Source organism: Daktulosphaira vitifoliae, unplaced genomic scaffold, assembly GCF_025091365.1.
Source record: "Daktulosphaira vitifoliae isolate Bord-2020 unplaced genomic scaffold, ASM2509136v1 Scaffold_1, whole genome shotgun sequence".
Lineage (NCBI taxonomy): Eukaryota > Metazoa > Arthropoda > Insecta > Hemiptera > Phylloxeridae > Daktulosphaira > Daktulosphaira vitifoliae.
Window position 1 is genome coordinate 85,600,417 of NW_026099572.1, and position 60,948 is coordinate 85,661,364.

Consider the following 60,948-nt stretch of genomic DNA (forward strand, 5'->3'; position numbering starts at 1 on the left):
AATTATAAAAAAAGATGATTTTGTGACTAGCAAGGGGTGGTTAGAACGTTTCAAAAGTCGTCATGGCATACGTTAAATGACTATAATAGGAGAGAAACTTTCTTCTTAAATTTCAAAAAAAATATGTCGAATGAAAGATTTATATAAATACTACTTCTCTTAAAAAAATTGTATTGATCCATATATTTTTCAAAAAGTTATAGCATAATAAAGTTAAAAATGTGAAATATAAAATCGTGAATTTTCACACAAAAATAACTTTTGGAATGTTAAATATTTTAAATTTATATAATATTATTTAATTTATTAATTCTCATACTAATTATTTAATGATTTATTATGCAATAGATTGTTGGAGGTTCGAAAGCATAGGATAAATTGTACTTACCTTACGTCCTATGTAATGAAATAATAATTCAAGTAATCCAATGTTGATTTTGGTATTAAATGCGCACTACGTATACGATTTACACGTCATATAATCAATATAATACTTACGAAAATTATTCAAATTTTAGATAAAACAATTTAATTACACAAAATCTATGACTGATTTCACTTGTAAAAGATTCTAAAAATTCTTTATTTTATTAGAAATATAATTTATAATTTGTCCTTATTAATTTTTTACGTTTGTTGAATAATTTTTATTTTTTTTTGAGAGAGTATATTTTATTGAGAGATTGACACTAATATTTCTTAAATTTTCCTCTGGCCTGACCAAAACAAGATTCAAAAATATTTATATCTATAATAGATTTATCAAAGCGTAATTGTGGTGGCCCAATGTGTCCCGACGCTAGAGCCTTGAAAGGATGAGGCACAATAATCACCAAGACAATAATTAAACACTACAAAAATATATTCGTAAGTTTCTTTGCGCTGTCCGCTGGCTCGATGTTCGTTAGAACAAAGACATTAAGCTCAGAGACTAGCTACCCAATATACATAGGCTCACAATTTTAATTAAATATACCTAATTTTAGAATAATATCTAGTTGCAACCTTTACTCTGTCCGCCGGCGCAATGCTCATTAAAGCAAAGACATTAAGCTCAATGACTAGCTACCCAGTAAGAATAGTTCACAATAAATTTTTACTATTAAGTAAAAATTTAAAGTTGGGTTGGATTTACTATTAAAATAAAAGATTTAATGTTTAAAATATTATTTCATATTTCTTTCCACAACAATAAAAATAAAACATTATTATTTATTGAAAAAATTTAATTAAATTAAAAGATTCACCAAAACAAAATTCCCTTTAAATTTCTAAGTCTCATTTAGTTTTAAAGAAAAATATTTAAAATTAATTTAAAAAATCGACTAAGTCCCGGAGATTGAAATCTTGAGTAGAGAGTTGTAGAGTTTGTGACTTTTATAATCACCGAAAGAATTGGTTTAGACGGAGAAAAATGGCTTTTTGTAGTCTAAAGGGGGTAGCCCAACGATCCCTACCGTGATCTCGGAAGCTGTTTTGTATTCTAATTGGTTAATTATAAAGAGAGCCCTGTGTGTAGGCGTTACTTAATAATTTCTACAAGGATATTTTATCGCATAATTAAAGAGTTATTTTGTATTTTGAATAAAAGAACCCTGTTTTGGTGATATTTTATAATCATAATATGTGACATACATGTACAAATGATAACATCATATTATATGTTAATATTTTAAGTAATAATATAATATTACAATATTTTGATATATAAAGTTATTTAAAAAGAAGTGAGCGATGTCTGTTTATTGGTTAATTAACATCTTTAGGTCAATATTATTGACCAGATAAAAAAATGTGAACATTCAGAAATAAAAAAACTTTAAAAAATGGTACCATTCATAATTAAAGTAAATATTCATTTATAATAGTCACAATAATTTTCATCACGCTTCATATTAAAAACCATTATAACTTAGAACTAATTATAAATTTTATAATTAGAAAAAACTTCATTGATACACTACGTTGTGATTTATAAATGATTCAAAGTTTTTAGATTATAACATTATTGAATAGTTATTATAGTAGACTATAAATACTGACAAACACATTTTATATCTGAACATTTTAAATTAAATAAATTAAATACAATGTGTATTTAATATATTTTAAGCAATATAATTTGTGTATATACTCAAACCATAATTTTTACATTATCAAATTTATTTTGAAATTAAGAATATCCCAATTACTTAAATATATAATATAGTTTAATTTGCTTCTTATTGAGGCACGCATAACCTTCATATTTTTTTTTTAATAAACACTTGAAGGTTGAATTTTTTATTTTCTATATGATAATTATTTAAGAGGAATAATTCTAAAGTATATCATTAAAGTACATACACCTATCTCAACTGATTTTTTATTTCTAAAAACTTTAGTGGCTAGATTGATTTTAAAAATTCGTTTTTTTGCTTATACCAAATTAAATTAGGTATTTAGAAAATTAAAAATGTTGATCAAGAGTAAATATAGTTCTTAATTGAACTATATTGTGAAGTTTAGGATTAAAAAATGGATTTTAATGAATTATTTAAACAATCAACAAATTAAACGTATTTGGAAATAATTTTATTTATCAATAATAAAAAAATTGAAATAAAAACAGTTCATAATTGTACATGTTATTGCAAAAAAATTTTGAAAAATACTTATTCAACATAGTTTGTTAATTAACTTTATAAAAACAAAAATACAAATTGATACAAAAATAACAAAGATTGAAAAATCCATCATTTTATAACTCCAATAAATTTTTTTTATCAAGAGTAGCTCAGTGACAAAATATTGTTATGAGTTTTTTTGTCAATGTACTTTTAACACAAAAATAAAAAAATAATTATTGTTTGTTATAAAATCATGTAACTTTTTATTAATTAATTAAAAATAAAACTAAATTCGAAAAAAAAAATTAACTATACAATAAGAACACATAACACATAGACACAATATCTTAGTAGAAATATTTTATTTGCATTTCATATTTTGTATGCAGATAGTTTCATTTAGTAATTTGTACTAATTTTATGATAAAATTGCATAACAAGAAAGGTTAACGATAAAAATTGTTTATTATTTAAAAACATATGTATACATATATATATATATATATATAATTATAATTATAAATCTACAAATCTTTAAAACCCATACTTAAAGCCAAGTATAAGTTATTATAGAAAAGGTAAATAAACTTTTTTTTCATTGTAAATAAAAATAATGTATCCTCAAAAATGCGATTATTGTGGTGAATATCTTTATTATTGATTGAAATTGTTTTTTTTTTATTGATTTTCTTTGTAAATGCATACACACATATATATATTTTTTTAACTCGGAATCATAAAATTTAATTTTTAAAATTAAAAAAAAATGTATAAAAATAAGTAAAAAAATAATTATAATGATAAAAGAATGTAAAAAATTTTTTATATTTACACATGATTTTAAGATACGAAATAAAAACAATCTCCAGTTTTTATGGTTCGTTTTGAACGTAACTTTGTTCTTTTAAACTTAAAAATATATAATTTTAAAAAGTGTCAAAAAAATGTATCGTTCACTACAAAAAATAAAAATAATAAAAAAAAAAAACAAATAAATAACGACAGAATTATAATGCATCTTTTACACCAACCATTTTAAGTCTTTCTGCCATTTCTTTCTGAGAATTTTCTTCGGGTAAACTTAATTCTTTATATTCAATTTCAGAAACACAATGATATCTGTAATAGATAAATAGTTTTAAAACATTTTGTTGATATTGATTTATATATATATACAGGGTGTAAATCTTTCGAATCATAGAAATATATGAGAGAGTATCCTGGTAAAGTAAAAAATAGGACCTCGTTTTTTTTTTTTTTTCAAAATTGGTGNACGAAAAACCCACAAATATTGTGATATTTTTTTAATTTCGCGAGTTTATTTCGTCTTTTATTATTTATTCAAACCGATTATAATTTTTATCATTGAAACTGTTATAAAATTATAAATTTTTTTCTTTTTAGGTCGGGAAAGTAAAACAATCATAATATTGAAATGAATATTTTTAACATTATTACAATAGGATAATTAGAAATAATTATTTTAATGTAATCGGCTCACTACTCTTTTCCGAAATTAATCAATAATGAGAATATGGTACATCACTGAGCTTGTTAATGTTTATTTAAATGTTCGAAAAATACTGTTCACTATTGAATAGTCACTTATTAAGTTGCACATAATATTAGATAACCTTTAAAATATAGCTTCTTTTTTTGTGCAATAAAAATGCATAAATATTACATTATTTGTAGGTTTTTTCGGTTTTTCTTGTTATTTAATCGTTTATACTAAAAATAAACTACATCACAGGACTCCCTGTAAAATTACAATACAAATTGATAGGTTACACTAACGTGAAATTTTTTTCCAACTTTGAACCCAAAGTTCAGGGGAGGGCGCAAAAGTTACAAAAAATCGAGTGACCACTCAATTTGTAGGAGAATTTTGCGGGGAATACTGTTATTTTCAAAATTCCACCAATTTTGGAAAATAAAAAAAAAAACGAGGTCCTATTTTACACTTTACCAGGATACTCGCCCATACATTACTATGGTTCGAAAGATTTACACCCTGTATATATATATATATATATATGTATAATACATATAAATATTTATATATTATAAAAATATATATTTATAATATTGATTTAATTTAAATAAGTTTAATTAAATAGTCCACAATAGTTAAAAATTCTCACTAAGTATATAACTTACAAATTATAAAATTCAATAATTTTCATTAAATATTGTCAAAAAAAAAATATAACTTGATTAATATTTAAATGAGTTAATAACAATAAAAAAAATCAAAATTCCCAAATATACCAGTTTTTATAATAAATATAATGAAAAATCTTTTTAGTCTTTTAAACCATTTACTTAAATCTATATAATAACACAAATTTAATAAAGTACAATACATGATGATTATAGACAAAATTATCTCTATAAATTAATTAAAAAAATTAAATACCTTGTAGACTTGTACTTTAGCCGAATAGCAGTTTGTTGTAAATGTGGAGCATTCTTATAAGTTTGATTTAAGTGTTTAAGAACAGGTATCAAATCATTTAAGGAATAATTAGTTAATTGAGACATTTCTTCTGTCCAAATATCTTCATAATCTAAAATCAATCTAGATAATGCAACAGCTCCACTACCAATCATTGACGGAGTATACAACAAAAAGGGATCTGCCTCTAATAAACTCAATTCACTCAAATACTATAAATAAATAAAATAATTGACAAAGTTTAAAATCACATAAAATAAAAAATGTTCACTATTTACCATTGCAAGGTACATGATCTTCAAGGAAACATTACAGTGAACACAAATATGAGTAACAAAAATGATGATAGTAGGATTTGAGACATCAAATCCTAAAACTTTCAAAATGAGCTGTTCCATTTTTAATACTTGTTTTTTGGTATAAGTATCATCAGTAATATACACAAATTCACTAACATCAGGGGGATAAATTTCTTCATATTTTCTAAACAATTTTAAATAAAAATAAACTGATAACAATCAGTACAACACAATATGCAAATAAATATATACACAACTAAAGCAATACTATAATTATTCATCAAATGTAATTATAAATTTAAATAATAAAGTTTGATATTTTTTTTAAACTTTTTAAATTGTGACTCATTTATGTAATTAAATATTAATTATATATAAAAATGACTTACGATGCAACAAACATTGCTGCTGTGCCTAGTAATTGTAATTTAGCTCTTACTACTGACATTAAACTTAGAAAACGGTCGATAAATGAAACAGCCAAGTACAATGTTTCATTTTGTAATTTGTATTCCTGTGCAACTTCTACAAGCCAATCAATCAAAATAGCTCTCATACTGTAAGTAACATCAGGTTGCCTCCTCATGTAACCAGGCTTTGGGCGATGCAATTTCTAAAAATGAAACAATAAAAAATTTTATTTTTAAATAAGATACCAACAAAAATAAAACTAATACCTCTACATCCCTAAGATATGAGTATAATTCAGTTGTATAGGTATCTACATCACAGCGTAATCGATATGCTGTCAAAGAATTACAAACACTTTGTAGAGACTTATCATGTTCAACAGACATAGGAGAATACACACAACTTGAATCTGCAGATTCATCGATTAGTTTTATACTATTATCAGCACTTTCAACAATTTCATTAACTGGAAGTATGGTTTGGCCAACATCAGAGAGTGGTTTTCTTTCTCTTAATTCTAATCTATGTGTATTGATCTAGTCAAATTAATTAAGATATTATTTCTAATAAAAAATCAAATTGATTTTTAATCATGAATACCTGAACTTCAGTAACTTTACATTCATTTTTAATCTGAAATGGTCTATCAAATGTAGATTTTTTTTCCTGAATTTTCTCAATATTTTCTTTTGTTTCTGTCGGTTCATCTTCATGTATAGAAAAAGGCACAGTTGCTTTAGTTGAAAAACAAAACTTACTTGATCCCTGGGGCTAAAATATAAAATATTTTATAATTTAACAACCTACATAATAGTAACTTTATACAAAGTGATTCTTTTAATGTTATAATTAATGTTTTAATGTTTATTTTTATATCTATTTATTGTTATATATATTTTTTTATTTATCAATTATTATGTAATTTTTTTGTCCATTATAACTTACAGAGACATCAACTTTCATTTTTAATGACAAAATACATATTTAACTAGCTTAAAAATAGAAAATGATGAAATAAAAATTATTGGTCAATAACGACTTTTAGACCTGTATATTAAAAATTATTAACAAATGAATCTATTGAATGGAAGGCTCAGTCTTGCTATTTTTATCACTAAACATTTCTCGGCATCATTCTTCCTCTCCATTAGATATAAAAATGTTAATACCCTACATTTATATATTCAAACAATAACTACTAATAGAAGGGCTTTTAAAATGAAGTTATCAAACAATTTATATAATAACTTCTATTTATATTTGGGAATATAATTTTACAATTCATCATTTAGATTATTAGAGCAGTATTTTAAGCAGACAATTCAAGGTAATCATGTTTATCATGAACCACTAAAATACTCATTAACAAAATTAGCATTTTGAAATATTTAAAGATTTAAACACTTTTAGATAAAAAAAAAATGTTATATATAAAACAAAAAGTATTTCAATAAAACATGAATTTTAATTGAAATTAGATTAAAATAATAATTTAACTTCAATGAAAGTTTTTAATTAGTCTTTGAAACCATTAAGAAATATTGAGTTGAATACCTTAGAATAAAATGAAGTTGTTGCCTATGCTAAAGTTTAATATTATATTGAATTAAAAAGTATTAATATAACATAAAAAATGTTCAATATATTTTATTATTTATTTGATAAAATATTTAAATAAAAAAAAATTAATAAATTAACTATTTTTTTAAACGTTCAGAGAATGTGCTAATAGATATTTAATGACGCAACAATTATGTACCACTTTTTATTAATTTAATGTAAAAGAATTATTCGTAGGTAATATAAAATTTGAAAATTCACGAAAAAAAAAAATTGAATTATACTAATTTTAATAAATATTGTAATATTACAATATATTGAATCATTAAGTTTTAATATTGGTCTAGACTTTTATCTTAATATCGATATTATATTGAAATACCAACATTTTTTCCCAACATTAATAGTCAGTATGAGCAAACATATTTAAATGAATTTGGCAAGTTCATGAATAAGGAAAACAACAAACTAGCAATCAATTTTTTTTTTTTAAAACACACCAGCAATTTTAAAAATAAACAAGACAAAAAACAAAAAACTAGTACAATAAATGTAATTTACTAGTGTCTTAAATGTCAAACGAAGGCCATGAAAGGTATGTTTTATTATTGGGGTATGTAAAACTGAGGAGTTCAAGTAACATTTAGAAAAAAAATTAAATACATTAAAAAATCAAAAACCATTTTTTAAAAGAATATCAATAGATTTTTACAATTGCAAGTTCATCATATTTTAATAAATAAATCAGCGGATTTATTGATAAAATAAAAATAATATTGTTCATTTCTTATAGATGATCTTAATTTAGAAAACTAAATCATAAATATTTACAATATCTATCATTCGTACTTTATAATGATAGAAACTTTATTTTTTCAAATAGCAATATACAAAGTGTTTCTTTTGATGCTAGCCACTCAAATTCTTTAAAAAAAAATTTTATTTAGTTTGTTAATTGCATATGTATTTCCATTTATTTGTTATAAAATTTTAGATTCACCCTTATATCTTATAGGAAGTTTAACTTTATTTTTTTAATGGAAACATACACATTAAACTATCTTATAAAATAGAAAATTATCTTATTAAGAAAATAATTGGTTAATAACAATTTTTGGACCAGTATTTCAGTAGTTATTAATATTTTCATACCTAGGCGGGAGGAAAATATGGGCACAAAATGACTAGTGATAAAAATAGTAGCAACCACTCCTCATCTCCAGTCTTCCTTTAAATTGTTTATAATTATAATAATAATTATTATAGACTAGTAGTGACCATGTAAAAGAAAAAAAAACACTTATATTATTATTATTGTATTGATAAATCTGCAGTTCATTAAATTTTTATGACTTGTATAGTGCTAGATATAAACGGCTCCTTATGTAACTACATTGAACAGTACACATGAATCACTTTAGTTCTTAGTATCTCAATTTTTTCCTTTTAGTAAATAAAATAAGTATTATATCAATTGATTGGGCAATAATTATTATTCTAATAATATGCTTAAGAAAAAAAATCATTTTTAAAATAAGGTTTAATTGGAAATACTTAAATTTTTCATTTTCTAACTTTAGCTGAACCTTTATTATAAAAAAAATTTCTAAAAAAGTAAAAACCTTAACGGAGACACCAATATACAAGTGAGGTCTGAAGAAATATCCCAATTTACCTACCCTAGACCAGTCTAATTTGCATTACAACACTTAAAGGTACAATCAATTTCATAGTCGTCAATAATTATAATTTTTTCCATTTTTTTTATCTACTCCCATCACATATGTAGGTATTTATTTATGGGGAGTTTCTATATACATAAATTTCCTTTACTTTTAAACCCCAAAATTTTAATATAATTTTCTTACCAAAATAAATTAATAAGGAGGTTTTAATACCTAACCTCACTCTTATTTAATCTAAGTATATGATAGATTTAATACATTTTTTAAAATTCCAAACAGTCATAAAAATTCCTAAAATTTTCCTGAACAAAAATAATTTTTAGATTTAAGACAATTATTATTTTGGTAAATGATAACAACACTAAATGAGAAGTAATTGAAATTTTTAGAATTATCTTTTACAATAATTGCATTTCATAAGTATTAAGACAAATGTTTTACCTTAAAAATATTAATACTTAGTATAGTGCAAACATATTTTCATTGATCTTTAAAATATAATTTTTATTAACGCCAACATTAACTTGATATTTAATTTGATCTTTTATTAAAAATTCAATTTAAAATACACTACATAAAATTGTTAAAATATTTAAAATAAAATGTTTATAATTAATAAAAATGATTTAATAAACTTTGTTTTTAATAATTTACATAGAGTAACATGTTGATAATCCATTAAGTTAATTCATTTAAAATTAAAAATATATTTTTACATAGATTTATTCTTATTATAAGTTGATTCGCCATTAATTTTATTATAAATATAATTTGTGATAGTAAATTTTAAAAAAACTTTACTATCACAAAAAAAAAAAACTTCAGTATTTTATTTATGAAATAAAAGTTGAAGTGGTATATTTAGGTATAGGATAAAATAATACTTTTTAAACAGAAATTAAACAATACTTAGAAATATATAAATATTGAGTGTGAAAATTAAAAACTAAATTCAATTTCATAAAAATATATTTAGATATCCATTTCCTATGACTTGAATAATCATTTCTCGATAAAATTGAATAATAGATGTCAAACATAATTTAAGTATAAACCATCTCAGTAAGGAAATCCCACAATGTAATATTACACTGATAAAGAAATATGTATAATATAAAGCCGTTACACAACATACCTAGTAATTTTTAAAAATAACTTTTTATATGAACGAGATATGTTAAATAACTCAGGAAATTACTCGAAAGTCAAGATGATACTAAAAAAAAAAGTGCATGATTAAAATATACCTTAGATTTTGGTACTTGTTTATTGAAATTATTTTGTTGTCTAGAATTAAGCACCCCTAAAACTGATCTTTTCAGGTGTTGTTCTCTTGGTGCATTTTCTTTATTGCGCATAACATTATTCACATTTTCTTGGTCTCTGAATACTGTGAAATCCATTATTTCTAATTTAGGAACACAATATTATTAATATCTTCTCTTGAGAAATTCAAATGGAATATTTGTCTTGTAATCTCGTTTTAAATAAATAATTATCATAAATACTCAAAAATGTGGTTTCGAGAATTATAATCGTCGTTTACAAATAAAATACGTATTTTTAGAAACAAAAAAAAAACACTGATAAAACATTAATATACTAATTTTGCAATTAACTAAGATATCAAAATGACTGTAATATTATAAAACAAATAAATATATGAAATTTAATTATTGTGTTTAACGTTTTGCTCGTGATGTTACATTACCGTTACCATAATCGCACAACCCGACATTACACCGAAGAGAACGCACTCAAACAAACTTTTTCACCGGACGCTGTTCAACGTGTAACGGTTATTTTTTAAATGTCAGGTGCCTCTATACCCAATAGAAAAATCATATGGCTACTGTAGTGTAGCCAAATAAAGAATTTTTGATACAATATTATAAGTGTTTAAACTGTAATTTAAGTGATAACTTAGATAAACTACTATCGGCATTCTAGGTTTATAGATTATAGAATTATAATCCATGAACCTTAAGCAACATGTTCTAAAATATGATAAGAGATAATTTTTAATCATCTAAGTACCCCAACATTTAACTATTTCGAATCTTTATTTAAAAACAATCAAGTTGTTTAATCTTTATTATAACCAATCAATATAACTTCTAGCTTCAACCATTTTAATTATGAATTCTATTAAAAAGTAATTGATATTCAATTAATTGAATTATTTTCATAATTTTAAAATTAATTTTTATTATTGACAGAGTAATAATTTACTTTAAAAAATTCATGATTTGAATCAATATTTATTAACAAAACTTAATATTAATTGATATATTTTTTTTTATTAATGATTTTATTATAAATATTTAACGATTAAAAAATATAAGTCTATTCACACTTAATTTATAGATTTTTTTAATGGACCTACATTAATAAAACTGTTTTTTTACAGAAACATCCACAATACTTATGTGAAGGAATACCTGGTATTTTATAAATTTTAATGAACAGAATTAAATTGTATTAAAGTTACTTAAGTATTTTTTTTTAATTTTTAAGGCAAATAATAAAAGAAGCGATGGTAGAAAATTAACTGATTTTCGTGATACAGCAATAAATCTAAAGCCAATAACTATTTCAGATGGATCATCAGTTGTAAAAATTGGAAATACATCTGTCATCTGCGGAGTTAGATTGGTATTTTATGAATATTTTAAAAAAGAAGTGTTTAAATTTTAACATTTTTTTGTTTTAGGAACTTGGAACTCCTAAACCTGAAACTCCAAATACTGGCTATCTTTTAGTCAATGTTGAATTACCAAGCCTATGTTATAAAAAATTTCGACCTGGAATACCATGTGATGAAGCAATGGAAACCACAAGTTTTTTAAATGAAATATGTAATAACTGTAATCTTGTAGATCTAAAGCAATTATGCATTTGTATTGACAAATTAGTATGGGTAATATCATTTGACATATATTGTTTAAACTATGATGGTTCAATTGTAGACACATGCCTAACTGCTTTACTTTCCTCCATAAATACTAGTAACTAATATTTAAATTAATATAAATTGTATTAATAAACAAAAACTAACAATTATACTGGAAAATTTTCAGTTAAAATACCAGAAGTAAAATATGACAAAGAAACAGAAGAAATAAATGTAATTACAAATTATAAAGCATTACATGTTAATAGTATGCCTGTTGCAAGTACATTTGCTATATTTAGTGAGAAATATATAGTAGCTGATCCAACAGAAGAAGAAGAACAGTTATGCCTTAGTAAAATAACTATTGTTACAAATGGTAGTCGTTTGTACTCTTTACATAAACCAGGTAATAAGTAGCTCTATACTTTTCAGTTATAGTTAATTTTTAGTAAAGATAGGTAAGGTTAAATTTAAAAGTATAATACTTAAATGTATATTTTTATATTATAGGTGGCGATTTTATAAAAGATAATCAAATTCAATATTGTCTTGTTCGTGCAAAACGCAGAGCTCTCGAAATGCATAAAATACTACTTGATGCTGAATAAAATAATATTTTTTATTTAACCACTGTATGTGTAATTTTTACCAGTATGAAAACATAAATGTTAAATTTTGTTCCATCAAAAATTGTACAATTTTTCATTTGTTGTGTTTTTAATATGAAAAAGTTAAAAAGAAAATAAGTCTTTATTAAGAAACAATATAATTTTTAATAATGCGTGTGCCAGTGATTGCACTCGCAATTAGTGGACAATCCCCCACTACTAATTTATATAATATTTATCAATACTTAACACCTCTTTTCTTATGAAATTATAATACATTTATATTTTAAATAATTACTAACATATAAATCTTCTCCTTCTTTTTCGTCACAATCCCAACTACTGGGTATAAGCCACTAACATATAAATAAATATTGAAATTTAATGAGGAAGTAAGATTTTGCTTACAGTTTACCTTTCATAACCAGATAAAATATTTATTCATATAGACAGAGATGTTTACATAGTGTAAAATTAGTTATTTGTAGTCTGATGGAAAGATATGTTGAATAGGTTTTTTAATTCTGTGTGGTCATTGTTGTCTACTTCAGTATTTTGACAAACAGGAGATAACTGTTTTGTTTAATCTAATGTAACTTTGTATATATTGTAATAAACAAAAATAAGGTAAAGAATATAATATGTATTAAATATAAAAGTGGGTAAAGATGAAGGAGTATCTTTGTGTCGAACTATGTTGAGTTATCAAATAATGAAATATCCCTACCTCAATTATTCTTATTCTTGTTAATTACATTTATTTTTAAGAAGTAAATCATGCAAATAAATATTAGCACTTACCTTTATTTCCTTTCGTAGTTGACTGAGTTAATCTTATAGTGATTTCTCGCTTCAGTGTTAACAATCGTTTATAGGGTCTTGCGTTTATTTCGATTAATTAGCCTTTGTGTGTTGGATTTAAAAACGATTCTCTACAATGGGACCTGCGTCTATTATGATATGTTATTTTTAAACTTTTTTTATAATGTACTATGTTTCTACTAATAATATTTTTGATGAATTCTCTATAGTCGATATCGATATTCTTAAAATTTACTCTGAACTTGTCAAAATACAATTATAAGAACTATATTCAAAATATAATTAACAAGACTGCGGTGGCTCAGCGTAAAGTCTTGACTGACGCGGACACAGTTAACCTCGTTAATATATATTAAATATTATTTCAATACACATTTTATTATCCTTTACGTCAACTGCCTACACATTACCAAAAGGTAATTGGTATTGTTCTTTATGGCTGGCGGATACACACTCAGAGAATATTTCCAAGATGTAGTTTCCTACCTTACGAACTATATATTTTATAATGAACTCTACCCGGGCTAATAGTTCTAGAACTGGCTTATCGACAAATATAGCGCACTTCAAAAATATTATTTTTATAATTTTAGTACTACTCTTTACCTCAACTGCCTGCACGTTACCGGAAAGTAATTGGCATAGTCCTTTATGGCTAGGGAGTCACAGGCAAAAGTATTACTACTAAGACTAATTAATTCTAATCACAAATTACGCTTCTTCACTTTGTTCGGTACATTTAAAGCTGTTTATAAGTTAAGGGCACAATAATATTCAAAATTTATATAAAATACAAAATACATTTATTTCTTGTAAGGATATTAGGAAATAGTAAAAATATATAAAACTTATATCTGGTTAAAATATTTATAAATCGTCTAAAACAATGTTCACAATATAGAATGATATGAGAAAAAAAACTAAGTCGTCGAGGCAAAATATTTACATATACTGACGTAGATTCCATGTAAGAGAATAATGATCATCAGCAATAGCTCAGAAACGAGACGTAGAGAAGAAGCAACATGAGCTGCCAAAGAGAGTTTTTTATGAAAAAAATAGCTTTTTATATACCGGATAAAGTAAGCCAGCTATTGAATTTCCTGAGATGTTGGATAATTATTTGTGATTGGTTAATTGTGATAGAAATTCTGATGTGGGCGCAGTTAATGAATTGTAGGGGACTGGTTTGAAACATGTGTTAATAAATGGTTATTTTGTTTACCCTAAAAGGGAAACATTCCTTAGATGATTTTTCCTTTATTCATATATATGTGATATTTAGTACATGTTTAAATAATTATACTACACTATTGTTACTATACTATTTCGGTAGATTTGGCCAAGCGTTTGTACATTTATAACGAACCATATTTTCGATGTCCTTGTCAATTTTTGGCAAAAATATTATCGTAACAAGCTTTTCATAGTAGTCATACCTATGTGAAACCAGTGTAGTTCAGATAGGATGTTTTTGTGGAATTATCACACGATAGCACCACAATTAGCACCCTTGTTCCAAAAATATTTCATTTTTACAAGTGACATACGGTTTTACTCATTAAGTGTAAATTGTCACTCCATTCACCTGTTTTTGTCGCGTGTAGGACTCGACGTAATTTGATCTCTATTTTTTTCGATTTTAATTTGAGATCAGTCTAATCTTAACGTTCGTATTTTGTGGTTTATTACAAAAAAAATGTCACATTAAATCAAAAGTAGATGACCTCCCCTAAAGATAGCCCTACGATTAAGTAGAATATTATTATAGTTATAAATAGATTAGCTTGTAATTACGAAACTATAAAAATCTAGATTTATAGTGAGATTAAAGTAATAGAATTTTGTGAAATATTTAGATATCAATAAAAATTAACGTCAGTAGTTTTTATTGAATAGTGTATACTACTGTAGTATATATTTATTAACGTTAGACTGCTGTTATCGAAAAAGGTAAAAGCAATGCATCATAATCAACACAAAAATACCTTATTAAATGAGAAAAGAAATATTTAATATAATGTATTAAATTTGTTTATATGAGTAAAACGAAATATTATATTTTACCCAATTTTACTTAATCATTGTAAAAAATCACTAGAAACTCTAAATTTGAATTGAAAAATTATATCAAAATAATTATAAAAAGTTACATAACATATAACAAAAATCATTCGTTTGCTTTGAAAATAAATAATAGTTTTAGTAAGTTTAAAAAAATATTTTTTTATAAGCTTTAATTGACATTAATATTTTTAAGTTAAAAACTATTTTCTATTTAAAAGCTCGCAAATAGTGTGCTCTCGAACAGTGATATCACGTTTTTCATTATTTATTTCTTTATTTAATTTTTCCATCTGTTCTTCATATTCATTTATCATTGAATTTTGAATTTGTTCTTTTTTTCCAATTTCAATCCTTAATATTGGTATTTGTTCAGCTATTTCAATATTCTTCTTAATCATTGTCTTCCGAAAAAATGTATAAAAATTATTTTTACTAACGCTTCAAGTAAATATTTTACATGACATACCTTTAATTTTTTTTGGGCCATTTCCATTTCATTATAAATTACTAAAAAAAAGGTTTTTGTCGTTTCATCTATTGAGCTATCAACTGCATGTAACTTATTTTTATAAAATCTTTCATTTACATATTCGTTAATTATTTGATGAACTAATAACCATTCCCTTTTTGCATTTTTATATTTATACAATTTAGATAATATTGCTTTTTCTAAATCTTCAAACATGTCATCTAATATCTTACAATATTTTTCAATAACATTTTTTATTATTAGTTGTTTCTGACGTATCAATACTGATAAATATCTGAATAAATCAAATAATAGTGAAAAATCAATATTTTAATAACTATTTTAGTTCGAATAAACCAATAATAATTTAAAACCAAAACGATAAAAATTTACATTTTTTTTTATTCTTGATATAGGTAAATTATTTTTGTTTTAAAAGTGAAAAGAGTAATTAAATTTGGTATTTCAAGCATTATAGTAGGTTTTTCCTAATAGAAGTTCAGACACATCAAATGTAGTATATCTGTAAAGTATTTTATATGCTTACAATGAATGAACTTCTTTTGGATAATTCTTTACAAGAATATCCATATACTTGGTACCAGGTCGTTGTTCAGACATTTCGTTCCAAATAGCGTTAGAAACTAAATCATAACAACATTTTTTAGGAAGTTGAATAATACGAGAAAGATTTGACGACTTAATTGCACATTCCAAAGTTTCTGAACGATTTTCAATCTAAAATAAAATAAGTAACCTTTAATTGCTAATAAAAACGAATAGTTGAATTAAAGCGTTCATTAAGTATTATTAGAAACAAAAATTGTTTTAGAAACCAACTAATCCCTATCATTAACCCTAAGCATATTTGAATTTTTAAATAATGTACATTTTTTTACTAAATTTTATTTGCACCTAAAATATCTAAAAGAAAGTCCGAGTCCAACCTCTAAGAGAGTCCGAGTCTAACCTCTAAGAAAGTCCGAGTCCAACCTCTACTTTGTCTGTAGTAAATTATTCTCAATTAATAATATAGGTGATATACTATCATAGACACAATTTTAACAAAATATTTGGGAAATATAATTTAATTTCTCACCACCTTAAAAATATTCCTTTATAAAAATACATGCTACTTTCATAATTTTTGGGGAGCTCAGTCCTCTCTACAGGCCCGGATTGAGGGGGCAAGAAATATCAAACACCCCCAAGTACATCTCATCATTTTACTAGCCTCTCATCTAGTATAGGCAACATATAGTATTTTTTGTTCAGAACAGTTTTTATGATAGCGATATTATTTATAGATAGCCCATCTCAAGATACCGTCACGTGGCTCATATAGGTCTTAATCCAGCCTTGCCTTTCTAGACCTCAAGTTGTGCCTATACATAAAATACTCCAGTACCTGTGGTCTCACGTTCAAGTAATGACTCAATAAAAAAAAATTAATTCAAATTAAATCATTCCTTATTAAACTCACTATTATCACAAGTGTAATTTAAAGATTAGAAAATTTAATATAATATCGTAATAACAAGTATAGTGCGAATAATTTTTTTTTTTTGGTGGGAACTTTACAGTTCATNATAACAAGTATAGTGCGAATAATTTTTTTTTTTTGGGGGGAACTTTACAGTTCATTTAAGAAACTATTAGGATACCAGTATTTCCAATTTTAACATGTAACAACTATTATTGTTTATTATTATTATTCTTACTTCTTTGAAATAAAAAATATATTAAAATATTAATTTAGAACTAAATAAATAATATTTAACTCAAAAAGCTTTGAAGAAGGAATTACTAAATATATGTAATTCAAGAACAATATTACCAACATCAGTGCTAAACACATACCGTATGTTTAAACAATGTTAAATTTTTTTTTTGTTTTAAACTGATATTTAAAATTTTAAATAATATTAGCCACATGTGATCAATTCTTCTTATATTCTTACTTTGTTGATAACATTTTTTAGTTGTGTTTTCAATAATGAGAGTAAGTTGACTCTATTAAACACTCGTGGATCATCTATTCTTATATTTTTTAAGTCATCCTAAAACAAAATAATCCATAAAAATTTTAATTACATGATTATGATGTTTATTAGGTCGATTAATATCTCATTTTGGTATAGAATCTATAAAAGTAAAAGTTACTTATAACCGTCACTGACGTTTATACATATTCCTATCAGTTTGATTGATAAATAAGTATTTTATTTCGATTTATGCAGGCTTTTGGATAGAACTACGGTTATAAATACATATAAATTTGAGTTATATTTATAATCTATAATATCAAGAGTTATCCGATATTTTTGAAATTTAGAACATTTTTTGTAAAAAAATAATGCAAAAAGCAAATAAATGTGTTCATTTAAATAAATACTTATCAGTACAACTTGATATTTTATAACTGTTAGTATTTTTTTTATACTTAAGTAAAATACTTATCGAATACTTTAAGGAAATAGCCCAACCAAAAAAGTAATAGGAGGTTGTAAAATTATTCTGCTCAAGAACGTAGTTTTTAAAAAAAATTATATATATATAAAAACAAATAGTTCTGATACACTACTTTTGTAATACTAAAATGTTAATACTTATTTTAAACCAACCTACTGAAAATACCTACTGTGTGCAAATGTAGTGAGAAATGAAATGCAAGGTTTTTTTTTCTCACACTAAGCGCAGTTTTTGTACAATATTGCAGTGCGCTATATAATCCCCTTAGAAGGTAAAATACAATGAGACAGGATTTCACAACCCTCCTTACTAAACACAAAGCAACACGTTATGACTCTAGATAAATTGTAATAGTCTATATAAAAAAAAATACTAAGGCACCGTGTTTTACCCCACAAACAGTTCTTAACCAATAGTAAAATACAAAATGTTTTAGGTACACATATTATTTAAAATATCATACTCTACAAATTCACCCTCATCCCTAACCTAACAATACCTATCAGTGTCAATGACCTTTTCGTTTAATTCAAATAATTAAAATATTGTACTTATGCACTAATATAAATACATGATTCTCGAACATGATTATTTATAATACTCATCATATTATAAATAGATCTAGATACTACTGTCATGTTAAAAAGTTAAATTATTCCAAGACTAAAATGTTAATTTTAATTTATAGGAATTTTAAAATTGTTCAACTTTAAAATCATACATTTAGGACAGTTGAGAATTAATAATGTTAAAACTTGTGTTTTTGTACATTTATTTAAACCCAACCAAGCCGACACTGTATCTAATAATATGCTTTTGCATTCTCAAAAATTGTCAGAAAACTTTTTATTTAACCCAACCAACTCTTTTAACTGCCTATTAGAATTTCAATCATTAATATGACCCATGTTAATGATTAAAATAAAATGGTAACAAATGATAAAAACAATATTCCTTACTACTAAATAGTTCAGCAATTGATCAACTACAGGATTCGGACATAAGATTTCATTATGTATGTCTTGTGTAACCATTTCCTGTGCAATGGCTTCATACATTTTTCTGTAAAATTCTATAGAATTTTCACGAGAATCTGGTGGTCTCCGATTTTTCAGAACATCGAGCCAACTCATTTCAAAATCTATTTGTGAGTAATTTGTTTGCCAATTATTTTGCTTAGCTTGATGAACAGTTAATAATTTTGGGGAGGGTTCAGGTGTTATAATCGGCTGGCCGTTGGCGTTTAACCATTGTGCAACCCCATCACCGACTGTAACTGCAACGTAGCCAAACACACCTGAACCATCTGGTAAACATTTGATTGCTGTATAAGTGCGTTCCTCGTTACATATCGAATGTCCTAAAAATTCATCCAAAACCAATTCTTGATTTAAAATTTCGCAATCTGAATTATTTGTAGGTAATGACTACAAAATAAAAAAATCATCATAATTCAAGGTTCAGAATTTTTTTTAAAATAACGTTACAAGACAAAATGATGAAAAATGAAAGCTAAATTAATTTTCTTGTTTGAAATTAATTTGTTTGAAATTAAAATTTTTAATATTCTCGAAATTAAGACACATGATAACATAGGCGTAGAGTATACAATTATTTTTTATGGATTTTTAAAACCTAGTTTAAAAGAATTTAGTAATTATTTTATGTGATAAGATTTAAGTCATATTATATTTATTTAAAAAATATAATATATTAAACAAAAAGAATAACTTAAAAAGCGCACGTCTGGTTTTAATATTATACGAACCAATTAATAATTAATTGTATCAAATAACTTTAATAATACTTACCTCAGTTTCATTTAATGACTCATGAATCTGTTTTCCTTCTAATAAAAAAATTAATTTTTTCCTAAGTTCATTATATGCATGTTTTGTCGGTCTCTCATTAAATGGATGTCTCAATTTATTTTGGTCTATATCAAACAACAACTGAGACAAGGCCATGTTTCGGATCCTTGCCTTAGCTATATTTAAGCGAGGCTCTTTTAATATCATTAGAAGCCATTCCTAGTTATATTAAATTCGGTATATTAATCGATATTATTTATATGGTTTAATAATATTACTTAATTATAAGGCATTTGCTATTATGAAATAGATTTTAAGATTATAGCCTCTATAGAAATGTTTTTAAGCTTAGCAAATATACACCATACACGAAAACTTTAATGGGCTTAATAATTTGGAAAAAATGTTGTACGCCAAAGTGCAAGTACTATAATTTAATACTTTTAGGTTTATATCTTCTATATTTATGAAAAGGACGGTAAAATAGTGAAATTAAAATTATACAATACAGTATATATCTGAATTATATTAACAGATATACAAAATTCCATACTTACAATTAATGATCCCTATCGCTAGTTATTTTTCCTTCTTAAAATAAAGTGACATACCCAACCAAAAAAATAACTTGAGCTTAAAAAATAACAAAAATTTTAGTGACAAAATATTTTTTCAAACTTCCCGTTGTTGACTAATGGGCGATATTAAATCGGCACATAACTTCACGGATTTTATTTCCGCAGCGGTAAACGCTCATTTATTATAGGGCTCTAGTGTTAACTTGTTATAACTCTTAAAAAACTAAGTATGTTTTATTTCATCTAAGCAGTTCAAAAATATATATTTTATCTATTTTTTCATATAAAGTTCAATGAACAGCGATTGTTATTAGTTGTAAAAATAATTAACTCAATTATTATTATTATATAACTGTTTATTGATGTTATTACGATAGTCATATAAGATTATAATCTTTCTTAGTTTCTGTATTAAATAAATATAAAAATGTAATTATTTACAGCATTAATTTATTAGATTTTATATTTTTTAGAAAAATATTTAAAGTCAAACATATATACCTACATTTATAATTTTTTTTTCGTCAGACTCCTCAATGTCATTAATTGATTCTTCTATATGAGTTATATAAAGTAAAAAATCTTGAGATAAAATATTTGCTCTACTTATATGATCACCTGTAATAAAAGACATTTAGAAAAATTTTAAACCGAAATTTTTTAAATATTTTAACTTATATGGATTTTATACTATTTACAGACATTTAAAAAACACAATTTGTTATGGTTACGTATATACAGTGAATAGCCAACACTCCATTTTTTTAATTAAATTTTAACTCGTAAATAATTACACGATTTTTCAAAAGTACTATCATTATACCACAAATATATTTTCGATGGGAGGAAGCTAAAGTAAGTTGGTTAATGAGATTTATTACATGCTTATTCCAATTCATTCATTTTACTAATGTAATACTAATTTTATGTTCAGATGGTCCCACGAAATTTATACGAGTGTAATTATATTTTAATACTCAACAAAAATAATTTAAAATAAAAGTTGTCATTTTATAGTATATTAAAATGAATAAAATTTTGACCAGCCTATAATTTCACAAAGCCTCTTCTCGCACTATACTCTCCCACCACTCGTATTTATTACACTTTAAATAAAAATTGCCTAAACAAATCTCTTTTCAAAAACATTTTAATAATAATAAATTATAAAAAATTAAAAATATTTCCTCTAAAAGGTCTTTTAAAATTATAAAAAAAAGATACATTAATTATATAAAATATTTCAGTAAAACTTTATTGACCGTAGCTGTTAGTATCAGGATCAAAAACATGATTAACAGAACTTTTGCTTTAAAGGTTGTTCATTTCAATTTCGAAATTAAACATAAACAATTCTAAGATATAATTTCATAATCTAAAGTGTTCATATTATAAATAAAATAATCAATTAATCGCAAAATAATTTACCTTAAATCGTATATAACAAGGAAGTAAGAATCCGTATTGTATCTGATAATATGATGGATAACAGAAAGAAACCGTTAAAAACGAGTATTTTTGTATTTAAAATAATGACATATTTAATACTATATAAATATTTATATGTCCTTTTTACCAAATAAAAATTAATTTTCAACATACTAAAAATGAATTTTTATTCATGTAAATATAACGTATACTGAAAATATTGTTCTTCATTATTTTGAATGCCCAAATTGTCGACATCAATTTCTTCTATTTTATCATCTACTTCTACTGAATTATTCACAAGCAACTGATTAGAAATTTCATTATTTTCATCACAAAGTACATGACTTTATCTAAGATATCACAAGTGTATAACCCTTCTAGTCTTTTCAGTGTTAAAAGACGAGTAGTTATTAATAAATCCTCTTTGATCCATGTGACTGTTATTCCAATGTACGATCTAACAAAATATTATATTACTATCTATAAAATATTTTGATTAAGTACCTACATAAATAAAAATAAATCTATTATTTACTTTTAAAAATCGACCAACTATCTGCAATCGTATAATATGATCACATTTAAACATCTCAGATTTTATTTTGAAGGATAATTTATGAAAGTCATTCTCAATACTTTTCATTAAAGTAGGCCGAGATACAAGTTTTCTGTTGGGGAATACCTCGTTCAATTATTTCCTTTAAAACAGGATTTTCAATTTTTCTAAATGGTAAATTAACACTTATAATAAATTGTTGCAGTAGTTGATCTAGAGTATCTGAAATAAAATTATATAACATTGATAAAAAAGGATAATAAATTTTACAAAAACGTATTTTAGCTAATATAAATTGACAAATAACTTATTAATTTTATGTATTATGAAGTTACAATTATGGAATTTTTTCAACTAGAGCCCTTAAACATTAAATATATGAATTCATAAACACGTAAACTCTGTATTATATAATTAATTTCGTTTAAACCCCAACTTGATAAATGTAACTAAAATAAAAAAATTCTATACATATTTTTACTTTGATTAGTAAAATTTTTATTGCTCAAAAAATCCTCCAAAACTGGCTTTATATATTTTTTGAATATAACCTTGCTATAGTGATATATATTGAATTCAAATTTTAAACTGGTCACATAACTATTCTATGTTGTATGATATTTTTGTGCAAACTATCTAATCATATAGATGAATTATTGAATTCAAAGATTTATTTTATAAATAATAAATATTAGTTAATAACTTTTAAATAAAATTACCATATATTATAAATATATGTTAATGATTCAATATTCAATCATCATCATCATTTAATAAAGAAAATGCCTTGAAGCCATTCCTTTCTGTTAGACGCAAAATTTTACAGTTGAACAAAAGACACACAGTTAATAAGTTCCAGGATATACAGAGTGATTTTTTTATCATAACCCACTCAATTACTTACAGAGTGATAATAATTTAAACATTTTTTTTTTTTGGTTATCTTTAGTTACACATTATACTTGAATTATTAACTATTTAAAACTTTTTATGTTCATCCCTTATGCCTTGTAAGGATGTCAAGTTTGTTTTTTTAAATGGGAACACATATTTTGAATATAATAAAATTATATTGGATTTTTAATTTAATAGTAAATGTCATTTGAATTTTTAGTATAACTTTATTTATTTATTAGATATAAACATTTAAAGTTTCAAATTTTTGAGTTAATATACGTGTATAATACACAAGGGATTACAAATACAGGTAGCTAATTTATTTTTTATGACATCGATATTAGCAGGCACACAGCATTGTTATTATCAATGGTAGTAAGGTACATTGTTGTGAGTTTATAAATACACTAACTAACAATACAAAAATTATATTTATTGATAGTCATAATTGATAATAAACAATCCGTGACTGTGACAGCAATGTCATAAAAAACCAATTAGCTACCTATATATGTTATCCCTTGTGTATTATACCTGTATATTAACTCAAAAATTTTAAACTTTAAATGATTATATCTAATAAACGAATTAAGTTATATTAAAAATTCAAATGCCATTTACTATTAAATTAAAAACTCAAACATTTTATTAAATTCAAAATATGTGTTACCATTTAAAAAAACAAAGTTGACCTCCTTACAAGGCATAAGGGATGAACTTAAAAAGTATTACATAGTTAATAATTCAAGAATGATGTGTAACTAAAGATAATAAAAAAAAAAATGTTTAAATTATTATTATTCTGCAATTATTTGAGTGGGTTATGATAAAAAAATCATCCTGTATAATATTATTTATAATAATCACTGTCACCAATAATATAAAGTGTTTGTAAAAATTCTTGTTTAATAATCATTTGTTATAAAATAATATCTCCATTATGAGTAACCCGAAAATATAATTCGAAAATACTTTTTTCAAACATATCTAGTTACAGAAATCTAACTTTTGTGCATTGTTGTAATCAAAAATGTTGCATTACCACCAAAAACAATAATTATTATTACATAATTTTTTTTTAATCATTTACTTTTATTATTAATATTTGACTGTTTAATTATTAAAGTGTCCAAAACATACATAGCAGAATTTGAATTCAATTCAATGGGTAAGGAACATTTCGATATGCGCAACAAATAAGGCAGCAATTCTTTTTTTTTACTTTTCAGTAGGATCAAAAATAACATTTATTTTCTGATTGCACTCTATATGTTTTTCAATTTTTAAGTAGTTTAATTCCAATTCAAACCAAATTTACGATATTTTGATGAAGGTTATTATCAGAAGGGTAAAACCTAAATCCAGATATCTCATAATTTCAAAATTAAATTTTTTTGAGTTACTGCCTTATATGGCGATTTAATTGTATTAACTGGTGTGCTATTAAACAATCGCTTCAATTTTCACCCACTGTACTTTTTAGAGAAGTACCCATTGAATTCATTAGATATAAAACTTACGTTTTCCCATAGCGTGTAGATTCCCTTTTTGGAACTAATGAATATAATCTTGCAAAAATAATCGCATTTAGTCGATTCTACAAAATGGAAGCTGACATCCCCTGTTAATTCTCAGATGGCATCATTAGCATTTTTTTTTTTAAATTCATTACTAAGTGACTATGGTTGTTGTAAAAAGTGTTACATAAATCAAACGTGTTAATAATTATTATAGCACTATTATTTATTAATAACTAATTTTTAATTGATGGTGAAAATATCAAATGTTAATCTTTTATATATTTTATGTAATCTTTTTATAAACACTAGACATATGTAAGGCTATGCTTATAAATTTGATAAACATAATAATTTCAATCAATTAATTGATTATACAATATTATATTATTTGTATATTTTATCAATTCTAAAACTAGAATAATATATATTTGTATATATATATATATATATATTATTATATAATTCATGTCTTATTAATAATTATGGAATATTTCTTATATTTTCATAATATTTATTTAGAAAATAAATAATATTTTTAGTATACATAAAAAATTTGATAACATCATTGGTAAGAACGTTCGCGAGCTAAAACAACGCATAGCATTGACAAAAACTGTATTTAGTAAAAAACATAAACAAAAACAGTTGCTCATTTCAAAAAATCTACAACTCAATATCATGAAAAGACTTTTAAAAAACATATGTATGCTGCAACATATGGATATGAAACTTTGGCAATAAATGATACCGAAAAGAAAAAACTAGAGGCTTTCGAGATGTAGTGTTGGAGTCTTATGGAAAGGATAAGTTGGATAGAGTGGAAAACAAATGAAGAAGTACTTAGAGTTGTGGAAGAAAAACGCACACTCATAAATGTGATTAGAACAAGACGCTGGAAAATGATTGGACATGCCCTGAGACACCTAGAAGATTTGCATAATACAATATTAGAGAGTATGATATAAGGAAAGAAAACTACAGGACGTCCCCGAAACTCTTATATAGAACAAATAAAATGTGATGCAAGAGTCAAAACCTTTAAGGAACTTAAAGAAAAGTTGAGCAACCGATTAGAATGGAGAATTGAAGTTGTAAACCAACCTTCGGGCTTATAAAAAAAAAATAGTTGTCTTATGGAACAAAATTTGACGCCCGTACAGTTGTCCCGTTAATGTTATCACCTATTTTCAAAGTGTTTATTACGTAGAGATACATTCTGTATAAAAAGAAATATTTTTATTAATAAAAATGAATTCAAAACAAATAACAGATTTTTTTCATAAAAATTTTAAATGTGTAAACAAAAGTTATGAGGAAAAAAAAAAGTTGTTAGTACCTTATTCATGAACATTTTTTGTGTCCCAACCCCATTATAAATTTCTAAAAACGCCACTGGGTACATTAATAAAAAAAATATGTGTAAATTTAAAGTATAATAATTTTTAACAACATTGTTTCAGCATTGGATATGAACTAACGTAATAGAACTTAATTATAACAAATAGTTTCTTAATCAATTACAACCTAAATAAATTATAATTTTTTTTTAAATTGTTAAAGTAGAACATCATGTAAGAAAATGGGTTCATTCATTAGTGTTATTAATAAACTACGTTTATTTGTAAATGACACTAAACGCTTAATTTCATGCTTGTATAAATATGTGTAAATTACACTTAAAGCTATTTGAGCGCATAATATAATTCAGAGAGTCTGATGGTGCGAACCTTGGAATTATTTGGAAGTTGTCGTCAGTAGCCGACGATCTGTGTTGTAGGACATTCCGTATGGCCTGGTAAACAAGAGTACTGATTGACGAGCCCCAATTTTCACTAAAAATTAGACTGTGATAAATGCACAAATTACACCTTTCAAACGGAAAATTAACGGAAATATTGTTTCAAAAGTTGTAATTTAATTAATAGTCATGTTAACAACTTCAAATAAAATCATTTCTTAAAAACTATTAATAATTTGAAAATTCACCTATATCTTTAAAATCTGTATTGCACAATGGAGTTATTACTACACTTGATGACAGTATAGAATTTTCGTAGGCGAATACATAATTATATTTCTCATTATATTTCCCCCTTCCTCCTTTAATTAAATATAGTAATTCAAAATATCAAAATAAAAATACAAGTGCATATCAAATCACCAAGATCAAATATTACGATGCTGAGTAAGTTTTAAAGTTCATGATTTTTGATTAGAAATAAAATACTAAAAGTAATTCATCGATTTTAATAATTCTTTATTTAATCATTTGGCTGAGCTCGATTAATTAAACAGTAGAAAAAAAATAGTACAAACAAAATTATAATACATAAAAAAATTAAATATCAAATGTGTTTTTCATAATCAACATTTATATTAAAAGAAAAGCATTAGTTTTCTTGTATGTTAAACAATATTTTAATTATCACAATAAGATATATTATATAAGACTATATCGCAAAAGCGATCCATCACATTAATATTATCATTTGTATATTAATAAATTAAAATTAATTGTGGAAAGAACCATACTACAAGTAATTGTTTAAGTTTTTTTCAATTATGTTATAATTTATCAGTCGTTATTTAAATACAAAGTATTAATGAGTGTTCGATAGGCAGCTTTACAAATACATGAATAATGGTAATAGTAATAGTTATAAATAAATAAAAAAATTATAATAATTCAATTTACTACTAATATTACAAATAATACTGAAATGCATTTGAACACGTAGAAGAAACAAGGTAATATTGTTAATAACAGGTTACTAATCAAAAACGAAATACAGTAAATGCAAAAACAGTTAACAATGGAAGTATAAATTTTGAATGATTAGAAATTCAATACGAATAAGATGTAAAATAATTATAATAAAAAGTCGTAAGAATTTTTAAGTATTCGAATATTACCAATAAAGGCTAGTTGTTAATAGTCTTCTACTCAAATAAAAATATCAATAAAAAATTATACAATATTAAGTTATTCACAATTACCTAATATTTATAAAACACATTAAATAAACTAAATAATCACAATAAATGTATTTACTTATATTACATTGTATTAATATAATGTAGAATTTATACATTAAATATTTTTATTGAATAATAAAATTATCATTTTAAACTAATTTATTATGTATAGATACATAAAATACATTGATGATTTTAAACAAAGTTATGTCATGAAAAATTTAATTTTAGTCTGTTATACCATAGAATATCAAAAATATAAACAAGTCATTTCTGAAAAAAAAAAGTAAAAAAATTACAATATAGTTATTGTTATAATCTCATTTATAAACAAGGCCGCATTTAAAGAGAGAGGGTACTGGGTTCAAGTACATAGGATGGCATAAAAATATGAAGTAAGATAAATTATAGATTTGAAGACCTTTTTTTTAGCTAATTCAAATAGAAATAGAAATAGCAATGCAAAAAATAAAGAGAAAATTATTTTTAATAAGCAAAATAATAAAGGTCATTGGTAGCGACAGAATTGAGTACCTTGGGCAGTACAATTCTTAAATGCGACCCTGTTTATAATAGCTAAGTAGTTACTAAAAAATACTTATTTAATTTGTTTTAAATTTTAAAGTAATTATATAATTATTCATTAATTATGAATTATTATAATTCATAAATTATATTTTTTGAGAAATGATAAAATTATTTTTTTTAATAATATATTTGAACTTTGATGGGTCTTTATAAAAATTAATATTTGAAAAATAAAGAATCCCAAACACAACATTTAAATTTAATGAATTCGAAAACAAAAAATTGTTGCATTTATCAAGAGTTGAAATAACTATGACTCAGTTCTGAAAATTACTAATGCACAATTAATTTTAAAAATATATTTTTTACATGTACAAAAAATGAATATATAAGAATCCTGAGCTGGTGTTATTAGACTTCTACCATTCCCTCCATCTCTTTCTCCTTCTTTAAAAACATAAATTTTTTTATTAGTATTAACACTAATATATACAATTTTCTATTTTTATTTTATCTGTAAAGAACAATAGAAACAAATGTATATATTTAATGCAAACTATAATGATGGTATAAATAATTATTTATAATTAAGAAAAATAATAGTAATAAAATAAATCAATTAAATATTTTTACTAACTGTATTATTAGAAGTTGATATTGACCCTAAGATTGAAGGTTTAATGTTATTTAATGTTTGGCACGCAAAAGATGAAACTGAAAAAAAATAATAATAATTTTTAAATATGTTTTTAAATTTCTTTTCAAAAAATCCATATTTTTCTATAATCGAGAGCTTACTTCAACAACTACCATAAAATTCTACTTATTTTAAAAATCATTTTTTCTCAGAAGAAACTATTTTTAGTAAATTTTGATTACTACAATTTAATGTGAATTACATTTGTAGATTTATCAGAGATTTTGGTGTATGTTACAATTTTTTTTTTTTTTTATTAAATGATAAATATTATCACCAAAAAATTGATGTACATATATATATATATATATGAATACATAAAGTACTTTTAAAATGAATTACGAAATAGTAAATATAAAGCAATTCCAAAGGAATCCATTTAGTTTTTTACATTTCCTGAAATATAAACTAAAAGTCATAACATTTTCATTTGATTTTAAGATTCTTCTGATAACTCAAAAAAATGAAAATTTTTACTTATTATAATAAAGGCCTTCAATTGATTTATTTTATAAAGTTATTTTATAATACTATTAGAGTAATTTTAATTATGTCAAGATAGATGGTAATATGCAGATTTTTTCTCTATAACCCCTACAAATGAAATTAAAAAATTCACTACATAATAACACAAGCATTTACAAAAAAATCTTACAAAATACTTCAAGAATTCTAAACAATATAAAAATTTAAGAAAAAAAACAAATTTTTTACAATTCTTAAAATTTTTTTTTTTTTTTTGTTACTCATCACTTCAATTTACACGTGAATATTGTTGTCAAAACTCCTGTGGCCCTTGGTTATACCACTGGTATATAAATTATTTATAAAGTATTTTTAACTTCGCATTTAAGAAAAATGTAACAAAAATACTACAAAAAATTAGCCCTTATATTTTTTTTTATTTATATATTAGCATTTTTCTATCAAAATTTATACATTTTCTAAATAATTACCTATACATAGTGGAACTAGATCTAACTAAAAGATTTTTAACTTTAGTTATAATTAAAATTTCACTATATATATATTTTTTTTTTAAATAATTTATGATTTCTTAAATTATGTTGAAATCATATTTTTTATTATTTGTGTATAATAATTTAAAAAAATATTTTCAAAGTTTTTCAAAATTTTAAGATAGTCAATTACTACTATTCTTACAAAATTATTAATGATTATTAACAATTTTAGGTCAAAAACTTATTGTATTACAAGCGTTTTAATACATTGAACCCACTCATTGTATTAACATCTTGTACAAGTGTATATTTATAACTTATACTTTACCAGCATTACAAATCTACTTAATATATTGAAGTTCTTATAACTCAATAAGTTTGTCCAAAATTTCTTATATACCCATTAATATTTTTGTAAAAAAACTAAAAACTGGCTATTTTAAATTTCAAAAAATTTAAAATTATAAAAAATAATATTAACATAATCTTAGAATGCAGTAATTATTTAAAAAAAAAATTACAACGAAATGTTAATTGTATCAAGAGGTAAAAGATTTTTAGTTAGATCTGTTTAACATCTATTTATTCTATTAAATATTTATAATATTTATATTTGTAATGTTATATTACTTAAATGTTAAAATGTGTATAGAGTACATTTAATACAAACAATACCCCAAGATATGTAGTTTATGCAAAATAACATTTATTTAACTGATTCTTCATTGCTTAAAACAAATGTTTATATCACCATGCATTTCATAGAAAATTGATAGCAAATGCATGAACTTACAAACTTACAAACTTCACTGATAATTGAAACTTATGCAAAAAGATTACACTAAATCCTAGATTTAATAACCAACAAATATTTATTTATATCACATATTTTTAATGATATCAACTTCATCCGCAGAAAAATTTATTTAACTTTAAAAGAAAAATTTTCACTCTCCAATTGTTTAAAAATAAAATAATTAAGTTTAATTTCCTTACCACTTGAAGAAGTTGATTTTGGTGCAATATTAACCTGTAAATTACAATCATAATATAATTAACAAAATAATAAACAATAGTTCATCAATTAAAAGTTATATATACAGAGTAATAAATTTATCATAAGCCACTCAATTACTTGCTTAATAAATAAAATATTGGAAAAAAAATGTTTGATTTCTTTTAGTTACATATATTTCTTAATTTAACTATCTTACCAAATAGAAAATATTCTAATAAAGAAAATGACTGATCAATATCAACTTTTGTAATAGTACTTTAGATGTTATTCTCATTTTTATATCAGGGCAAGAGGAAGAATGAAACCAAGACATGTCTAGCGATAAAATTGCAGCACCCATTCCTTACCTCCAGTCATTTTTTTAGTTACGTATTTATTTTATAGGTTTAGTTGGGTGGGTAAAAATTGACACCTATAAAATGCATAAGGAATGAACCAAAAAATACTTAAAAGTGAATAATGTAATTCAAAAATTACATGTAACTAAAAAATAAAAAAAAAGAAATTCTCAAGTATTATTATTTTACAAGTAATTAAATGATTCATAATTCATGGACTACTTTGTATATATATATATATATATATATGTATATACATAAATATTAATAAGGATATAACTGTTTAATAATGCTATACTAATTATCATAAATAGTATCACCTAATATTTGTATCATTTACTAATAGTATTTCAAAAATATTTATATAAAAAAAAATTTAAGTATTATCGGAATTCAGGAAAGTGGAGATAAGGCATTTTTTTAAATAAGTATAGATAGTTTCAGGCAGTAATTAAAATCATTCTTGTAAAACACTGCAATGCATATTGGAAAAATTAAAAATATCCATAACTATTGCTCCGATGATGTACTCATCAACAAATTTAAAACCTTAACATAAAACTTAAAATATGGAAATATTTAGAATTTTCTTGTTTTTGCGCATTTAATGAGATATAGTTTTAATTTTTTCATTCTGATACAAACAACTAATATACAAGGAACCAATTTTTTAAAGTAAATAATATCAAATTTAATGGCTAAATGATTTTATAATAAAGACGAGAAAGTAAAACATTTATTAATTAATTATTAATCAATAGTGACACACCAAGGCATGACATATTCTCAACCAATTTTTCTAGGCTTAACGTTATACTAATGACTTCAAAAAAAATAAAATTATATTAATTTAATTAAAAAGATTAAATATTAAAGATAAAGACATACCTGATGGTGGTTATTAAATTGACTTAAAGATGCTGTGTTTAAAGGAACAATAACACCTGGTAATGAAACCTAAAAGACAATAGAAGTCAAACTAAAATTATTGATGTAAAAATATAAAACAAATAATAATTTATTTACTCACCTGTATATTAGGTTGATTAACCATATCCTTATTATTTAATAAGCTACTAATAATTTTTGTTTTCCGTCTATCCAACTGACAATTTGTAGAAGATTGATCCACTGAAGTCCCTAAATGTAAATAACACTTAAAATTATTAAAGTATAATAAACTAAAGAAATTTGTATTTTTGACTTACTAAATTTTGTGGTAAACAAAAAAAAAATAGAAAAATTAACTTACTCTGTAAAGTAGCTATCTGAGGCTTTGACATATTTACATTGTTTACTGGGTTACCATAAATTATTTTTTTGTACACTGTTTGACCAGAAGAGTTTATTCCATTTTTATGTGTTGAATTTATAACTCCTGGCCTAACTACATATTGTGTACTAAATGACTGTGTTAACAGAGTACCTGTTGCCGTTTTCATTACATCATTTAAATTAGGAGGTTGTTTTATAATACTGCTGTTACTTTTTGCTGCATCACAATTTGCTAGCAGCAGTTTTAAGTGTTGATTTTTGGTAGAGCGTACTGATTTTAGCTTTGTATTAATACAAACACGCTGTCCTCGAAAGGCAGATAAAAGCTTTCTATCAGTTTGTAAAGTTAAATTTTGTGATGCTAGGAGACTATTTATACTAATTGCTTCACTTGATGATACTTTAGAAAATGATGATGACACAACTGTTGCAGGATTTGAAACAGAATTTGTAACAGAGGATAGATCACTGATTGAAATTGACAAAACTTCATTTGAAGAACTTGATACACTTGCACCAAGACTATCAATGGTATTAATTTCTGTTTTTTCTACTAATTTATTATTTTTAACAGTTTGATCAGTGTAAATTGAAACCTCCTCATTAGATGTTGAAGATATTCTAGGATGTGGTACAAACTCGGGTGCTACAAATGTTATTAAGCTTGAAGTTGATGTATTAACTGCTAATGGACTTAATGGTGGTGATTCTGGTTCTTTTTTATTTGGTATTACTTTTGGCTTAATACCATTAACCAAGTTGTTTTCATGATTAAATAATGATATATCTATTTAAAAAAATATGTAAAATATCTTAATAAAAAACTTTATAAAAAAAACATATCTATAGTAAAGTATAAAAGATTAAAGTGCATTTTTAATACATTTTTTGAGAACTTCATTTAAAATGTTTTATCACCATAAAAATTAATGTTTGTTTAAAAATTTTAAAATATTATAAAATTATGTCATTGTAAAATAGTTATTATTGATGAACAACAGTAGCACAGATCACCTATATTATGTATAATAGATGTCATGTAAGTTTTAAAATGTGGGCATGTTACTATTCTTATGAATTTTAATGAATGTAAATGAAAGGTATAAGGATGCAGGTGTCAAATAAGAATGGTTGGGATATAATTTAATTTTTAATATTTTAGTATTTTATAGTACTCGCACCACTGGTATACAAAAAAGAACTTAGTTTTTCACATTTATTTCATACCTTTACTCATTATTGCCAAAAATGTTATTTACCTCTTCACTGTACTTAACCCACTCCCTATGACTGGCTATAACAAATCTTGTCTTTATAAAAAATAAAAAAAACATTACAGTTACACAATCAAACTTGATAGACTAGCATGGAGAGGGTAAATTTTTTTAAAACCCCATCAAAAATACTATAAAATACTGGTTGTTTGCTTGTTTTAGACATACATATTTTTGTAAGTAGATGATTCATTTAAAAATACTTTGTTAACATAATAGCACTGTCTCATTCAAAGGAGGAACACCAAATTTCTCTTTTTCTAAGTTATTAAAAAAAGATAAATATTCAATTTTCAAAAAAAAATTTTTTGTGTTTTCAAAAATATTTTTAATATGAAAAGTTGTACGTCTATTGAGGCATAGTTTTCCAACATTCTTCTCTCAAATAATATTATCATAAGCTTTGAGTTTTTACAATTTTAGTCATTGTCATATTTAGTGGTATACTATTGTGTAAATATTAAATATAGATTTTTCTATTTTCTAAAAAATAGTACAAAAATCATTTCCATCATTAGGTTTTGCGAGGCTCTGGCAAACCTATTAACTGCAAGATGTGGTAGAACCTCTACTCTTACATATTTTGAAGTTCGAGTATAGACTTATTTCTGTATATGAGTATCCAAAAAGGCTTAATGGATCCCCTCGAAAAATGTTTAATCATACATTTTAAATATTATGCTAGGTTTTTAATGTTGAATATCTAAAAATGTTTCCCTCCTCTATCTTTAAAAATAATATAACCATAAATTTATGGTTATGTAACTAATGACAAAAATTAAATTTTAACTTCAGATAAAAACTATGAAGATATTAATTTTATTAAGATGTTTTTTTTATTGTGTCTAACTCATTAATACTCAACTCTTAATGAACTAATATTAACAATTAATTTATCAAATGATCTCAATAAACCTACCTAAAAAAAATCTCTCTCTATATATATTTTTTTTTAAATTGAGTATCCCAAAAAATGATAATTGTGAAAAATAGCCAATTTTGATGTTCTAAAACATCAAAATCTGATTGACCGATTTTGATTAAATGAATTTTAAATGCATAGGTCAATATAAAATTTTTATACATTATACTCAAGACAACTACCTTACTTTTGACATAATATTTTGAAAATCCGATAAATAAAATAAGTAAAATTGAAGTTTGAATATAGCTATAGATCATATCTAAATTTTGTTTCTTTCATGATAACATTTTAAAAATCTTGATTCCTCTTAAGAGATTGAACTACAGCATATGCACTGTCATTTAAATTAAAAAAAATGTTTTATCAACTTATCTTCTATATATTTCAATAAAAAAATTATATAATTTATAAGTGCATTGGCAATATGCCGAGTTGCCGAGTTTACGAGATGGCACTACACTAAATCTATTGTTATTTTAAAACATTTTTACACGCCTTTCTACCAATTTATAATTATAACTTTTTCTAAAATTTTGATACCAAAAACATATTTTATGATTTTAAATAGTATACGCCTTTTAAACGAGATTTAAGATATTTGTAATTAAAGAAACATACACTACCTTTATAATATTGATTTGAATTGTCTGTTAACTTATCAGTACTATAAAAATGAATATTTTTTTTACGTTTCACCTAAAAATAAATTTAAATAAGAAATCTATGTAAAAAAAACTAAGACTAAAAATTTTAGATAGGGGTATTTATTAATTTGTAATTTACTCACATATAACTTATGAGGTTCTGATTTCATACTACCATCTAAGTATTGATTATCCATCAACCAAGCACTTTTTCTAACTAATGAATTATTACATTTTATTGAATTTAATTTGATTTCTGAAGAACCAATTGATAAATTCAAAAAAGAGTTCTCAGTTTCAGATGGAGAATTATTTTGAACCAATTTTGATTTATTATTTAGTAAATTATCTAGTAGCTGAAACAAATTTTAATATTGAAATATAAATAAATTTAAAGAAGGCAATATTTAAATAATATTAATATAAAAAGACATAATCATAACAATAAAATATATAATTATCTAACAATTTCAGGACTTATAAATTTTGTTCATATATTTTTTTAAATTTTATATTGAAAACATTTTTTTTACATTGTTTAACAAAGTTTATATAAAATATACAATATTAAAATTACATTTTCGAGAAAAAAATTAAAACTTTATTATATAAAGTTGATTTTTTTTACTGTTATTTCTTAAATTATTTAAGTTTTTTCAATTATATTCAGTGACATATGAAACATTAAATCTTATTAAAGTTATAAAATATAAATTTAATTACCTCACTAATATCTCTTTGATTGGGTTCATATAAATTATCATTATATAAGTTACAAGATAATTTCACAAAGCGAGGTTCTATACCACTTTTAAATGTCCGAACAAGTGATACTTTAGAATCTATTTTCTGATTTAATACTAACAGAATAGTATCAATGTACGATTTTAAATTATTGGTTTTAAGATTTATTTTAAACCTAAAAAGTAAATAAATGATTAAATTTTGTACACATTATTAACAATTAAACTTCAAAAATAAATCATTCAAACTGAGGCAATAGGCTTAATTAAAACCATAACTCATGATAATTCATTCTGTATTCATATAAATTTGGTTAACTAATAAAAACAAATATTTTTTAATTTATAGTACTTACCTTAAAACTGCATGAACTATTGAGTTCATTTTTAACAAAATAGAATATTCTTGAGTATTTTTAAGTAACAAAACAGATAAATTAATTATTTTAATAGATTCTTGGCGAAAATCAAACTCCCACATCAAATAATAAATTGCACCTATACTTTCATCACAGTTTATTATTTTCTGTAAAAAAAAAACTGAATTTATTATTTTTTATTATCTGAAATTTTATAAATTTGTAGTAAAAAAACTTCACTTGATAAATGGACTATCATTTTAAACAGTAAATATTTTCAGTTGTTAATTAGTTATATTAATACTAAATTTTCGTAGTAGTAAAATATAAATAAATAAAGAATAAGAATTACAGATTCATGATAAAAATGAGTCTTCATAAATAGAATAAAAATAGATAAATTAAAATAAAATAAGAGATACTAACCATTAAACTACTTTTTTCTTTTTTATAAAGTAGCTCTGAAAATTTATGATATGTATTTCTAATAGAATTTGATACTCCTAAATTATTTGGTGTTCTATTAATTTTTAATGGGTTCAACTCATAAATTTTTGATCCTGATGTGTTCAATTGCATCTTAACTGCTAGACCAGTACTAGGTGATGAATCCATACATAATTCTGGATGAGATGCCAATATTAATAAACTTTCAAGCTTTAATTTCTTTTCATATGACCAATTGTCAGTTTTATTCTGGATCAATAATTGATTTACATCATTCATAACTGACTATTAAAATAAATGATAAGAAAATATATTAACTTCATAATTAATAACTGTTATAGATTTAATTTATTTCAATATAGCAACACTTTAGTTGTAATAAAAATAGCGGAACAAATGCATTTTACTAACCCCATCTAGCTTTTTAAATTTTTTTTTTTAAGTGTTTAAAAATTTTTTTTAGTAATTATTTGTTTAAAAGTTACAGCTATTCAAAGTTCATCTGTCAGCAAACAAAAAATACCTAAAAAAATAGTGTTTTTTTGTCATGACAATAATTACAATAACATAAATATGATATAATACACCTCAACCAAAAAAACCATGAAACCAAAAATATTGTTTTTTTAACACATGATATTTTTAACTAAAACTACACAATACAAAAAAAGAGGGTTTTCATAGAATTTTTAGATTAAGATGATATAACCATTATGTAATACCAAGAAAGCAAATTAATTTTAATTAATTAAGATTTAAATTAATTAAATTGCAATGCGACATTGATGTATTGTTAAAATTCAATGGTACAGCATTAAAATGTTAAAATGCAAGAGTATGTAATGTTAAAACACAATAATGCAACACTAAAACATATTGATACATTGTAAAATTAAATAGTTGCATTGATGAATATAGCAATATTAAATTTAAGGTGACAAGACTATATTATGGTACACTTTCATGATAATATATTAACCAAAAAGAGATATGGTAGTTATTTAATTAACTACTACTTTATACATATACAAAAATACAAAAGTTTATAATTTGAGTAAGGATTGAACCTGATATAACTGGCACTTCATAGGTAAATTTTACAGACTCAGCGATAGTTTGAAATATGTAGCGTAAAGTGAAACTAATTTAAGTAACTTTTTTGAAACAGACAAATTTAATACAAATTGGTGACTATATCATAAAAGATTATTCTTATAAGAGAATTAAAGAAAACTATCAAAAAATAATATCTGTACAGAATAGAAATGAAGCATGAAAATAGAAAATTTTGAATGTTTATAACTTTTTAACCATGCTTTGCCAACAAAATATTTTATATATTCTTAATCAGAATGCAAAATTAAATCAATTAAAAAAAAAATATTGAGAAAATCTCGATGAGGTGGTAAAATGCATTTATATCAAATTAGCTTACTAAATTGGATGGACGCAAAAGACTACGGTATACTTTCACCTCTTCACATTTTTTATCTTGAATTTCTGCTATAATACATCCACAGTAAAAAAGTGATGGATTAGCTTTTTCTATTATATCTAATAAATGAGGAGGTAGTTCTTCATTTTTAACATAATCTAAAATAGAATCTTCTTCATAATTAAAATATGTTTCAATAGGTTTATCATTAATATCAATAGACATTTTGATAGAAAAACCAATATCCACTGAAAATAATGTAATAATTAAAACATTTAACTGTTCTTCGGATGGTTTATCAAATAATGTATCCAATAAGCTTGATGGAGAAAGTTGCTAAAATCAAAATATTCATTAAAAAATGTAATAATTATTTTAATTAATTATTCTTACATTTTCTGGCCAATGTAAGGAATCTGCAAAAGCACACAATTTTTGACTATGAGATAAATATAATTTTTGTAACAAATTTTTCTGCTTTAATTTTTCTGTTCCAGTTTTAACTTTATCTCTAATATCTTCTTCCTCCCCCTCCTCTTTATTTTCACTTTCTTCTTCCTCTTCTTCTTCGTCTTCAGAACACTCTAGACTTTTATTGTGCAAATATGATCGGCCAAGATGTAACAATATCTATGGAAACAATAAATTAGAATTTTAAAACATTATTAATACTGATAACAGAATACAAACTCTTGCATCTTCTTCGTTAGCAGCCGGCAGGCTTTGCATGGTAGAAACAGCAGCAACATTCAGGAAAAAATCAATATCATTACTTGCATATTGTAAGTTAATCTCTAAGAAAAAAATTTAAAGAAATTAGTTTAATCTATAATTACAATCTTTTTAGTAAGAGAGGTCAAGATTTAAATATTTACTTTTAATACAATTATATCAATATAATACTTACACAATTTCATTTCATGGTATAAAATTAAAAAAGTATTTTATAATCTATGTGGACTTTAAAAATTACTAGACATGAATTAAAATACTTAATAAAATTTATTTCAGCCCTAAGTCTTTACCTTAGTTTACTGACCTATGGCGTGAAGCATGCACACGGTACAACACGGTTGCCAACATTAATTTTAAATATTACTTTAGTTAAAACTAATAACAAGTTAAAATAAAAAACAAAATTTTAAACCTCTATTTATTAACAATTTAGCCTTCAATAACATATTATGAGAAAAATAATTAGAGGAGCTTGTATCGACTATATAGTAAAAGAAAATCTTACATTTTTTTTAATTATGAGATGATAAACAATGGGTCGCTATCAGAAAAATTTGTTAAAATCTTATCATCAAGAAGAATATTATCTTATCAGAAACAGAAAAAATTTGGTGAAAGTTTTACACCCCAATTAAAAATAATTAATCTATGTCCTAAATTTTTACTCAAATTAATGATTAAGTAGTTCATAATAAATCTGTTAATGGTGTTATAGATGCAAATGAAAATATAAAAGGAGCTAGGGAATAATTTATCTCTTATACTTCAGTCTACCATAAGATTTTTTTATAGTCATAGTCGGCATATAATAATTTTTTTAACTTATTAACTTTATTTTTTAGTAATTTTACAAAATTATTGACAACAAATATTTTTACAAGTAATAATATGGTTTTAAATAAAAAAAAATTTGTTTAGTCACCTCTTAAAATTAATAATTATATTAAAATAATAAGTAATAAATACACGCATTAAAAATTTGTGAACAGCATTTTAATTTAGGGAACACATTTTGATTTAAAAGCTTTTATTTGATCTATTGATCATCAGTCCTCCAGAGTATGTATCTCCCATGACTAACATAATTGGTAGATATCTTGTGAAACCATGAAACATTTAAGCATTCCAACATTCAATTTGGTTTCTTTTAAATGGCTAAATTCTAACTCATAGTAAATAAAAATAATAAGGATATGTATGCTTAATTCTTAACAATAACTCAACTCCTAGTCTACCTATACATTTTTAACAAACTAGTTTGGCTACTTTCAAACTAGTTATTTGATATTTGTCTAGTTTTTTTTATTAAAGAAAAAACTAGGGTCATTAGTAATCTAAAAATTATTCTGTTATAAAAATATACCCGAGTAGTAATTCTAAAACGATAAATGTGCGATCTATACATATACTAATATCTTAATATAAATAATAATTTTAAGTTCAAAAAATGAATCTTCAATACATCAATTTTATTCTTTCGATAAACATGTTTTTACGTCTTTCATAACATTTGTAAAATAAACAAGACCTAAGAATCATTTTAAAAATCTTGTTGAATGTTTTTCCCATCTTTCCATTACGTGATGAATACATTACAATTGTATATAACAAACAAAATCAATTTTTTTAAACTATTGTAAGTATTTTTTATTATTATTAAAATCGGTGATGCTCAGGAAAACACTAAATCTAAATTTATTTTAAGTATATTTCTCTGAATACTGCCAACATATAAAATTTGTACATATAAAAAACCATAAACTATTTAAAACGAATTTTATAATTTGTAGGTTAATCAGTGGTGGAGTGCGAGTAAAATGTGTGTGAGACTTCACTTTTGTGTAATATTTATAAGTTATATTTAAGGGTATAATAAGGATTAGACGAAAAAATTATCATGTGTTGTAGGTAAAAATTGAAAGGGTTATTAAAATGTTTTATATGTCTCATTTTTATTTATAATATTTAGTGAGCCATAGAGGCGTTCCTTTGATAATGCTAAAGAAATATAAAAATGTTCGTTTTAGTTTTTTAGCTTCGATTTAAAGCTGAGAAGATATTAATTTTACTATAATGTGTTTTTTTTTTTTTTTTTTTATATTTGATCTATTTTTTTTATAAATTTGACCCTTCACCTGCCCACAGGAGGGGATTCAAAATGATAACTTTTTCACAAAAAATTAACTTAACTTTTGAAAGTGTTCCGGAAACTCTGACACTTTTATATATATCTTAAATTAAAGCTAATAATGTACTTTATTATGAAAAAAAAAAAAATTCGGACTTTATTTTTTTTCACGGTGAAAATTGCTACCGAATACTATTTTTGTGTGAAAATTCTCGATTTTATTTGTTACATTTTTAACTTTATAATGCTCTAACTTATTGAAAAGTGTATAGATCAACAAAATTTTTTTATGAGAAATAATATTTTTTAATAATTCCTTTTTCATTCGACAAACTTTATCTTAATCAGAATATTATTAAGGAAATAGCAGATCATGTAGCTTTTGGAATAATCAACCAATTTTTTTAAATTAAACACTGTCTAAATATTTCCATCGAAGTTTTTTTTATGATAGTGATTTTAATCACTGTCAGATATCATCCAACTATGTCACGTCACCACTAAGCCACGACCCCCCTTTAATGGTTTTTTTTAATTTTATAATGCTATAACTTTTTGAATGATGTATGGATCATTACAATTTGTTTAAGATAAGTACAATTTATATTTTTCTTTTATATGAGTTACTCTTTTTTTTAAATCGGACCATTACCCTTTATATAGTTTAAAATTAAAAAATGCATATAAAAAGTAGAGCTCTGTCAGATATTATCAATACTTGTCCCAACTATAACACGTCCATACTGTTCAGCGAAACCACTGTGCTACCGTTTTTTTTTATCCTACCATAAGCCTCAACTTAAATATTAAGTATTTATTGAATATCAATTTCATACTAAATTTAATTTCTATATGTATACACTAATAAATATATTTATTAATGTATTATACTTATAAATCATAAAAATATTAATCAGGGGATTATTAAGGAAATTAAAGTTGTTGATGCTTTTGAAATAATCATAGCTTTTTCTAAAAATAAAACACTATCTAAAGATTTGCATTGAAGCCTTTTTTATGATAGTGATATTAAATACTGTCAGATATTATCTATATTTGTGCGAACTATACCACGTCCATACTGTACTGGATTTTTTTTACTATTAAATGTAAAATAATGATCTAAATGTATACTAGTCGATAACCAAATCATTATTTAACTAACAATTGTATAATTGTATTCATAATAAATCATACTGTAAATAAAGGTAGAGTAATATTTTCTATTTTATTTAACTTTAATAAAAACAGCGTGTAATTTGTTAATAGTGACGTTTTAAAATGTTTCAGTAACATATATTGGGATCGAAATTTTTCTTTATATTGTAGGCAACAAAAGGTAAAATCATTTAGTAAAATTGAGAGGAAAAGAAAACGTTAAGAAAATAAATAAAAATAAGGAATTTATCTACATTTATCTAGATAAAAGACAAATTATTTTATCTTTCACTTAGATTATTTTATCCTCAAATATCTTTATCTCAACTAGATGATTTTTTTCGTTTATTTCCATCTAAACTATATGAATTTTTGCTTATCTATTTTCAAGACTGCTTACGAATCATAGTATGAAATTTTGAGAAAAAATAATATGTAAGAAAATAAGAAAACGGATATCGATAATTAATAATAATTTTAGGTTTATTCAATATTTTGTATGAGACAGCTAATAGAAAGTTTAAGTAGAAGAAGAAAAAGTTTTGTATGATGTTCAAAGATTTGTAGAAGGCGAATTACAGAGTGCCCAGAAAGATTTTTAATTGGGCGTAAGTTCTATAAAACTGTAGTATAACCAATTATAATGTATGGGTCAGTGTGTTGAATGATTGACAAGAAAGTGAAGAGTAGATGAGAATACTTAGATGGATGGGTGTAGTGACAAGAAAAGATACGATAAGGAATGAATATGTAAGAACATGTCTGTGGTGTGATGGCAGAAGTTGATTTGTCATTTTTGGTGGTTTTCGGATTATCATGTATTTAATTGAAAAATCATATGTTTCATGGACTGGCAAAATATGATAAGTCTTTCATGAAATATAGCGCCATTTATGTGCAAAGACCAAAACTGATATGTCATTATTTGATAATATCATGATGGGAAAACTCGATATGTCTTGGATAAAATTGATAAATCATTTTTTGAATAACATATGTGATGGCAAAACTTGATATGTCATTATTAGATTTTTGTTATATTAATAGTCTATATTATCACATTTTTTTACTAATAATGTTTATTATTTTTTATAAACCTACAATGTCATTTAAAAGAATATAAAAAAGAGAAAAATGGCAACAAATGTAGATCATATGACTTGTTCAAAGATGTTTTTAATAAAACTGGTTATAAATTTAAAAAACCTTATCTTGATACATATAAAACATGTGATACTTTAAGATTACAAATAAAACAATTTAAGGATAATGAACAACAGAAAGTACTCCAGCAACTATATGAAAACCATAAAGATCTTGCAGATTTTGGGTACTTGCAAAAAAAGGAAGATAAAATTAAAGGTTTAGTTTCTTCCAGTATTAGTCTTAGTATTTGATTAAAATAAGTTTTAGATACTCCTGCTCTCTCTGCAAATGTTTCATTTTACAAAAGGCTTTTGTCAACATTTAATTTGACCATTAGAGATTGTGGTGAAAAAGGAGGAACTGAATGTTACATGTGGCATGAGCAATCGGCGGCAGAAGGTCAAATGAAATAGCATCTTGCCTGTACCAAAAAATTACAAAATTGCCCATTAATGTAACCCATGTCATCACATACTCTGACACTTATGGGAGGCAAAACTGGAATATCAATATGGCTGCAATGTTGAATCTACTAACTGCCAAGTCTTCAACATTGCAAATAGTTCACCAAAAATTTGTATTGCCAGGTCACAATCACTTGAAGTGTGATGTAGACCATGCAAAAATAGAGAGAGCAAAGAAATTATCGGACATTCTTATAATGGTACTAAGAGATTGGTATCAATTTGTAAGGACAGTACGAGGGCAGAAGCCATTCAAAGTGATTGAAATGAATCAAGAACAGTATTTTTCATTTTCAAATTTAGTAAGCACTTCACTTACAAAGAAAACATTTGATACTAAAGGAAATAAAGTAAATTGGTTTCATATAAGGTGGATTCGTTATGAAAAAATGTATGGTATGCTAAAGTTAAAGTATAGCCTCAATTCAGAAAAACCATTTAGAATATTAGACCTTAGGCATGGTAATAAAGGAAGTCCAAAAAATTTATCATCATATTCAACAGAATTAACTAACTGTTATGCGGGTCCTATACCAATTCACCCGAAAAAAAAAAGATTTGTTAAGTTTATTACCGTTGATACACGAAGACTGTCATTCATTCTACCAAAAATTAAAAACATCCAAAAATGCAGCTGAACTTACTTTAACAAGTAGTGATTCTTCATCAGATGAATAATTAAAAATATAAATTATTTATCATAAAGTTGTTTTATTTTTAGTTTTTATACTTTACTAACAACACTAACAATGTTGTTAACTTTTATAAAGGGAGCTTTTTTTGTTTAATTTAGTGACACTTAAAAAAAAAGTTTACTCCAAAGTTAGGTACTTTAAGAGTTTTTATGTCGTTGATATGTTTATAATTAAAAAGAAATACATGAATGCAAAACATTATATGTTATACCATATATTATAATATAAAACCTTTTAAAATCTAATTAGTGTATTATGGCCTAATTATAAGAAGTCAATGATTATAATCCTAAAAGAATGAATGCATTTCTTTAAAAATTGTATTTTTAATTCTATTCTAAACCTTTAAACTCGTTTTTCCAAAAGTTCCAAAAATGTATATATCAACTTCTGCCATAACACCACAGATGTATAGGTGTAGCGTTAATCATAGATAAGATAATATAAAATATTCTTAGATGGTTTGGTTATATTGTGAGGATACAAATTGTAAGCTGTAAGAACATTTATGGAAATTAACGTTAAAAGAAGAGGAAGTGTTTACGTTGAATTCAAGAAGTTTAGTAAAAATTAAAGAGATGTACTAGTACTATTGGTAGTCTTACAGTTAAGACGATCAAACTCAACCAAACCGTTATAATTAGTGATGGGCATAATCGAGATATATAATCGAGATATCTCGATTATGAAAATAATCGAGATATTTCGATTATGAAAATAATCGAGATATTTCGATTATTGAAATCATATCAATTATATAATCGAGATATTCTGATTTTTTTAATAAATAATATTAGAATAATATTGATTATTCTATAATCGAGTGATTATTTCTAATGATTTCTCGTTTATTATAAAAACAATGATTTCTTGATCTTGAAATGTATATAATCGAATAAAAGTTATTTCGAATGATGTCCATGAAACGATGAAACGAGAGAATACTATTTTTAAGTTTTTATTTAGCATAAATTATAGTCGAATTATTATTAAATTGTTGACTTCGAGTCTTATTTTCAACTCGTTCAATCGCTACTCATGGCAACACCTTATCTGTCACATTTTTGGGAAGTATGTGACGATTAGAACAAAGTTTTGTCCTGAACTGGCTAAACTACTGAGTTCTGATTCTCTCACTAGTTGTGAATTTATGAAAAATCAATTAGGTGTGGAATTAGGTGTTTTAATTATGATGGTCAAGCAGGCTATTGCTACCTTATCTTATGTTTTTATTTTTAAATTTGTTATCGGTTTTTTTTAAATATAGGTAATAATTATTAAATAAAAAAAATAACAACTTGTCTTTTATTTAAAGCACTTATTAATAATGCATTATTGTTATTATTATTCCTAAATTATAGTTTAATATATTAATTATAAATAAACACCAACAAATAAAAAAAGCAAAATTAAATTAATAATTATTTACTATAGGTATATTTATTCATATTTCGAATAATTTTTCGATTCTCTCGATAAATAATAATAGTTGATTATTCTTATCATACGAGCAGACGATTTTAACTTCGAGTGATTTTTCGAGAGATTCACTCGATTATGAAAATGTCTCGATTACTAATCATTCGATTATCGAAATCATTCGATTATGCCCATCACTAGTTATAATACATTTTAATGTATTTATTCAGAAAACTTTTGATAAGAATTATAATTTCATGTCTGTGTATAATCACAGATAAATATAATCTTTATTTTAATTCGTGCATACGATATACTTATCATTTGGCTCCTTCCCCGATTACTATATGAAAATGATAACATTTTGTATTTCAAATATGAATTACAAATATAAAAACAGTATTTTGGAAAATACTTTATTATTTTTTCATATATTTGATTTATAATTGTATAAATGTTACTCAAAAAGAGATACATTATATGTCATATAAGTTATATATTTTTAACAATTGATGTTATTATATTTATTATTTATTAATTTATATAAGTCATGCAATCATTATTTATTTGCGTAGGCGCTGGTAATCTCAAAAATTAGACCAAATAGTTTTCACAAAGAGATGGTGTTGAAAATGTAATACATTCAAATTGTATACATGTTTAAAATTATTATTAAAGCTCAAACTTAACCTTATTTACATTAATTTATTGTCATAGCAACTATGTTTATAAGCAAACAAAATAAATAATTACATGGTAATGTTTACTTTATGAGATGTATTAAATATTAATAAATAATTCTCTTATTATCTTAATTTTATTTTTAGCCAACATGAAAAGGAATTTTAAAAGTTTAATGAAGTTATTTCTATTTTTATTTCCAACAATTTTAGTTCTGGTTAGCGTTTTTAAATTTTTTAAATGGACAAATGAAAGCCTTAGCCCATATACTACTTTAACTTCAGCTCTTGCAGATAATAAAAGTCAAATAGAATTTTTGCCCATTAAAATTGATTGGCATGATTGGCACCAAATTCATTTGGAAAAACTAAGAACTGGTATTATTGCATTTTAAAATTTATTTATAGTAACAATTAAAGATAATTAACCCTCTACATTTTAAAACTGTTTATTTTAAATATTAAAATTTTTTGGAGGTATTGGTGAGCATGGTGCAAGGGCTAAAATTTCTCTTTCCGAGGCAAAAACAAAGTATGACACTTTATATAAGGTAAATGGGTTCAATGCTTTATTAAGTGATAGCATATCTCTAAATCGTTCAATTCCAGATATACGACATGAGTTGTATGTATTTTATAGTTGAATCCTTATTTTTAATCATCATTATAAAAAAGCTTAACTGTTGTATATTATATTTCAGATGCAAGTCAAAAAAATATAGATATAAACTACCTACTGTTAGTGTGATTGTACCATTTCATAATGAACATTTTTCTGTATTGCTGAGAACTGTGTATAGTGTACTTAATCGCTCACCTAAAAGCCTACTTGGAGAAATTATATTAGTTGACGATTTTAGTACTAAAGGTTTTAACATTATAAACAATTTAGTGAATAAATATATTTAAATATTACTATTTCTAATACAATTTAGTTCACTGCAAAGGCCCATTGGATGAATTTGTATCAATTAATTTTAAAGAAAAAGTGCAAGTCATACATTTAAAAAAGAGAGAAGGTCTTATTAGAGCTCGTTTAGCTGGTGCTAAAATAGCCACTAATGAAGTATTAATATTTTTGGACTCGCATACAGAAGCTAATGTTAACTGGCTACCACCATTATTAGGTTAATATAGTCTATAATTTATTTGAAAAGTTTGCTTTATATTATAAATCTTTTTTAATAATCATACTATATTTATTTTAGAACCTATTACGGAAGATTACCGTACTTGTGTTTGTCCTTTCATAGATGTAATTGATTATGAAACATTTGAATATAGGGCTCAAGATGAAGGAGCTAGAGGGGCTTTTGATTGGGAATTTTTTTATAAAAGATTACCCTTATTGCCGGATGACTTATTAAATCCTACTAAACCATTTCGGTAATATAAATTTTATAATCTAAAAAATATAGATAGATATAGGAAATATAATTTGATGTTGCTTTGGGAATAACTCAACAATTTCTTTTCATAATTATATACCATCTACAAATTTATATTGAAGCATTTTTTATGATAGTGATTATAATCACTGTCAGATATCATATATACTTGTTCTAATGTTGCTACATCTCCACTGTGTCACGTCCCCCCGTGCTAAGTAAATTATTTTATTACTAACTTATTTTGCTGGTTAATGGTAACTAAAAAACAACTATATTTGGTTTTAAGAAGTTGACTTTTTTTTTCTTAATTTTTAAAAAAACCGTAATTGACAACCTTTTTTTACAAAATCGGTTCCAACTATAAGTAAAATTTCTTTTTACTGGGTTCGAAAAATTATTTTTTTGTAATAGTTTCAAGCCCATTTTATGAATATTTAACTGTTTTTTATGAATGATTTAATATTTGTAACATTTCTTATAACATTATATGAATTGGTTAGATAAAAATTTAATAACCATTATATAATGACTTGTACTGCAATAGAGCATATTTCAAACTCAATGTTTGATAAATTTTAATTGATAAATGATATTTTTATTAATAATGATATAATAAGTGTTTCTGGACATTTTTTATTATATATTATTTTTTAAAGACTTATAGTTATATTTTATGTTGTAAAAATTAAATCACCTCTTGCATTAAAACATGTGTAATACAAATTTGTTTTTTAACCATACTGAAAACCTGAAATAACTGAGATACGTTTTGTTGAAGTATAAATGTCAGTATTTATTATGTTAAGTTTTAATAATATAGTTATAAGATGTATAAGAATTTTTTAACATAGTTTTATATTATTATTATTACTATCATAATTTACTAAAATCTTAATTTTTTTTTTTTATATATAGGAGTCCTGTAATGGCTGGTGGATTATTTGCAATCAGTGCTCGTTGGTTTTGGGAACTTGGAGGATATGACCCAGGTTTAGATATTTGGGGGGGAGAACAGTATGAGTTGTCATTTAAAATATGGCAGTGTGGTGGCATGATAGTTGATGCTCCGTGTTCCAGAGTAGGGCATATTTATAGAAAGTTTGCACCATTTCCAAACCCTGGAATTGGAGATTTTATTGGCAAAGTAAAGCAATATAAATATTTTTTTAAACGAATAATGATAGTATTTTTAGTATATCAGAATGAATAGTCTGATGTATCAATAATCCCCCCAAAAATTTTATTCTCTTTCTGCCAATAGGGATTGTAAATATGGTCTTGTACTAAAGTAAACATAAATAAATTTTTCACATCCCATCCAATCAAAAAACAATTTTAATCTTTATGTTTTCATAATTTTCAGAAGAAAAATAATTTAGATAAATACAAGGAGAGGTGCCTGGTACATGTTGTTTGGTGACTATATAGTGTTAATAGGAGAAAATAGGGAGGAAATTAATTAAAGGCTAGAGGTATGGAGATCAGCTCTTGAAAAAAGGGTTTAAGAATAAGTAGGAGTAAGACAAAGTATATAAAGTACGAGTTTGACAAAGGAGAAAACTAGGTAGGTGAAATGAGGAAATCAGTGACAATAGGCGAGGACATGATTGGAGAGGTGGAGAGTTTGAAGTATTTAGGGTCAGTTGTGCAAAAAAGCGGTGGTATTGACGAGGATGTAAGACACAGAATTAAGTGCGGGAGGTTGAAGTGGAAAGAAGTGTCTGGCGTCATATGCGATAAAAGAATTATAATGAGGCTGAAAGTTAAATTCTACAAAACTGTAGTGAGATCAGCTATGATGGATGGTTCAGAGTGTTGGGCAGTTGACAAGAAAGTAGAATATAGAATGAGTGTAGCAGAGATGAGAATGCTTAGATGGATGAGTGGAGTGACTAGAGAAGATAGGATAAGAAATAAGCATATAAGAGGGTGTTAGATGTAACGATAATCGTAGATAAGATGAGAGAAAATAGACTTGGATGGTTTGGTCATGCTATGAGGAGAAAGGAATCGGAAGTGGTAAGAACAGTTATAGAAATGAATGTTGAAGGAAGAAGAGGTAGAGGAAGACCAAAAAAGAGATGGAGGGATGTAATTAAATGCGATATGAGGACTGCTGATGTGAGTGTAGATGATGTAGTAGTTGGGATAAAGGCGAGGAAAAAGAAGATGTTTTCATAATTTTCGCCTTGAGGATCTGACCTTTATATTTCTTTGAGTATTTTAGAGAAATATTCTCATTATTTTCCTCTACATGTCAGTGTTTGTATCTCAAAATATTATTATTATTAACGTTTTGTGTGTGAATTGAAAAAATTATAACAAAAAGTATTTTTTATGATGGTGTTGTGACCTCGTTTTATTTCGATGTCACAGATTCTTTGAGATAGTCATACCATATGCGAGTAGTGTCGAGTCATCTGATGTACTGTTATTTAATTTTTTCACGTTATTAAACTAAAATATTATTGTTTAATTCTTATCTTAGTGAAAAAGTTATAAGATAAAATTTAGTACTTAATTTACTTTTTTTATTGATTTATTATAATTACAGTAATTGAATAGAAGTAATTCACTTAATAATATAACGGAAAAATTATGACTAATTATTATTAAAAATATTTGACTCAAATATGCACAAGATGAGTGTTCAGCTATGTGCTGGATCAGCACGACTTGTGCTATAGTTCATAACAGTAGTAAGATTGAAATTTTAGCTAATATTAAACTAATATGACTCTAAAAAATAATTTATTCAATGATGTTAAAACTAAAATTAGGTAAATATTCACAAAATGTTTTTATTATTTCATAGTTTAACTTTCAGAATTATCGACGGGTTGTTGAAGTATGGATGGATGAATATGGAGAGTATATATATAAACGGAAACCAAATTACAGGAACATATATCCTGGAGATTTAACAGAACAAAAAAAAATAAGGGAGAAGTTAAAATGTAAATCTTTTAAATGGTTCATTAAAGAAATTGCATTCGATTTGGTTGAAAAATATCCATTTATAGAGCCACCTAATATAGGTCATGGCAAGGTATTTTCATATTGTTTGTCTTTCAAATAATTAAAAGTAATTATTAGTAGCCAGAGCTTTCCTATTAGGAAGTGGCATTACTTTCACTTGAAAACATTAAATCATTTCAGTCAACAATTTTTTTATTTATAAGGTTGCCATAAAAAATCTTTAAAAAAGTCACACAACCATTAAATATCAAAACAACATTATTTTATTTTTTTTATAACTTAACACATACTATCCTTTATTATAATGAATAAGTAAAAAATTTAATTCATGTAATTATTTTATTAAACTAAGACAAACTCCAATTCTATGTTTATTCATCATTTTAGATCAGAAGTCTTAATGCTCCTGAACTCTGTTTGGATTCAACATCTGAAGATAAACTTAAACTAAAAGATTGTAGTGATAATGATGACCAAGTAACTATATTTTTTATATTTTTCTACTTAATATATGTTTAAACAATATTTTATTAAAATAAAATTAACCTTTACTTAATTTAGACGTTTTTATTAAGTTGGAGAAAAGACATCAGGAAAAAAAATAATATGTGTTTGGATGTTTCTGATCCATCAATTAGAGGACAAGTAGGATTTTATAAATGTCACAGCTCTGGAGGAAATCAGCTCTGGCGTTATGATCATGTAATTTTTTTTTCACTATAATTATTTTAATTTATTAAGATATTGTTTACTTTGTTGTAACAGATAAGAAAAATGCTTGTTCATGGAACTAATCATAGATGTCTAGAAAGTGACATTAGTACTAGGAAAGTTTATGTAACTCATTGTCAAATAGATAATGATGACCAAAAGTGGATAATAGAACATATTAACTCTAATGCTACTAATTGGACATTGAACCCTTAATGAAATTTTAATATTTCTGAAATATTTCTGAAATATTTATAAAAATATCATTTTAAATAATTGATTAATGTAGAAAGATTTTGCAATCTGTGATATTGTTTTGTTAAAAAGTTTTATTACCTTTTATTATATACTTTTTTTATATAAGTTTTTCAAACATTTTTTTTATTAGTATTTTTTAAGTGCCAATTAATTTAAAAATGCATATGGACTTAACATTTTAATCATATATATTTTATTTATACATTGTTACCAACTAGAAATTTTTTTATTTAATTAGTATTTATGTAAATCATTTTACTATATAATTTATATAATGTGTAAAATTAACACACTTAGAACTGATAAAATAATGAGAAAATGTGTTTTTTTTTTATTTAGGGTGAATAAACCATAACTTGATAATCCCCATATATTAAAAAAATATTTCCATTGACTAACAGAAAACCTGAAATTTACTAAATGTAAAATTTAGACAAAAAATAATAATTATAAATTATCTACTTGTATTCAGCAAGTAAAAACTGTTAATATTAATACTCAGTTTTTTTAATTTATTAAAGAAAACATTTATTTTATGTTAAAATGATGTATAATGCATTGTTAATATAATATAGTTAAATATGTAATTCCTAATTAATGATTTTTGAAATTCATAAAAAAATGTTATGCAGTAGTTCATTAAAATAAATGATTAAATATAGCGTTTCTTATTTGATTTGAAAACAAATAAGTTATGTAAAATTAAAAAAAGAGAAACTCAAGGTACAACAAATGTTCAAAGTAATGTAACACTGAATTTTAACTATTTTTGAATAAATAATAAATTTAATATTTAAGATATATGCTACAAAAAACATTGTTTAAATATATATGTAAATGTTTCTAATAAACATAAAAAAAACGTTAAATGTTACTTTTTTGTCCTTTTGTCTCAATAAAATTTTGCTGTCATAGGTAAAACTATATATTTTTATTAAACTGTGTACCTTGATATTTACCTTTTCATGTGTTTGGAATTTTTTCATGAGGGTGGGGGGGCATAGACAGAATTAAAATTGGTGTTTGAGGACCATTCTTTAAAGTCTATATTGATACATTATAAATAAACGTATTTATAAATATAACACTAAATAACTATTTCTTATTTACATTCACCTATAATTAAGGATCAAATGTTAATAGAAATCATGTTTTTCAATAATATAAAATTACTACTTTTGGTTAGTAGTATATTTTTGACCAAGAGTTTCTATGCAAATATTTTAAAGAAAAATATTCATTCTTGATAAAATATTAATTTATATTTTTTTATTATGGTATGAAATGTAGTATAATGTTGCTAGAGCAATGAGTAATTAAAATTTGGTGTATCTAATAACTTTCGTCGTTTATGAAAAAAACTATGAGGGTAGAGTTGTATAGATACAATTAAGTATGTGCTTAATATTTTAAAAATGATTACATAATAAATATATTATTTACTGGAGAATGTGAAAGTAAATATTTTAGGATAGAAATCTACAATTTAATAAAATAAATGTATAAAATTGTTTTTATGATGATTTGGAAATAGTTTATTGGTAATAATGTTTATAGTCAGTCATAATTAGTTCGGATTTAAATTGTATGAATTTTATTATGAAAAATCCTTGAAATATGCATTAAATTAAAAAAAATAATACAACATACAAAATATATTTATTTTTGACTAATAATGTTTTATGAATTTATATGAAAGTTACTTAAAATGTATTCCATTGACAAAATTAAGCCTACTTATTAAGAATGAGAACTACTTCTTTTAGAAAATATTTACAATCTCATAATTTATTCTAGTTTCATCATAATTTTATATTTATTGTTATTTAATAGAAAATACTATTAAATAATGTTATTATGTAGTTTTTATATTAAAGGTAATCACCTGTTCCCCCCTATTCAATAACTTACAATATTTAATTATTATTTTAATAATTAATCGTATATATACAACAATAGATTATTGGTGAGATACTGTTTATGACTTTGATTTAGTTTTTAACTTTTTTATATCTATGCGTAAAGAAGTCAAAAATATTTAATGAAATGTTTTAAGATTAAAAAGCTCTTGAATAAAAATTTCCCACTTATCATAAAAATTTCTTCTGCATTAAATTTCCTGAAATTTCATAACACTATCTATATATGAAAATAAATAAATTTAAACTAACTTAATTTGTATTAATAGTTAAAAAATTAGACGTAATGAGTTTTAACTTTAGCTATAAGAAATAATTAAAATATTTGTTTTAAAATTAAAGTTTATTTAAAAATAAAAACTATGTCTCGGTGTTGCAGTATTATTATCAGAATTTTTTACGAAAAAATGTAAATGTAAGTTAAAACATTTTAAACTAAAAACTAAAATAATTTTTTACAAAACATATTAATCATTTGAAAGGGAATTTCTATTACACTCAAATATTATTAAGTTTTCATGCAATGATTATAAAACAACATTGATTGCTGATAAATATTCATAGATGGAAAACTAAGAAAATTAACAAATTAAAAAAAAATAATTAGATAAATAGTATGAATGCTATCATAAGTTTTGTGAAGACTGTAAAAAGAGTTTAAAAGACAATGTTTATATAACCTAAAATTTTTATTTCTATCACTTTATTTTTTAATATAATAAGTTACTAAAATATATTTTAGTTAATTGTGTAGTCCGAAAATAATTAAATGGTTTTTAAGCATACATTTAAGAATTAATTAAATAAACTTTTGAATAATCCGTTGAACGTACCAACTACTTATATCACCATGGTCGTATCATAAAATTCTTATTATTTCAATAATTATTTCAATAAATGGCATAGTTGGGTCTAGTATAGATTTAATTTGACAGTGATTAAAATCATAAAAAACACTTCGATGCAAATCTGTAGATAGGGATTAATTTTAAAAATTGATAGATTATTCCAAAAGCTACATAACCTCCTATTTCCTTTTTTATATCCTGATTATGATCAGTTATAAGTTATAAGTTTTATTATTTATAAGTGTAACATATGTATTTAATAATTTAGAATTGTAATTTTTACGAAAAAATTATAAAGTAGATAATACTTTTAATGCAAACGTATATAAAAGTTGAAGGTCTTGATGCAGTACTTAAAAAAAAAAATTGTTTGTTAAACATACATAATACATAAATATATAAAGGGAAATGGTTTTATTTTAAAAAAAAGTATGACGAATGAAATAATTATATAAGTAATATTTATCATAAAAAAATTGTATTCATCTATATATTTTTTAAAAAGCTATAAAGCTTTATAGCATTATAAAGTTAAAAATGCAAAATATAAAATCGAGAATTTTAAAACAAAAATAGTATATGGTAGCCATTTTCACCATGAAGACAAAATAAAGTCCTTCCTGTGGGCTGGAAAGGGTTAAATGTTCACAAAAATATATCAAATGATAGGTAAATACTTCAAGTATCTATAAAAAAAAAATTATATCAATTTTGTCATTTTTAAAAAAGTTATGGTAGGTTTGAGTAAAAAAAATAAAAATATATAAATAAATTTATAAATTTGTAATTTTTTGAGGGATTTCCCCCGTTTACTGGGAATGAGGGAATTTTTTTCAATTTTGTCTTCGACTAGATACGATTTGTTATCTTTTGATGTATTGTTCATCAAAATCGGTCCAGCGAGAGCTGAGATTAAACGTTCACAGACACAAAAAAAAAAAAAAGTAAAAAAAAAACACATAATAAAAGTAATACCTTTTCATCTTCACATTGAAGCTAAAATAAATACATCATGGTAAAATTAATCAGTGGCGGCTCGTGGCTTGGTCGACGGGACGATCGCACCTCCTACTAAAATTAATTAAAAGAAAAAAATTAATTGTACATTCTTAATTCTACAGTTTTATTAAAAATGCAAATTTTTAAATAGTAAAATAGTTACAATACATATGTCGTGTGCTAACATTAAAGTTGTTTCTCTCAGTATATACGAGTAAACATGAGCAGTGTCTGAGCAATATATGTGTTTTATTTTATTACATTCAATTTGACAATTTTTTATACTTATAACTAGCGGTTATAAAAAAACTTGTGAACGGAAAATCACCTGGAAATGATCTAATAACAATATAATAATAAAAAATCTTCCTAGGAAATTGGTCATTTTGTTAGTTTACATCTATAACGCAGCTCTTAGATTATCTTATTTTCCAGCATCCTGGAAATCATCGGTAGTTGTTGCAATTCTCAAACCTGGAAAACCTCCCGAAGATCCCTCCTCGTACAGACCAATAAGTCTTCTACCTGTCTTAGGTAAAATATTAGAAAAAAATTATATTAAAACGTCTTTTATTTATCACTCAAAAAAATAATAACATTCCTGAATTTCAATTCGGATTTAGAGCAAAACATTCAACTATTCATCAACTGCACCGTGTTGCTGATACAATTTCAACAGCACTAGAAACAAAGCAATACTGTGCTGGAGTCTTTCTAGATGTGGCAAAAGCCTTTGACTCTGTTTGGCATGAAGGACTTCTATTCAAATTAAAAAACATTTTCCCAGCTCCTTATTACCTCATACTCAAATCATACCTGCAAAACCGTTATTTTAAAGTCCGTCATAATCTCCAACACTCCCCATTATACCCAATATATGCTGGTGTGCCTCAAGGTAGCGATATTGCGCCATTCTTGTACACAATATATACATCTGATCTACCTTTATCGGATACAACAGTACTTGGTACCTATGCTGATGACACGGCCTTAATATCATCTTCATTAGATCATAAAGTTGCCAGTCAACAGTTACAAGTACATCTAAATATGCTTTCGCTCTGGTTCAAGACCTGGCGTGTCAAAATAAATGAGTCAAAATCTTCTTTCATTACATTCACTCTTAAAAAACATGACTGCCCATTAGTTACTATTAATAACATTATTATTCCTCATTCAACCGAGATTAAATACCTAGGGTTAATTTTTGACCGAAGGTTAACCTGGGGTCCTCATTTAAAAGAAAAAAGGAAAAAACTGAACTCGAGACTTCATTTACTAAGACCTTTGCTTAAGTCAAATATTTCTTTGTCAAATAAAATTATATTGTACAAAACATTACTCCAACCACTATGGTCTTATGGCATAATAATTTGGGGACCAGCAAAAAGTTCTAACCAGAGAACAATCCAAAGTTTCCAAAACATCTGCTTAAGAATCATAACCGGGGCGCCCTGGTACGTCACAAACATGGCCCTACATTCAGACCTCCATCTCAACACAATTAAAGAAATGGCAAGATTATATTATAAAAGATTCTGGATGAAACTTGAATCCAACCCCAACAGATTAATTCAAATGCTGAGCGCAAACGCCTTGCCTGGCAATCCAGTAAGGCGTCTTAAGAGAGAATGATGCAGAGACCTATTATCTTTATAAATGATTTAATCTTGTTAACATTACGTAATTAAAATCGTAATTATTGTACAAACTACTATACCATTATATATTATTATTATTATTATTGTTAATATTATGTAATAAAACTAAATATAAATTTTCAATAGCAGGCGACTCCAATGGGAGCGACCTCACAGGCTACTAATGTTAAGTATTTTATATATGTATATTTTCTAAACTATTTACTTATTGTAAAATTTTTTTTTTTTGCAGATTGTAAATTTCATAAATAAAAGAATATATAAAAAAAAAAAAAACTAGCGGTATTATATTTAAAGCCGTACCTCCACCACCAGCACTCACAAGACAAATATTCAATTAAAATTCTTTTTAAATGTCCATAAATATAAAATAGTAATAAAACTACGTAACAATATAGAATAAAATTGTTGAAAAGTCAATAAATTATATACAAGATAATTAACTTAAATCAATTTAAATAAATAAAATTGCTATTGTAAAAATCATAAAAACTAGTTTCATTCGTCGTTGTACGTTAGATGACTCATTATTATACAAATAAATCGTTGTTACACTTATAATTCAAATTAATATACAAATATTCTGCTAAACAGACTAGGATTTTCACTTGCTTATAAAAGAATATTATTTAATCGCCTATAAAAGGATATAAACTTTTTAAAAATCATTAATAACCAGAGTTATTTAGTAACATATTACTAATTATCTATTATATTGAAATTATAATTATAATTATTATTGATTCATTTAGGTCGATAATTAAATGGACCGATTATTCATTTCGATTTATTAGATTGAGAAGTGCTCATTACACAACCCTGTCACTAAAAAATTATCATATGTACCGCACCAAGCGGATAACTGGATGTTCATTGGTATGGCTAGAAGCGCTAGATGTATAACTCCCACAAAGATTGTCGGTGACACTTTGATTTTACAAAATTCGTTTCGTTGAGTAACCTGTCTTTATCAACTTATCACTAATTGTGTTTAAACATATTTATTATCAGAAGCATTGGGTTAATTTACGTTAAAAATCAACAAATAATAAATAAAAAATATAAATTCTTTAGAGAAAAAATTCTTATCAAAAAATTGTTTTTATTTTATTTCATTATCAACAGAAATGCCGTTGAGAAACTGATAGGATAACATTTTTGTAATACGATTTTAAAATTAAACCTTAGTTATCTTGTACATTTAAGCCTCATTAATTTTGTAAGTATCATTTGTTTTCTAATAAAGACTGTTAAAGTGTTATTTGTTTTGAATTATTTTAAATTAATCATTTATCTAATTAAACGTAATTGAATAATTATGTATTTACAATATTTAATTGAATTGTTTATGTACATAAGAAATATTTTTTCTAAAATATCCAAACATTTTTTATACATGTTTAAAATTTTTAATTTTAGGGAAATGAATCAAAACGGTTTTAGTACTGGTGAAGAAGATTCACGAGGTCCTAATGATAAATTTTGTTGTTTACAAGAAGATGGTTTCAGATGCCAACGACAAGCTGGAAATGCTTCTTACAGTAAAAAAATACGAAATACTGTTAGGCAACTTAAATTACATTTGGATGCAGTAGTAAGTTTACATGACAGTTTATATTAAAAAATTATACTGTATCATATAAAAAAAAATTTTACAGGCCAGACATATCTATATTTGTGATTATCATAAAAACATGATTCAAAGTGCTAGATCATTAAAACCTTCTAATCAAGATGATGCACCTGAAGTTGATTTTTCACAACTGCAAATGAATACTTTAAGAAGATATAAAAAACATTTTAAAGTAGTAACTAAACCTAGTCTTAACAAAGCTCAAATGGCAGAGGTAAATATAAAATAATCAAGTGTTACATTTTTGATTAATTTCTAGTTATTAAGAATATATAACCATATAAATTAAGAGTTGAATATATGAATTAAACTATCTAATTATTTGAAGGCTCTTCTAAATCACTTCAAAACAATATCAGTGAATGAAAAAGAAGCTCTCACATTCTTTATTTATACAATAAAGACTAATGGTAACAAGTTGGATCAAAAAAATTCAAGCAACAATTTGGATAGCATATAATTATGTGTATAATGAATATTAAATTATCTGTAGTTATTTTTCTATAATCTAATAAAAATGTACAGTATAATTTATTTATAAAGAGATAGCTGTTTTTTTTATAAATCTTGACATTTAAAAAAATATTTGATGTAATTATATTTTGTATGATAATAATGATAAGTGATAAGTTTTCCATCTACTAATGTAATACCTTATGATTTAGTAGTCAAAACTTATTCAAAGAAACATTTACCTGACTTTATTTATTATCCTTTTATAAAAATTTAAATTCAGTAAATTTTTTTTTTTTAATGTAAGTTGAAAGTATTAGTAATTAGAGTAAATATAGGACATTTTTTAAATTTTCACATATTTATAAATATTAAAATAATTCATTCTAGCCAATGATAAAAGGAAATCTTAAAAAAAAATTGAGGTATTACATTAACAGAGGAAATCTAATGTTATTTCTAAAACTAGTTTTATCATATAATTAATTTATTGATGTGTTGTAAAAGTATTATGACTAAATTAAATCTTTTTTGATGTTTTTTTATGTTGGATACTTAATATTTTTCCTGTATACCACCAAAAATATAATTAAAATTAAGTATTATAAAATAAAACTTTGAAAATAAATTATGTCTATGTCGAAATTTTTATTTTACAAATGTTTAAATTCTCATTAAAGGTTATAATTCTTCACAGAATTAATTAAAAATTATAGCAAAATCTGTTTTATGCCTCGTTAAAGCATTAATCAAGTATTAAGCCTTACAAATATCAGAAGCAACATTGGCAATGATAATTTTTCTTAAAAACTGTTTAAAACACCCTTCTTTATTATTAAAAATTGGTTACTGGATTATTTTTTGTCTAAAAAAGTTAACTATAATTTCTTGTTAATGCTAA

The 60,948-nt window shown here is 24.3% G+C and overlaps 6 protein-coding genes and 1 long non-coding RNA gene across 14 annotated transcripts; 3 read left to right on the plus strand and 4 right to left on the minus strand.

Annotated features, from left to right (window-relative positions):
- Positions 1-2,552: 2,552 nt before the first annotated feature.
- On the minus strand, positions 2,553-10,828 carry LOC126894549 (cyclin-A2). The gene is made up of 7 exons (XM_050665637.1): positions 10,270-10,828; positions 6,378-6,548; positions 6,044-6,313; positions 5,756-5,979; positions 5,346-5,550; positions 5,029-5,279; positions 2,553-3,728 (listed from the first exon to the last, which is right to left on the minus strand). Exons 1-7 carry the CDS (start codon positions 10,423-10,425, stop codon positions 3,617-3,619), a joined length of 1,389 nt encoding a protein of 462 aa, XP_050521594.1. The 5' UTR covers positions 10,426-10,828; the 3' UTR covers positions 2,553-3,616.
- Positions 10,829-11,016: 188 nt separating this feature from the next.
- On the plus strand, positions 11,017-12,545 carry LOC126894559 (exosome complex component RRP43-like). Its single transcript, XM_050665668.1, has 6 exons — positions 11,017-11,177; positions 11,433-11,466; positions 11,540-11,677; positions 11,736-12,030; positions 12,103-12,324; positions 12,429-12,545. Exons 1-6 carry the CDS (start codon positions 11,161-11,163, stop codon positions 12,524-12,526), a joined length of 804 nt encoding a protein of 267 aa, XP_050521625.1. The 5' UTR covers positions 11,017-11,160; the 3' UTR covers positions 12,527-12,545.
- Positions 12,546-15,451: 2,906 nt separating this feature from the next.
- LOC126894575 (uncharacterized) lies at positions 15,452-21,379 on the minus strand. The gene is made up of 7 exons (XM_050665700.1): positions 21,251-21,379; positions 20,168-20,386; positions 19,316-19,783; positions 17,846-17,944; positions 16,432-16,622; positions 15,882-16,179; positions 15,452-15,816 (listed from the first exon to the last, which is right to left on the minus strand). The coding sequence occupies exons 1-7, from the start codon at positions 21,377-21,379 to the stop codon at positions 15,616-15,618; spliced, it is 1,605 nt and encodes a 534-aa protein (XP_050521657.1). The 3' UTR covers positions 15,452-15,615.
- Positions 21,380-28,208: 6,829 nt separating this feature from the next.
- On the minus strand, positions 28,209-39,985 carry LOC126894536 (uncharacterized). Of its 6 annotated transcripts, XM_050665618.1 has the most exons (16): positions 39,810-39,985; positions 39,461-39,564; positions 39,164-39,400; positions 38,771-39,106; positions 37,315-37,620; positions 36,886-37,055; positions 36,510-36,705; positions 35,930-36,142; positions 35,766-35,838; positions 32,921-33,730; positions 32,699-32,808; positions 32,557-32,625; positions 31,309-31,342; positions 29,291-29,367; positions 29,023-29,100; positions 28,209-28,398 (listed from the first exon to the last, which is right to left on the minus strand). In XM_050665618.1, exons 1-15 carry the CDS (start codon positions 39,823-39,825, stop codon positions 29,065-29,067), a joined length of 2,787 nt encoding a protein of 928 aa, XP_050521575.1. In that variant the 5' UTR covers positions 39,826-39,985; the 3' UTR covers positions 28,209-28,398; positions 29,023-29,064. The 6 variants fall into 6 exon arrangements, with proteins under 6 accessions (XP_050521575.1, XP_050521577.1, XP_050521574.1 ...); XM_050665620.1 differs by lacking the exon at positions 29,023-29,100 and having other exon boundaries at positions 28,215-28,398; positions 39,810-39,984; XM_050665617.1 differs by having other exon boundaries at positions 28,376-29,100.
- Positions 39,986-46,901: 6,916 nt separating this feature from the next.
- LOC126894543 (N-acetylgalactosaminyltransferase 6-like) lies at positions 46,902-52,772 on the plus strand. 2 transcript variants are annotated; one of them, XM_050665628.1, is made up of 11 exons: positions 46,902-47,271; positions 47,343-47,573; positions 47,673-47,820; positions 47,897-48,063; positions 48,131-48,322; positions 48,404-48,581; positions 49,502-49,730; positions 51,402-51,635; positions 51,953-52,042; positions 52,127-52,267; positions 52,331-52,772. In XM_050665628.1, exons 2-11 carry the CDS (start codon positions 47,348-47,350, stop codon positions 52,490-52,492), a joined length of 1,767 nt encoding a protein of 588 aa, XP_050521585.1. In that variant the 5' UTR covers positions 46,902-47,271; positions 47,343-47,347; the 3' UTR covers positions 52,493-52,772. The 2 variants fall into 2 exon arrangements, with proteins under 2 accessions (XP_050521585.1, XP_050521586.1); XM_050665629.1 differs by having other exon boundaries at positions 46,905-47,271; positions 51,414-51,635; positions 52,331-52,766.
- Positions 52,773-55,768: 2,996 nt separating this feature from the next.
- On the minus strand, positions 55,769-56,567 carry LOC126894577 (uncharacterized). Its single transcript, XR_007701444.1, has 3 exons — positions 56,464-56,567; positions 56,277-56,372; positions 55,769-55,987 (listed from the first exon to the last, which is right to left on the minus strand). It is a non-coding gene; the product is annotated as an uncharacterized LOC126894577 (long non-coding RNA).
- Positions 56,568-58,858: 2,291 nt separating this feature from the next.
- Positions 58,859-60,692, plus strand: LOC126894570 (histone deacetylase complex subunit SAP30 homolog). Of its 2 annotated transcripts, none has more exons than XM_050665691.1 (4): positions 58,859-59,180; positions 59,381-59,555; positions 59,620-59,808; positions 59,923-60,692. In XM_050665691.1, the coding sequence occupies exons 2-4, from the start codon at positions 59,385-59,387 to the stop codon at positions 60,052-60,054; spliced, it is 492 nt and encodes a 163-aa protein (XP_050521648.1). In that variant the 5' UTR covers positions 58,859-59,180; positions 59,381-59,384; the 3' UTR covers positions 60,055-60,692. The 2 variants fall into 2 exon arrangements, with proteins under 2 accessions (XP_050521648.1, XP_050521649.1); XM_050665692.1 differs by lacking the exon at positions 58,859-59,180 and adding an exon at positions 59,247-59,265.
- The last annotated feature ends 256 nt before the right edge of the window (positions 60,693-60,948 follow it).

What these genes read in the sequence shown, in the direction of transcription:
- LOC126894549 (XM_050665637.1), bottom strand. Translation starts at nt 10,425, where the DNA reads ATGGATTTCACAGTATTCAGAGACCAAGAAAATGTGAATAATGTTATG. An exon ending in GTAAAGTTACTGAAGTTCAG is followed by an intron (nt 6,314 to 6,377) that starts GTATTCATGATT and finishes TAATTTGACTAG; the next exon opens with ATCAATACACATAGATTAGA. An exon ending in CATATCTTAGGGATGTAGAG is followed by an intron (nt 5,980 to 6,043) that starts GTATTAGTTTTA and finishes TTTCATTTTTAG; the next exon opens with AAATTGCATCGCCCAAAGCC.
- LOC126894559 (XM_050665668.1), top strand. An exon ending in ACTTTCCTCCATAAATACTA is followed by an intron (nt 12,031 to 12,102) that starts GTAACTAATATT and finishes GAAAATTTTCAG; the next exon opens with TTAAAATACCAGAAGTAAAA. An exon ending in GTACTCTTTACATAAACCAG is followed by an intron (nt 12,325 to 12,428) that starts GTAATAAGTAGC and finishes TTTATATTATAG; the next exon opens with GTGGCGATTTTATAAAAGAT.
- LOC126894575 (XM_050665700.1), bottom strand. Translation starts at nt 21,379, where the DNA reads ATGTCTTTTATTACAGGTGATCATATAAGTAGAGCAAATATTTTATCT. An exon ending in ACGAAAAAAAAATTATAAAT is followed by an intron (nt 20,387 to 21,250) that starts GTAGGTATATAT and finishes TAATATAACTAG; the next exon opens with GAATGGCTTCTAATGATATT. An exon ending in AGTCATTAAATGAAACTGAG is followed by an intron (nt 19,784 to 20,167) that starts GTAAGTATTATT and finishes TTTATTTTGTAG; the next exon opens with TCATTACCTACAAATAATTC.
- LOC126894536 (XM_050665618.1), bottom strand. An exon ending in ATAGTTCATGCAGTTTTAAG is followed by an intron (nt 36,706 to 36,885) that starts GTAAGTACTATA and finishes TTTACTTTTTAG; the next exon opens with GTTTAAAATAAATCTTAAAA. An exon ending in TTAATCAACCTAATATACAG is followed by an intron (nt 32,626 to 32,698) that starts GTGAGTAAATAA and finishes ATTGTCTTTTAG; the next exon opens with GTTTCATTACCAGGTGTTAT.
- LOC126894543 (XM_050665628.1), top strand. Translation starts at nt 47,348, where the DNA reads ATGAAAAGGAATTTTAAAAGTTTAATGAAGTTATTTCTATTTTTATTT. An exon ending in TTGGAGATTTTATTGGCAAA is followed by an intron (nt 49,731 to 51,401) that starts GTAAAGCAATAT and finishes ATTATTTCATAG; the next exon opens with TTTAACTTTCAGAATTATCG. An exon ending in CTAATATAGGTCATGGCAAG is followed by an intron (nt 51,636 to 51,952) that starts GTATTTTCATAT and finishes TCATCATTTTAG; the next exon opens with ATCAGAAGTCTTAATGCTCC.
- LOC126894570 (XM_050665691.1), top strand. Translation starts at nt 59,385, where the DNA reads ATGAATCAAAACGGTTTTAGTACTGGTGAAGAAGATTCACGAGGTCCT. An exon ending in AATTACATTTGGATGCAGTA is followed by an intron (nt 59,556 to 59,619) that starts GTAAGTTTACAT and finishes AAAATTTTACAG; the next exon opens with GCCAGACATATCTATATTTG. An exon ending in ACAAAGCTCAAATGGCAGAG is followed by an intron (nt 59,809 to 59,922) that starts GTAAATATAAAA and finishes AATTATTTGAAG; the next exon opens with GCTCTTCTAAATCACTTCAA.